Raw genomic sequence first — 60,041 nt, forward strand, 5'->3', positions numbered from 1 at the left:
TCCTATAGCTTAGATTTGTTCTCATATATTAGGACTGTTCTCACATAAAGGGTTGTTCTCACCGGATCCCGACCCTACATATATATATATATATATATATATATATATATATATATATATACATATATATATATATATATATATATATATATATAGGGTGGGATCCGATGAGAACCACCTTATATGTGAGACCACATCCCTTATGTGAGAACAAATCCCAGCCATTAATCTTATTAAATCCAACAACTGAGATTAATTACATAAACCTCCTTAAAACTGACTTCTCTCTCCTTAAAACTAAATTCTCTCTCTTTAAAACTGACTTCATCAATGGCGTCTAATTTAATGGCTCAACCTTGACAATTTCTCTCTCATCTTCTTAGCTTGTTCACAAGTACAAAAATTCCGTCAATTATTGAGGTATGTTCATTCTGTCAATTTCTCTCTCCTCTTCTTAGCTTCTTGAATTTTCGCTGAAATTATTGAATTTCATGTTGTGATGATTATCGAATTTACTTTTGATTCAAAATTTTCATTAAAATTATCGAATTACATGTTAATTTTCGAATTGCATTAATCATTGAATTGCATGTTTAATTGCATCATATCGATTTTTAGCTTCAATTTCATCAAAAAAAAATCTGATTTTTGTTCGATTTCCTGTGCGTTTTCTGTTTAATTTTTGTTCGATTTTTTTTCGACTTCCTGTGCGATTTCATAATCTGATTTTTGTTCAATTTTTGTGCGATTTTATATGCCAATTTCATCGATTTTATATGGGTTATTGGTGCATTTTTATGATACTTATGAGTATCCTAATAGTGCATACAAGGTGTTTGATAAAATGCTTGTTAGAAATCTTGTGACTTGGTACTCTATTATCAATGAGTTTGTTTTGAATGAGTTCGTAGGTAATACTTCGGATACTTTTGATGCGGAAAATGAACTGCTCTTTGTTATTAGGGGTAGTCAGATTAGTGTGGCAGACGGGGGTAGTTGGGTTAATGTCTTAGTTGGTGGTATTCGAACATATGAAGGAGTTGCTGCAGGTCTGCCATGAGAACTTGCTAAGGGTTTAGCTGCTCAAACTATAAGTTTCATTCCTTTTTTCTGTAATTCCTTGACCTTGTTATGTAAATGGTGTCGATGTTTCATTAACAGTGTCTGCATTGTGATTTTACTGAATCTTGTGTATTTTTTTGATTTAATTTGTACCAAAACTACAAGAGTAATGTTTTCGTTTTAGTCAATTTGTACCCCAAGTTTTACGTTTCTGGTTTAGTTACTGTTCTCTTGTGCTCTTTTCATAGTATTGCTTTGTTCCACTTTAGATAGTTATATGTGAACACTGGACTGTCCACTTTCCCTTAGATTGCAAGCTGCACCTTTTAATATCCATTCTCCTTGTAGTGTACAAAGTAATATTGTTACATGTGGATGTTATCTACCATAAATCTTATTACGATGGATAAAAATGTTGTGCATCATCCTTTAGATGCATGTAGAAAGTGCTACAAGCACAAAAGTGACACTGATTAGCACCTCAGGTGTAATTGAAAGTCTACTCATCAAGGGATTGCCATAAAGCCCATTCACACATCTGTGATTTTCCATACTGGGATAAGTTTGTGAATTGGGCATCAAATGGGCATCAAAACAGAGAAATCAGCAGCGAATGTTGACAATTGATGGAACCTCAGGTAGGCTAATGAAATTATCACTGAACAAAATCCCTTAAACATATGATAAACCTATTAGCTCAAATGGTAGAGCATTATGCAAATGCATAGGGGATGTAGGTTCAATTCCTACATAGGTTATCTCTATAAACAAAATTAATTATAAAAAAAAACAAATCAAATTCGTACTAAATTATATGAGCAAAAAAATGGTTTGAAATGATTTATAACTATATAAACTTTGTTACAATTAAACTCTCATACAAACTTGTGTCTCCACATTACATAAATGAACCTACGTGGGATTCGAACCCACATCTTTTGTGCATTTGCACAATACTCTACCCTTGAGCTAGTAGGCTAATGTATTTAAAACATTCAAACGCACTCACAAATGAGCATTAATTTGACAAAATGAGCAAGAATCATTTGCTCATTTGACAAATAAGCATTAAATAGTTTGCTCATTTGACAAAAGAGCATTGAATTTTTTTTGCTCATTTGACAAATGAGCAAAAATTAATCGCTCATTTGACAAATGAGCAAAAAATTAATTGCTCATTTTGACAAATTATTTTCTCATTTTGACAAATTAGTAAAGAATAAATATTAATTTTTGACAAAATGAGCCAAAATTTTCTGCTCATTTGACAAATGAGCATTAAATAGTTTTCTCATTTGATAAATGAGCAAAGAATTGTTTTGCAATTTTATAACCTGTAATTTTTGTAAATATCAATGAAGAAAGATCAACTTTTAGCAAATGAGCAACTAAGTTTTTGCTCATTTAGCAAATGAGCAACTAAGTTTTTGCTCATTTAGCAAATGAGCAAATAGTTAGTTGCTCATTTGTCAAATGAGCAAATACTTTGCTAATTTAACAAATGAGCAAAAACTTAGTTGCTCATTTGTCAAATGAGCAAACAATTCTTTAATCAACAAGCATTTTTTTGCTCATTTGTGAAATGAGCAACCATTTGTTTGCTCATTTGTCAAATAAGTAAATTTTTTTTTTTTTGTGAAGAAAATAAGCAAATAATTAGTTACTCATTTGTAATATAAGCAAACATTTCTTTGATCATTAAATTTGGGAAAATGGACAATCAATTTTTTGCTCATTTAGCAAATGAGCAAATAGTTAGTTGCTCATTTGTCAAATGAGCAAATACTTAGTGCTAATTTAACAAATGACTGCAACTCCAAATTAAACATACATTTCATTAGATATGTTATACAAGATAAAAAACCTAATAAAGAAAAATGGGGTAATGAAGGGAAACTGAAAAGAGGAATCAGAAGTCTTAATTAATAAAAAGCAGTCTCCTTCCTAAATCTGAAAAATGAAGCCATCAAACAGTGTGCAGGAATAGCAGGATTGCTTTGTTTCCCAAATGTGTGGCATAATATACACCTAATTTGACTCCTAAAACTTCTCAGAAGCAAATTCACCAACCAGAAATAGATATCATTCAAGGAATACCGGTTTACAGAGTACCACATAATGCAAATTTAATATCAAGGCATGCAAGATTCAACCAATTTCACCAACAGGCTCATTAAGTAGTTATGTTGCTCCTTACAATTGACCTTGAATCTGAATTATCAACTTCATCCACAATACTCCATGAGTAACACTAAATTAAATTGTTTAATAAAAAAAATTGATCAATCTAAATTAATGACTAGAAAGCGAAACCAAAATTCAATAATGAAATTTAAACAAAGAAACAACACCAACAAAAAAACTCACCTCCCCTGCTAATCCCCTGTTCCACCATTCACACCAATATACCTCCCCTGCTCCTCTCAATTACCCACGCAGCACCACTTCACTCCCCCACAGCGCCACCACCATTTCAACCACCATCCACCAAACACAACCAGCAGCTCGCCACCTCACCGCATCACCAACTCCAACTCCCACGCATTCCCACACCCAATTAACAAAACCAAACAGCTTAAACCATATTAAATAAAACAACAAAGGACTAACTAATGCATATTCATTACTCAATTAAAACTCAAATATTGCTAAGTAAAATTGAAAAACACAGCTTAAACCAAAGTCATTAAGTTAAGACATACAAATTAAATCAGTAATCCTTAGCTTAACCTCAATCAAAAATCGATTATCAATTATGTACAATTGATACTTACCTTCTTCGTTCGTCGTTAACATGTTGAAGAATGAGTTTAACAACCCACATTACATCCTATTCTCTACAACCACTCACAAAATTCACCCAACCAACCACCGGAAACTCGCACCGCTGCTTTGGCACCGTCATTGCATACACCGCCGCCACAATCGCCGCCGCAAGGTACACCGGTGATTCCACGAACATCCGCGAAATCTCATCGTTCTCGTACATCAAATCTATGACATCGCAACAAACCTCGATGCTCACCATCTCACCAACCTTAGCCACCTCTTTAAGCTTCATCATCAATTCTTCAATAACCAAAAACACCGAATTCTTCATGGTTCCGACCTCGAAACTCAGGGATTGCAAAAACAGGATTTCGGCGTCTAAGAAATCGGTTTTTGTGAAATGCTGATCTTTTATGCGTTAATCGCCGGTTGATTTTAGGGTTTTGAGAGAAAGAGGGGGAGAATCGTAGGTTTTGCTTGAAATCTAGAGGGAGATGAAAGAGAATAGCTGCAATTGTGGGAAATTCATGGGTTTCTTCAGCAATGGTGATGAAGAAGGGGAGAGAAAATAACTTGCCAAATGAAGGAGAGAGAAAGCGCTGATTTTTTTTATTTATTTATTTTGAAATTATGTTTGACCGGGATAAATGGTAGCCATTGGATGCAATTGATCCAACGGTTGTAATATGTCCTCACATATACCAGGTTCTCACATAAGGGATGTTGTCTCATATGATCCCATACATATATATATATATATATATATATATATATATATATATATATATATATATATATATATATATATATTATTTGAGCAACACCTGCGAGATTTAATTAAAGGAGGTTAATTTCCGCCAGAGTTAAGAGACTTTGCGGAAACGGAACTAAACAAATAAATTCATTACAACCTCTTGAGTCCCATCGTGCAATATGGTGAGCTAGAGTACTACCCGCACGCTTAACATGAGAAACATAAAATAGCAAAACATTGAGAGAGAGAACAAATATCATCTATCATCATACATAAGGGGTTAAAACCTCCTGCCTTCTTCTTGATTCTTTGGACAGAGTTCGAAGCATCACTCTCCAACTGCACATGTGAATACCCAAGCCTGAGTGCAACTTGGAGACCGTATCTACACGCTTCTAGGAAGCCTTTGCTAGCTCTCCACAAGAAGTGAGCTAGCTTAGGAGGTCCTTTCATGCTCCATTTTCCAAACATCATCAGACAGATGCGCCATTGACGGACCTTGTTTGCCAAGCCAATAAGCCGATCAAACATTGTACTCCCCATTTTTAGAAGGCCACCAGTCCATCACATCCCTTGGGGAGCGGTAAGACAAAGGAATTAGTAAAACTGAAGCCTGATCAGTAACAGAAAAATTCTCCTGAATCACATCCACCCGCCATGATCGACTCACATGATCAATGAAATCTGCTAATTTAGTTCACTTTCAGTTTGGGACAATGCGTGGCTGCTTGGTAACTCTGCTGTATGTGTGCCTACTCTGTTACCTCATAGTAACTGTGCTGTATATGTGCCTACTCCGTTACCTTATAGCTACACATTCCCCACCCGCCATTTCAACCCTTCCAATAGGAGAAATTTGGCTCCCCACATACTTCTGCATGTGTAGCTCGGGTCATGCCCCCGGTTCGCCTCTAACACAACACAATTCTTAAAATATTTTGCTTTTATGATAGAGTATAGAAGCATACCATGGTTGTGATGGAGTCTCCAACATTGTTTCGCCAACAATGCTTGATTAAAAACACGTAAGTCACAGAACGCCATACCACCTTGATTTTTCGGCTTGCTCAAGTCCTCCCATTTTTGCCAATGTAATTTCCTTGCCTCCTCCGTAGAACCCCACCAAAATCGGGCTAGTAATCTATGAATGTCATCAATAATGCCATTCGGAATTTTAAAAATACTCATCATGTAAGTCGGGATAGCCTGAGCCACTACTTTGATCAATACTTCCTTCCCCAGTTGTGACAACAATTTTTCCTTCTACCTCTGCAACTTATACCAGATTCTCTCTTTAATTCCCGCAAAAATTGTCCTCTTAGATCTCCCAATGATTGTCGGTAACCCAAGGTACTTCTCATGTCTAGCAACCTCACGAACCCCAAGAGTATCAATAATTTCATCCCACCGATTTGTGCACACTTTTTTACTAAAAGCAACTTCAGTTTTATCGAGATTGACTTTTTGGCCCGAAGCTCTTTCATATTGGCTAATAATATTAGCTATCATCGAGCATTCTTGAATATTTTCCCTAGCAAAAAGTATACTGTCATCAGCAAAAAAAAAACAAATGTGACACCCGAGGCTCACCCTTACAGATTCTAGCACCATGGATACGATTATCCCTAGCCGCTTTCCCAGGCATAGTTGAGAAAGCATCAGCACACAGCAAGAAGAGATATGGGGAAATAGGATCACCCTGCTGGAGCCTCCTAGTAGGATTCACTAAACCCGTGTTGTTTCAATGAATACTACAAGAAGGGGGGTTGAATTGTAGTATGACAGATTCGTCAAACTTTTGGCGGAAATAAAAACAAGTAAGCTTAAGGAACTTAAAGTGCAAGAGAGATTTTACGTGGAAAAGTCCTTGGCCCTAAATAAGGAGAAAAACCACGACCACAAGGGATTTTAGGAAAAGAATCTTCACTAGAATAGGACAATGGCCTATTACAAACTAAAGACTCTAACTTCGAGTTCCTCAACGAACTTAAAGCCCCAAGCAACAAGTCACCCAAGTTGCTACTCTTCTCTTCTCTTTCTCTTCTCTTTTTCTCTTCTCTTTCTCCTAGCTTCACTCAAGGCTAAAACAGAAGTTCACTCAAACTTCCCAATTCACCAACATACAACTCGAAAGATTTAACTTTAGTATAAGAACATAGAACACTCTATTTAACTAATGTGGAATTGGACTCTTGACTCAATTAAAAGAAAAAACAATAGATGAAATCTATTTGAGCAAGGGTGAGTTTTTCCAACTGAAATCAACTGATTATTTATAGACCAAATCTGCTTTGGAAAAAATTCTTTGTGCTACTTATCCATGTCGCCACTACTCTAAACCCACTAAGTAGAACATGCCCTAAAATTAAGGACATGAACCCCTCAATGTGTAAGACCATGACATGGACTAAGTCATGGAGAGTAGTCCGTAAGTTTTGGAAAACAAAAAATCAGATTTTATTTTATTAACTGATATTTTCGAAAATTAGAGAAAATAAAATCCTTTTCATAAATTAAAAAGATAAGATTTTGAAGCCAACTGTTTTCCTAAAATTAAGCAACGCACAATTCTATCTTTTAGACCAATTCCACATAGCTAAGTCAAAGTGTAACCTAATTCTTATACTCACATAAATCCTAAAACATAAAAATATTTTAGTCTTCATGTTTCTCAGATGAAGCTTCTACTCTGAGGCTTCTATTCCTTACAAGGAACTTCTCTTCTCTGGTGAAGCTTCTACTCCGAAGCTTCTATTCCCTGAAGGGGAACTTCTCTTCTCAAGACTCCATCTCTGAAGCACCAGTTCTTGTAAAGGAACTCTTCTCTTTTAGATTACTTTGCCCTGGGCTATCTTGTTCCTCATGGAATCTTCGCAAGACAACTCATTTCTCCTAGTCAATGCATCTGATCACACACTTAAATAATCAAGCACTTATTAGTCTGTAAATAAGTTAGGTTGTGTCATCATCAAAATCATAAGGTCAACAACCCGAGATTTGCCCTTTAATTTTGAAGCAAAATTCACACTCTGCAAACAACTCATTATTCTTCCAATCCAAGCACTCGAGAACCCCATCCTATCCATCACCTTTTCCAAAAACACCCATTCCACCCGATCATAGGCCTTAATCATGTCCAACTTCATAGCAATGCTACCCTTCTTACCTTCACCTCCACACTCTATAGAATGAAAATTTTCAAAAGCTACAAGAGCGTTATCAAAAATGAGGCGCCCTGGGATAAACGCACTCTGATTAGGAGAGATCACCTTGTCTAGAAACCCCTTCAATTTATTAGCCATTGTTTTCGAAACAATTTTGTATATCACATTACAACAGCTAATATGCCTAGATTCTGAGATCTGCAACGGAGACGTACATTTCAGAATAAGAACAATACAAGTTTTATTCATATCCCTCAAATCCACATCCCCTCTCCACCAACTCTTCACAAAAGCAATAATATCCGGGCCAACGCTTTGCCAAAATTTTTGAAAAAATAAAGCATGCATACCGTAGGGTCTTGGAGCCTTGTTCGGGTGTATCTGAAAAAGTGCAGATTTAATCTCTTCATCTGTCGGCTCACAGTCCAGCACTGCATTCATATCCTCCATGACAACACTTTCTATCCTTTCCAACGCATCCTGGAACCCCGTAGGAGAGCTTGTAGCAAAGAGATTTTCGAAATAAGCTGAGATCAGGCGTTCCAGATCAACCCTTTACTCAAACCATACCCCATCATCACCCCATAACCCACCAATTCTGTTTTGAGCTTTTCTTTCGCTTGCCTTATGATAAAAATATTTAGTATTTTTGTCCCCATCTCTAAGTTCATTTGCTCGGGCTCTGGCATGCCAATAAGATTCCTCCAATTTATGTAACGACTGAAGCTCCACTACCAACTCATTTCACCTCTCAAGCTTTCCACCATCCATGGAACCCATCTTCAACTCACGAATTTTCTTCTCCACGATTTTAATTCTTTTCTTCACAGATCCGAAGGTAAGTGCAGCCCATGATGCTAACGCCTCACTATAAACCGCCAGCCTATGCATAATACTCAAACCCGCACCCTTACTCCATCCATTCTCAATCACCGACCCACAATTTTCGTTGGAGAGCCACAAAGATTCGAACTTGAAAGCATTTCCACTATACGAGTCCGGACCCTTTTTCACAATAGACATTATTATGGGTGCATGATCCGAATTAACCTTGAAAATCGGCATATTAGTCACTTCAAAATCCGAAAATAAAAGGCACCGTTCCTCGCTAGCAAGAAATCTGTCCAATCTCTCCCTTACAAAAGTCTCCATAGTATTGCCCCTCTCCCAAGTGAAAATACTCCCCTTAAAACCAAGGTCATGAAGAGAACACGTATCCATCGTACTTCGAAAAGGATCCATAAGCCTCTCACTCCTTGGGACCCCACCTTCTTTTTTCGACAAGCTAATAATTTCATTAAAGTCACCAAACATGATACAAGGCAAATCACATTCTGCTCTAAGATTGGACATAAGAGACCAAGTCAAATGTCTATCAGCTTGTTCCGGCCATCCATAAATCCCAATTGCTCTCCACTTTGCAGTGTTGTTATTATCAAGAATATCAATAGCAAAATGGTGCATAGATTAAGATACAACGTTCACATTCACATCCTTCCACCATATCCCCAAACCCCCCGAGTTACCAATACTACTAACACAAACACCATTCACATAGCCACATTTATTTTTTATTTTATTAAGTCTTTTGTCATCAATCATAGATTCCATAACAAAGATAATATTTGACCTATCTCTCGAACACATATCTTGGAGAGCTCTACCTGTCCACGATTTTCCAATCCCGTGGCAGTTCCAGCTTAATATTTTCATTGTTTTTTGAGAGCTTGGACATCCCAAAGACCCTCTACTTTTTTTGTGGAAATTATTGAACTACTAACAAAATCACCAAACCTTCAATTTTTTTCTCAACAGAATTGCTAACAACATGTTCCTCATCACCAACCTCATCGGCCCTTCTTTTGCGTAAGTGGAGTCCACCAGCATGGCCTTCTGAGGTATCCATATCAATAGCGACATTGACCGCTTGCACTCTTCGAACACCTTTCTTGCCCTTCATACCTTGCTCATAGCTTATAGCCTTCCCCAATTCACTGCCTGCTGCACCAACATTAGTGACCCCAACTGTAGCAGAACCAACGCCCACTAACTTAGGCGCAACATATGGCATTGCATTTTTCTCCTCATGCACAGAAACAGGACGCAACACCATCTCAGAGCACCCTTCGACAGTCACCGCCTTCAATTTAATTGCCCTTTCCTTGGAGAAGTCATAACATGATCGTTTGGGGAAGAAAATAGGAGCTTTCTAGCAGCACCTGGTGGCCCGAGACGGATTGCCTTAAGGTCATTATAATCGGTCTTCTGTACTCTCCCACGAACGACCATGTTGTCTAACCATTTTTTCTCTTTTTCCCTCTCCATGACAGCAACTCAAGATCATTGGAGTGGGGAAGCAGACAAAAACGGACCATATTGAAACACAATAGGTGAATCTCCTTCCCTGCAATCTTTAGCATCACAATCCTTATCATTGTGGCCAATCCTACCACAATAATAACAGAAATCTCCCAGCCTCTCGTATTTGAAGCCAACCCACTTGGTAGTATTGACATCAACAACTACTTTTAACCCCCGTTGAAGAGGTTTGTTAATATCGACTATAACTTTGACCCTCATAAACTTTTCCCACCCAAGAGAATCAAAGTCATCCACCTCTAAGCATTCGCCTATACAGTCACCAACCTCGCGCGCATATTGCTTATTACGCCTTCCAAAAGGTACATCAATGAGTCGAATCCAGAATGAGCATGAGTTGAATTCGACGTCCGAAGGCTGCTCATCAGCCTTAGTCTCCTTCAACAAAAGAATTTGGTTGTCAAAAGCCCAAGGTCTCCCATCCAAAACCTTGTTTTTATCCTCAATATTGAAGAATTGAAACACGAAAAGGTTGGTATCAATCATCCGCACCACAACATTATCATCAATTCGCCACAAAGTTTTCAAAACTCTTTTCATTGCTTCAAAATTAAAGGATTTTTTAGTCAGTAATTTTCCCACCAATGACAGGGCAATTCTTGAATTTCCCATCATCCTCCACAATCTCACTCGAACCCCCAAACACCAGGTTCTCCTCCTCCGTCAGCTTCAATTTTTCCCACTCCTTCACCAATTGGTCGTCTATGGTTAATCAAGATCAAAGAGACAAAAAAACAGAGCAATTTGTAGTAGAAATTGGATCGAAAAAGGTTTATCAGGCTAGGGATATGGAACCCTAGCAGGGACTCACTTTTTCTCTCTCTCAAACCCTACGCGAGGGACTCTCACCTTGCTATCATTCTCACTTATGTGAGATCGGTTTCTTACGTGAGAACAAAACTAGACCATTGATTACGTTTAATTTGAAGGTTGAAATTAATTGGTGAGTAATGGCATTTTCATAATATTATCACTAGTAGAAAAATGTAAATGAGCACCGGTTCAAAACCGGCTTTGCGCACCGGTTTTGAACCGTTGGTCATTTGAAGGATGCCAAAAGCTGAATTATTCGCACCGGTTCAAAACCGATGGGAATAATTAACATTAGCACCGGAAAAAATCAAATTTTTTTTTTCTTTTTTTCATTTTTTACCTTAAATTGTACCAGATACTTATATTTAATCATAATATACATAAAACACATATATTTTCATCAATAACTTGTAATATTACACTTTAAAAAACCTAAAAAAAAACTACATAATCAATATTTTCTTCTATTTTCATAATAGGAGCAGGCAGTAGGAGCACTATAGAAGCAACAACATCATTAAAGATAGGAGGCAGTAACAGCTATGTAAAGCAGCAGTAGCAGCAAAGATAAGTAGTAGCAGCAGCAGAGGGAGTAGCAGTAAAGGGAGCAGTAGAGGCAGCAGCGTGGAGAGTTGATCCACACTCTTGTGAAGAGGCAGCATCGTGGAGAGCTTAAACATAACACTTGGATAAGTAGTAGAAACACAATAATGAATCAAGTAATCTTAATTAAGCTAATGGATGGGACAATAACTATCAAATAAACTAATACTAAGAGACAAGTAAACAATTGGCTATTGTCCATGATTTACCCTAAGCCAAGTAAAAAAAAAAAAAAAAAAGCGACGCTAATTCACTTGCTCACACTGACTTTCTCAATACAAGTTCACAAAAATCACTATAATAAACACATAGATTACCTTGTATACCAAAGGAATTGCAAGCTGCTATGTCAAAATTCTGTCCTCTGTAAACTAAACAGCCCAACCGGATTGTAGAAATCAGCTCCTGATCATCACACACACACACACAAGGAAAACATTGCAATTAGCAGGTCACCAATGTACACACAACAACACAAATAGTAGACCTATCTCCATTAACCATTATATATGTCAAATTTACAACTTAGACTGACCTAACAGATTTACCAAACCAGAATATTAGTTAAAATTGTAAGTTTATGGATAAGAACAACAAGTTGTAAAATTCTGAGGTGCGAGGTACGCAGCAGCAGCAGCATCCTCGGCAGAGTGGTAGCAGCTGCAGCAGCATCCTCGGCAGAGTGGTAGCAGCTGCAGCCTTGCCAGGCCAGCTGCAACAGCATCCTCAGCAAAGCAGCAGTAGCTGCAGCCTTGCCAGGCTAGTTGCCACAGCAGCCTCGGCAGGGCAGCAGTAGCTACAGTCTTGCCAGGCTAGCTGCCACAGCAGCCTTGGCAGGACAACAATAGCTACAGCCTTGCCAGGCCAGCTGCAACAGCAGCCTCGCCAGGGTAGCAGTAGCTGCAGCCTTGCCAGGCCAGCTACAACAGCAGCCTCAGCAGGGAAGCAATAGCTGCAACCTTGCCAAGCCAGCTGCAACAGCAGCCTCGGCAGGGCAGCAGTAGCTGCACCCTTACCAGGCTAGCTGCAGCAGCAACCTCGGCAGGGCAATAGTAGCTGCAACCTTGCTAGGCTAGAGTCACTAGTCCCTCATTCCTAGTCCCTACTAACCCTCAAAGAAGAAATGATTCAAAATTGAACGTAGAATTCTATTATATAACCTACATAGCCAATCACAGTTAAAAAAAAAAACCCAGAAATTAAAACCATGAAATGTGAGAACAGAATTGTGATTTTAGGAAGACAAACCAATGAAATTAATGACCTAAAAATTCAAAGGATTCGTGTATATACACTCAATGCAAAAAAAAAAGGGTATATACATAGATTCTCACATCACTCATGTTATTAAATAAATCCAAGCAGAGCAATCTATATCTAATCAAGTTTTTTATACCCCTATGGTATTCACCACCCCTATATATATCTAGTATTTATACCCACATAAATAAATAAATCTAATATCATAAACCACTTCATCCTCTAGTATACACAACCCCTATATCTAGTATTTATACCCACATAAATGAATAAATCTAATATCATAAACCACTTCATCCTCTGGTATTCACAACCCCTATATCTAGTATTTATACCCACATAAATGACTTACCACAGTTAACATCAGAAATATATGGCATATGTGTTAAATAAAATAGACAAAACACAGTTACACAACTCCCTCACTACCCCTGCTCTGCTCCTCACACACAACAGACCGTAGTTTTAATTTAAGGCACAAGGCAGCCTCCACACCAAAGCACAATCACACCACACTTCACAACAGCTCCAATTCACAAGCAAATGAGTTGCAAGCCCTATAAACATATGAAGTTACATCCAAAATTATTAACAAAATCACGTTAGATACTACTATACTCACAAAACCATTACAAACAAAATAGGGCACCAACTCCGCACAACAAAACATTCAAACATTTATCATTCAGTCACTTCCATAGCGTACAATTCAATAATGCATACTAACAAATAATCAATTACATAAACCCTAGAAATTGAATCTAAAGAAGAATCAAAGTAAAATTTATAATTTAAGTACTTATAATTTGAATCAAAGTAAAATTCGCACACTTCCATATAAAATCCTAAAATTTAAACAGAAACAAGAATTAAACATCAAGGAGTACCTCATTTCAATTGAGCCTTGATGATTCGTATTAAGGAGTACCTCACCCTTTAATCACAATCCTCTACAAAGTAGCACAAAAATAATCAATAAATCGGCATAAATTGAAATTTAAACATCAAGTTACAGAATATGAAAAGGGAAAGTAGGATTAATTGTGAAATTTCACAAAAATTGGATGAAAAAGGAGATAAATTGCATAAATTGAATGAAAATTGTTTCAAAAAACCCTAGCCATTAATGGCGTTGCTTGCGGCGCAGTGATGGAGAAGGAGCTCGGAGGAGAGAGAAAAGGAAAGCTAAAGAACCCAAAAACCTGCCGTCACTAGAACCTGCCACAACCCACCACACCAACACCTAACTGCATAAACCTCCAGGACGAGCAGCAATTTCAAACAATATTACATAAATTAAACCCAAAAAATCAAGGCATTTAACATGAATAATTGGACCAAAACGGAAAGCTAAAGAACCCAGAAACCCTAACCACGAATTTCTGATTTTTGAATTTATAATTGATTCAAGTTTGTTGTTGTTGTATTTGGTTCAAATTGACGGCAACGGCGATGGTGGTTGTGCTTGGTTCTAATGACGCCGATTTCCGACAGAGGGCAGCGGTGGCCGATCGACGCTTGCAAGGTTCGAATTGGCAGCGACGATGGTGGTTGTGCTTGGTTCCATAAGAGGAAGAAGAACGATGGTGGTTGTTGAGAAGCAGGTGGTTGTGCGATGGTAGTTGTTGAGAAGAGGAAGAAGACTGAGAGATGAGCTAAGAGAGGAAGAAGAACTAGAGATGAGAGAGAAAGAGAGAACAAAAAATGACAGAGAAAGAGAGAGAACAAGAGACTGAAGAGAGGCGGATGAGAAATAAAAAGGGGGTAAAGGGTGTTTTTTTTAGTTTGCACCGATTTGAACCGGTGCCATGAACTTAAGTTCGCACCGGTTTGGTTTGAACCGGTGCGATTTCTCTTACATAAAATCCCGCCTTGTTTTTTTCGCATCAGTTTTTAATAACTGGTGCGCATTTCTCAGTGCGCATTTGTGTTTCTCTACTAGTGTATGGAACATATACCCTCAATCTTATTATTCACGTCATTTGCTTTATCTCTCCAAAAACATTCAGTAACCCTTCATATACCCATCTCTCTCTCTCTCTCCTCCATTGAAGCAAATTCTTAAGACTTGTTTCCTCCATTGAAGCAAAATTTGAGCTTTCTCTCTCCCATTGAAGCTATTATTTTATTTCATGTTATTATGATTATTTTCTTTTCAATGTACGAGAAAAGATATGATGATTTGCTCATCGAATATGGTTTTTTGAGTTGACAAAAAAAAAAGAGTTGCTGGTAGTAAACAATTAAAGCCAAGTTTGCTCCAAAATTTACTCCCTTAAGTTTTAGGCATAGTTGCATATTGTACTCCAAAGTCCAAACTTACCAAGGCAGTAGTAGTTATTTTAATCACTTCATAATATTAAAAGCCTTGTTTGGGAGTAAGTTAATAGTTGATAGATATTTGTATTAGCTGGTTTGACTAGTTGATTGGAAAAGATGATTTAACTAGCTAATTGCATTCGCTGTTTATTGTATGTATTTGGGAGATAGTAAATAGTTGATTGATTGTGTAAAATGACTATTTTAAACATTAGCTTTTTTAATTGATTCACATTACTAAATGAGTAATAATAGCAACTATCATGGATGTTTAAGTTTTTTTTAATAAAAAATTAATTACAAAAAGCTTTCAAAAAGATGTCGCAAAACTCTATCTCCCAAACAGTAAAAAAAAAAAAAAAAAAAAAAAAAGATATTTGGGTGGTGAAGCCTCTATATGTTTCAAAACGTCTAATTTTGTCCAATCCTCTATCTTCCAAATACAACCAAGGGTGGAGAAAGTAACTACAGTTGGAAGAACTATCTATTGCATTACCATACTTACAGTAGTAATTAGTCAACTAGTATAACACTGTAACTTGGTCATTATACTAATTGGGTTAAGCCCAATAAATGAATGAAAATACAGACATACTAGCAGGTTTCATATATATCTAGAGTTCCCTCTAGATTTTCCTTGGGATAGTTTTATTTAGCCTCCATAGTTAGGGTTTTTCAATTTTTTTTGACGGTTTTCTTCATTCTTCACCCTTTTCTTTCCTTCTCTTTCATTTCTCTCTTCTCGCTACAAAAAAAAGTCATAGTAGACCCTTTCCGAAACCATTGAAAGTTTCATGGTTTTCAAACAACAAGTGGAGAGGTTTATGCAAGCTCACCCTCCTCCCCCTTAAGTTTGTGACACAATGGTTAGCATATATATTATGTATAAGCATGTGAAATGATCACATTATTTTGCTGAGCTAATGCTTCTAATATAAGGTCGTATACAGCTTTAAGTGGTCGCTTTTGTATATTGATAGAAGTTCCTACATATTTTGGACTTAATATAAGTTCCTACTTATATGCATATATGTATATATCACTTGTTGCTACATTTGTGACTTGGTGATAATTAATGCAAGGTTGGCAATTGACTTGGTGATTTAGTATGATTGACTTTAGTACATTAAATGGTTTGTAATTAATTGTAGGGTTTTGCTATACATAGCCCTAAGAGCTATGCATAAAAAAAATAACAATTTCATAGTATTAATGCTATTTTTCTTATTCCAATGGAATCTAATATTATTATTGAATTAAAAAACTGATTCATTTAATGTAGTGTTATTGATAGGATAAATTGTCATAATACTACATTTAATAACGCATTGAAACTAATTTTTTTTGAAGGACAGTAAAAAAAACCACTAACATGATATTAAAGAGAAAAATTAAATATAATAAAACTGGTTATAAACTCCTGCAAATCTTTTTTTTCCACATTCTTCAAAAACAACATTTCTAGTTAATATCCTACCACTGTTCAAAAAAAAAAAAAAAAAGTTAATATCCTACCTAACCATCTATTAATAAGTAGTACATAAAAATCTCCTCGAATTGAACACGAGCAATTGCCGAAAAACAATAGATCGAATGGTATGCACTATTGTTTTGTACTTCATATAGCCGATTATATTATTCTGGGAAGATGAATTGAAAGTGGATGATTGAGTTTTTCTCTTGGGAAATTGCATTTTCATTGTAATTATTATTATAGGTGTGAATAGTATTAATTATGTAATTGGATTGATTGATTAATCAGTTTATTCTATGTTTTCTAGAAAATATAAGAGAATAACTATGTAATTAATGCTTATATATAGAATAAAATGAGAAAATACAAGTTAATCTATTTGATCAACAAAAAAAACATATCGAGGGGTATTTTGGACAATTTTTTCCACTTTAAAGGGGGTAAGATTGTACTTTTGCCATGACTGACATGGAAACAATGTCATGTCATAAAACTCACTTAATTTCTACCTACCAAACAGAGTTAACAAAATAAACGTCTGTTTCCTCTCCTTACTCTTCCTTACAATTCTTTCTCAATTTTCACCTGCATCTTCGAAACAAGCAAAGAAAACTACTTCAATGGAGGACAAGGTCACCCCTACCCTTTGGGGTTGACCATGACCTTAATTTAACCCTTTATTCACAGGGTTTTAGTTTAATTTGGCGGCGAAGCCGTTGATAATAATGATATCGGAGATATGTGGGTGGAGTTGGGATGGTCTTCGTGGAGGTTCATGTTTGGTTCGGGTGGCAATGGTGGTTCTATGGCTGCCATTGATGAATGAATGAAAGAAGCTTTCTAACGGAGTTATTTCATTGCTAGCTCAGTTAAATGACCAACCTTGCCACGCAACCATCATACTCATGAGTTGGCAATTAATACTGCTTGACTTATTTACAAAAGAACCACTAGATAAACGACAAGCGTTTATCAAATATATCAAATGGGGCGGGCCCGAATAAAATATAGCATTTGCCATAAAATAAAATAAAATAAATTATGGAGTATAAAAAAAAAAAAAAAGGAATTTAGTCGGAAGACGTAGTCCGTAGAGTGAGTCGTAGACACATATGTACTCCTCTTTCTCCCGCTCTTTCTCTTTCTCAGTTTCTTATTGAAGCACACTCCACGTTCTCCATTGAGTCGCGACTTCTGATATTTCTATCCTCCATTGAACCTGCTTCTCAGGTTAGATGTTTTTTTTTTTGTAATAATCGAATATCATTTTCACTATTTCGGATTATTGTTTAATTGAATTCTCAGTATACTCCATTTAGGGTTCTTCTAAAGTCGATTATTGAACTGTTTGTTATAATACTGAGTTATGAAAGTTCATAACAAGTGATTTTGTTGCTAGATAAGAAAATTATTTGATTTTTCGAGCCTAATTTGATTATTAAATCAAATTTGCCTTTAATGTTAGGATGAAACAAATTATGAAATAGGACCTTTTATCCTTATAATTATGTGATTTATCGAGCCTAATTTGATAATTGAATCAAAATTGTCTTTAATGTTAGGATGCAACTATAATATTGGACATTTTCTCCTATAATTATGTGATTTTTCGAGCCTAATCTGATAATTGAATCAAATTTGGTTGCTAATGTGTTGCAGAACCCTTTAATATTTGGATGAAATTATGAAATTGGATCATTTCTCTCTGGTCCAGGGCGACCGCCTCTCCTGCCCTGGCTGGGACGGACCTGTTAGTGCATTCCGACACCGAACAACATCGGATGTTCCTGGTAAAATTTTACAAGATCCCTTTATGGCCTCTAGCAGTGCAAATGTGCAAGCCACTGAAGTTAAGCATGAGGTGTTTAATGAGTTTGATGATGCTCTTGACAATGTTATGTTGAAAGAACGGCGAAAGATGTTCTATGAGTTTGATGATGCTCTTGACAATGTTACGTTGAAAGAACGACGCAAAATGCTAGGATCAAGGTACTACTTTCGTTCTACTAATATCTTGTGTTGATTAATGAGTTTGTTTCGCTGGGAGTTTTTGATGTTTTCCAATCCTTAGGATCTTACAATGCTCTATTGCTTAGGGAAACCATTATCATTTTATTCGTGGTTTGTCAAATTTCTAGGTATTACTTGACCAATGCTTTGTTAATGAAATAAATGAATAGACATTATATAGTTAAACTCTTCAAATAGAGTCATTCATCTGATGTCTGACCATTATACAAGCATTGAAAAGTGGTCTCTAAGAAAATGAGTGATTTTTTGTTTAACCAGTTACAAAATTGTTATGAAGGGAGTGCACCACAGTAAGTTCTTCTCTCTGGTCACTGTAAATCTTACAAAATTTATTGCCGCGACTTTTTAATGGAAAAAGTAAAAATAGATTCTAAAAGACTGGTCTCCCCACATCCTTCTAAACATCGGTAGCTTGACCATTTTTCTCTTTGATCTACTAGAAAATAACGCAGGCCACTTGAAAAGTAAAATTACGTGGATATCCAAGTGCTGAAGGTATAGCCTAATTGGCATCCTAATCATTGTTTAGCACATTTCTCTTGATAATGTGGTGCCATAGGAATACAACTATCCTATGCTCATTTGTAATTATCTGAAAATTTGAAAATGTCTTAAAATTATTATTCAGATTGTGCATGATTATGTAGAAGGGGAAACAAATGGCGTGCATTGTTTTTTACGAGTTATGCAATAAATTACATCTTGTAAAATGTAAATGACCGAATAGTGATCTTTTGTCACTCAAACCAGGATAATAGGCTTAAAAGACGGGATACTCAACGGAGAGTTTGCATCTCTTTCTTTTTATCTTGTGGCTAGGATCAACAGATCTAATTATTATTTTTTATTTGTATTTTTTTTTTTTTTTCTGGAAGAGCCTTAACATGGTTTAAATATATCTCATCATTTTAAGTCTTATCAACTTACTATTTTGCAAAAAGATGTTAATTGTGATTTATCTTTATAAAAACGCCTTCTATACATCATTCTGTTAGGAAAACAGCACTAATTTCCCATCATTAAAGTTGTTATGCACAGTGATAATCATATTTCACATGTTCTGCATACAAAAAACTCTCCACTTTTGTTATCGCCATTTCAACATACTGATGTTGAGACTGTATTTCTACTCGGTATACAGCTTTAACTTAACCGTTATTGCGCTCACAACCACAATCATGATTTATATGCGCTGTTATTTAATGACTAAGGATCATTTTAGATCTTAGAATGTGAATGCAAGAAAAGAAAGAGGGGAGGGGGGGGGGGAGGGGGAATTCTCATTGGTAGCCCCTAGTTTTTGCAACCTAGTTTGATTATACAGAAATTCAAAATATGATCTTGTATTAGTGGTGGTGGTGTTATATGTCAATAAAGATGCTTTTTCTTAAATTTTTGCTTAAAGAACTTAATCAACTATAGATTGATCCAAAATCGGCTTCGTTTTTGTTCAAATAGCTAATATTAATATTCTATCTATTGTATTACATGATGAATTCAAACAATTGTGAATGATTTCATTAAAAAATGTAAACCCACATTTACCTATTTTGATTTATTTGATGTAAAATTTTAATACCTTAAAAGAAGTTTAATTTGATTGAAATTATACACCCAAAACTTGGTTTTGTAAAATTCGAGCAAGTAATTTTTCCCAAATATATTTGAAACTGTTCAAAACAACAATCTGGGTTTAAGGGCGCAATTTCTGACAAGTTGTGGCGGTGAAAGCGTGCTGCATCTGCTGTGTTGGTGGCAGTCAAGGGGTGCAGCATTGTGGTGGGATGTGTTCAAAATGGAGCAGCTGCGTTAAATCAGAGTATCAGTGGCGGTGGCGTGTATATCACCAACATCAGCGGAGCAATGAGACAACAGCAGAAGCAGCACCTTCTGAGGTGGTATATCCCCAGCAAGATGACGTTGACGTCAGCTGAGACTGCAGTGAAAAAGATAGGTGGCATCAGCCTTCACTTGAGTAGAGGAGAGTGAATAGTTGTGAAGAGAAGCATGGGATATTATGCTGCAACTTTCAGAAGTTAATTATGGGATTTGGTGGTGTTTCGGGGTTGAAATTGAGATGGAAGAAGGATAGAGAAAGAGGGGCTGTTATTGTTAGTTGAAGAGGAAGAGAGTTGATGATGACAGAGGCGTTTAAGGTTAGCTTAACCATATTGATGGAAATTGACCCAATTAGGCATCTTAATGCCATTAAACTAATAAAATAGTGGCTTGGTCTAGTCTGAACCTTTTGTGATAAAGTCTCAAATAACACATCAAGCTAGGTCTCTGGTGTGTTATGAGTCTTTTCAGTTTAGTCTGCTTCAATTTTAAAAATAAGTAGTTTTGAATATGAAAAAATAGCCTAAATATGATTCCTCATCACCTAACCGCCGTGTTGTTAGCCTTCTAGATTCTTAATTGCTAAAGGTAAAACATATTGTTTCTTCATTTCACTGCTCCATTTATTTGTTTGTGTTTCTCATTTGTTATACATTGAATGCTTTAAACTGCTAGAGGTAAATGGCAAATTTTTTCGTTCCTGACATTTCAAATGAAAAGTGCAAGATTTGTGGCATTTTATATTGCTTGGCCACCATGGTGGAAGATAGTCTTACGCAACATCTTTGGTGCTGATCACAGATTGAGATGATTAGGCTTTTTGAAGTAAATATCCTAACAAATACTGCTAATATAATAAACAATCAGTTAGGCTATACACCATATAAATTGCCTGTAAAAACCTATCTCTAAATCACTAGTCCATGGAAGTTTCATATTCCTAAGGTTATAACCAAAGTTTGTAAGTGCTTATTTTCATTGTCTTTGCTTTACATGGTCAATGTGTATGCTAAATTGCTAAATAATCCAATTTCTGTATATTTATGACAGGAAAGTCATGCAGTCTTCCACATCAAATATGGAGGTAATTGTTTTATGTCTCTTGATTCACGGCATTTTTTTCCTTGTTTAAAACTCTTTTGGAGTATGGTGTCTCAAACTTTGTTAAATGGTATTGAAAACTGCTATTGAAGAAAGCCTTTTAGCTTGCTATTGAAAAATGCTAAATGGTGTTGTCTCTGTGCTATTCTGTGAATGATATACAATATTTGTACTCTGCTATTCTTGTATAATATGCAATATTTGTACTCTGCTATGTTTGATTGGTGTGTAATATCTGTAGTTCTGTACTCTATAGCTGTTAAATATTTAATGGCCTTCTCTTGTAGAAGTAACACTAATTTTGGTACACGACAATTTATGGTGATACTCTAATAAAATTGATCTTATGTAGATGAAACAATTGTGACTATTTTCAGATCTTGATGTCCTGTGAAGATCATTGTAATAACTTATACTTTCTCCGTTTCTCAATCGATGCATCATAGAGAAATGACTCAAACCAATAAGGAGAGAGAGTGGAGTAATTTACATGTTTGCCTATGTAATAAGCTTAACTATGGTATGTAAAGTAAAAGTGGAGAGTTTGTTCCACTTATTTAGAGTACAAGCCGAGGACAAGATTGTTATTTCACATATAAAACCTTATTAAAGAGAGAAGTGATGCATCTATTGCAAAGCATCCCAAAAAGGAATATGATGTATCAATTGAGAAACGGAGGAAGTATTTAAATTAGTGAAAGATGGCTTTATAAGTTTCTTGGTATTAGTGTATTAAGCAAGTCATTATAGAGCCAAATGACACAATTTTTTAGGATTAAAAATATAATACGGTTTAAAGCATAAGATTAACAATTTCTCGGCAAAACATATTTTGCACTTCATACTCATTGTATTTACTGTCAGATTTATGAGATATATGTCATTATGTGGACATTATATGGATTATAATCTGTCATTGGATGCAATTTAAATCCTTCATCCCCGAGCACATACTATTTGGAGTAAAAGAACATACAATTCATTGCTACATAATAAATAGGCATGCTTTTATTGATAAACTCCTTTTAATGATTTGTTCTCTTCCATCGTTTGAAAGGATCAATTATGTTGGTCTTATGTTGCCAACCTAGATTCTCTTTCCTTTTTTTTTTTTTTTTTTTTTTTTTTTTTTTTTTTTTATAAAAAATTAAACATGCCTAATCCCCATTCAATCATTCATAAACGATGGATTTATTAATAATAAAATTTTCAATAAAAGAACATATAGGTATAATAAAAAGGCAAGAGTGCATAACACACATTATGCGCTTGGGACATATAATCTAACATTTGATCATCAGACGTCCACTCTATATGCCTTGTAAAAGTATGTAGTCATTCAAGTTTAATTGTTATTGCCCTTAATATGGTTGTGACAATTTCTTTTCAAGCCAAAAGTTACTTTAGAGTTGGCTTAGAGTGAAATTTTCATGTAGCTCTTGATAATTATCCTTAAATGAAATCAATTATGCCTATAAAGCTTCATTTTAAGGTTTGTACAAAGCTTGGTTATTTGAAATTGCGTAATACCGAGTTATGTATACTTTCCTAATCTAAGTTTTACGGCTTCCGTATCTAGATGATAGTTACAATTATTATAACAACAATGACTAAGGAGAGAAGGAGATATAGTTTTGAAAGTGGGTTATGGTATAGTATGTCTAAGCAAAAGTAAGTGTGTTAAGTGAATTGTAAGAAAAAGTAAGAAAGAGAGTTGATTGAGAGTCCCACCACCTTCCTATTTTCAAGACAACTTAGATGAAAGAATATTTGAACTTCAAACCATATGTTATGTGCTAAGAAATAATTAATATCATAACCGATCTTTCAAGAAACAATTGTAGCTTTGTTTATAATGTTACCATGTGACTCCCAATCTAACTAGGAAAAAAATTAGCATCATTCCTAGCGGTAAAAGAACCAAAAATTAATTTGTTGCTAAGTGGGTTGTTGTGGAGTTTGTATTGGGTTGTTGTTGTGTGATGCTGGCTTGACTCTTAAATTCAACTTGCTCCCACATTGGATACTTAACACTCATGCATGAGGCCTATTTGTGTTTGAGGATTGTTGTCATTGCTATTTTTTTTTTATTAGTCAAATTAACCGAATTGTTGATCCATAAGGTGTGACTAAGTTTTATGGTGGTTGTCGTAGACCTATTGCAACTCTTCTTTTTCATCCGGGCTAAAAGTTACACTCCTTTTATTCAATCAATTGTCCTGTTATGCTCTATTTTCTCTTTTGTGGATTGTTCTTTATGACGATTCATGTTAGTTTACCTTGTTTGTTGTTGTTATGATCATACATCTTTTAAAGGCTAAGAATTTACCTATAGTAAGGTGAAATAGGAAAAAAATAAAATAAAATGCTTGCCAACCATGTATTCATCGTCAAAGATTGATAAGGTATCATCTCTTGTTTTGGAAAACAAAGGAAAGGAAACTAGGGGTAAGCCTGTGGAAACCTTGTCATTGTATTGAGCCTTGCTAAGCAAACCTTTCATATTGAAGATTTCATCTTTTGGATCTTTCACTTTACGTTCCCGACTAAGGCGTTGTTTGGTAAAGAGATTTTTGAAGAGCTTTTTGTTGAGGCCTATTAAAGGTTTGACCAAATAAAAAGCTAATTTGAGTGTTTGGTAAAAAATTATTGAAAGAGCTTTTTGGTTTCAAAAAGAGCATTTTGAAAAAGCTCAAAAAGTAGCCTTTTTCAATTAGTTTATTGAACATTTAGCTTTTTAGCTATTACATACATACATTGAAACAACTAATAATTAACAACTATTTACCAAACACTTTTACACAACCATCCATTTATAACCAATTAGTCTAAACCAACTAATACAGTCAAGTATTTAAACCAATTAATACAACATAACTAACTAATTACCAAACAGGGCCTAAGATTGGATTAAAGTAAGAACTTGTATCTACTGAAATATTATGAGGAAAGACTAGAAGAATTTTGAAATTCAATGAAAGGGCATGCTTTTAACATGCTACATTCCTAATAACATTTCTCACATCCTTACCTTTTAATCTTGGGCTCTCCTAAAATGGAAGCTCCATCACAAGTAATATTAATCTTTAGGACAATTTTTATTTTTCTATGTGTAATCAAAAGATGAAAGAGATAAAAAAAGTTAGGGGTGGCTCCTTATCCAGATCCCAGAAGTGAATCTTGTTCCTATTTCCTAGTTTATGATGTTTTTTTTTTTTTCCCCGACCAATGGAAAACTAAACTAGGTGTGAAGCACTGTGGAACGTCCAACGGTTCTTTCAAATATTGAAGATGTTTAAACTCTGTGACAAATGGAATTATGTTTAGAAATATACATAAGTCACGTCCCATAACAGAAAAAAAAAAAGGATTTCGGACACTAAATTGTCAAAAGCTAACAAGACCCAAAAAATAATATCTTATACATAAGGCTTTTTCCATAGGCATGTAACTACAACGGTCAAAAGCTAACAAGACCCAAAAAATAATATCTTATCTTCTACCCCAACAAGGAAAAGGTAACTAAATAACCTATTTAAATAAAAAGACAATGCCTAAAGAATCAATTAATGAACCTTACAATCTGGAACCTGTGTGTAGACTATAGACCCAACCCGAAACACCTAAAATAAACCAAATGAAAATAAAGACAATAATAAAAGCTTATTTGTAAAACTCCCACTTGAAGAGTAAGGGTAAAACCAAGAGAGTTGCTAAATAAAGCTGTTAAAAGTCATTAGGAGTTTCGATTTGCATCATTACAAAGTTGTAAAAATAGTCATAAGGAGTTCCGATTTGCATCATTACAACACTTTTGCTAATGATTAGGTAAGAAATTATCCTAAATAATTAAATGATTGAAATGAATTCACATTTTTTCACTTAGCTGTTAGTTCAAATACCAAATCTTTCTAATTAGGGCGTGCTGGCATCATCTTAATTGTAATGTCTGATTTCATGTACTTTAATTATTTCCAGCAGCTAGTTGCACTTTAATATAAGAAAAAAATTTATACAATATATATTCGACCATCAATATGATGCTTGCGTAGAGAATGTAATAAATGTTCAGAATCTTCATAAATAGAACAATTAGCCACCTGCCCCCATATCTTCTTCCATAATCCAGAGAGCATTACCTCTACAATTAGCATACATATTAGTCTCCCATAGAACATGCTTTAATTTAACCTTGACCCCAGAAGTTAGTTGCAATACTAAAACTTATGTCTTGTGCCCACATCTTATACTAACGTAATCTAATAGGTTCGTTGTATTTGCTTTTTAATTTTAAAAAGTGCATCTGTTGAATTAGGAAAAAATGTGTTTCTTCCCTTTTGGACAAAATCACGAACAACGAACATTTCCTTGAATAACCTTGCTGGGACTTGCATCTATTGTGCAGAGGGCGATGTCATGGCCCAAGATATAGAATAGCGTTATCAAGTATATGAGGGTGCTCTCATGTTCATTTTGTATAACCGGTCAATTATAACTTCCCACTCTCACCATGCTCCCTACATTTTTGGAGGCATGTACTAGTTGTGCCACTATTGATGGGTATGGACGCATAGTTGGCTACTTGGCTTCACGCAAGGTAACTGTCAGTTCTCTTGCATAAAAACCCAATAAGGCACTAACGTTGTGCTCCTACTTTCTAGTAAGCACATCTTATTGGTGTAACCACTTGGGATGCATCGTTCACCACAGGTTAATAAACCAGCGGCACACCACTATGTACCATGCTCCTATTTTATAGGAGCCATGATCCCCTTGTGCATAACTGCACTTCATATTAAGAGGAGTGGGCAACATTGGTGGTTATCATAACCGCCCACAATCCCACTACCTGCCCCTCTTAAGTTCAAGGAGTAATCGCTTGCACCATATCCACTAAGGGCCTTGTGGTTATTGTTGCTTGGCAACTACCACCCTTCCTGAGGCTATGGTAACCGTCTAAACTACCCCATGATCCCTATAACGAGGCATCCAAGGTAACTGCCCATGTAGTCCACAACCGTGGGTACCATGTCAACCACTAGGCAGTTACTTATCAAGGTAACTACCTCCCATGATCTCACTAAAATGGTGATCATGGCTATTGCCGCTCACAAGCCTTGCAAATGCACCCTCACCATGTTTAGCATTATCGGATTGTACTAAGTTATGCCGTGAGGCCTCGGCCTCACTTGAGTCCAAGCCGATGTCCACCCAAGACATTCCCTTATGTGCCAAATCTCCCAGGCCATTGTTACTTCCTAGACTATGCCACCCATGGTTGTTCGTCGACTTTTGAGCACTCGCCCCATATTATGATTTATTCATATCTCTGTATAGTTGTTAAAGATTTGCAGTGCATGTCTTTACTATGTGTAATTTGTAGTCATTTTTGGATTTACTGACATTGTATATTTTCTGGACTCTATATACTTTATTTCAGGAGAAGAATTATCAAGGGTTGCCCAACTTATCCAAAGGTGTGTTGCAAACTGCACAAAGTGATTCTGCTAAGGATGCACCGATTGGTAGAGATATAACTCTTGAAGTAAATGATAGTGAAAAATTGTCGTCAGAATATGCAACTAATGGAACATCCTGTACTGCTAAAATCTGTTCACTACCTTCATCTGGATCTGCTGCAGTATCAATAAAATCCAGATCATTCTCTTTATCTACAGAATGTAAATCTTTTGGTACCCAGGAAACTACTATGATGGATGCTTGTGCCTTGGCAAGTTCAGTTGTACCACCGCTTGCAAAAGTCAAGGATGAGCCTCTTGATATAAACGGGTTATGCTGTGAAGGAGAGAATATAATGAAGAACTATGGCATTGGTCAGACTTTAACTGTGAAAAATGAGCCAGGGTTTTCTAACATTCTTGTGGATGAGTTAGACCACATGCCACTTTTAGATCGAGTCAAGTTGCTCTCATGTGGAATACCGAGCATGAGTATGCCCGGAAACCCTAAGGAAGATGAGGCCTCAGCTATGGATTTTGGTAATGATGTCTTAGAATCTGTCAAACCAGTTAGTATCAGTCGACCTAGGAAGAAGAGAAGAACTGTAACGTAATATTTTGATGAAGCCTTATTTCTGTTGTACATAGTAGCTTATGTATAGTTGGTTTCTTATATACTTAAATTGCTGTTCAGTGATTCAGTTGAAACTGCATTGGAAGAAGATGCTCCTGGTCTCTTAAAGGTAGTAATTGCAATTATCCAATTACCAGATTTCTCTGCATCACAGAGCCACACTTGAACCATGGACAAAGTCTTAGAATAAATTTTAATACTACTTTTAAATTGCTAGGTTTTGCTTGACAAAGGAGTATCACCTGAAGAAATTAAGCTGTATGGGGAAGAAGATACTGATGATATTCTTGATGATTCTCTCAATTTAGATGGCTTCGCTGAGCTTGAAGCTGTAATATCACAGGTTATTTATCATGCATTGATATCTATGTGCTTTCTCTTAAATCTATTGCATACAGATGCTCCCTTTTGTGAGCATAGTGTGCAATACATTCAGCACAGTGCTGCCAAATAATTGATTTAGTGGAACTCTCTCTCTCTCTCTCTCTCTCTCTCTCTTTCTATTTTTGTTTATGCTTATATTGTTGAGTCTTGGAGAAGCTTGGAGTTGAATTGCGCTCTCTCTTTCTATTTATTTATTTATTTATTTATGTTTATGCTTATATATTTAGGTCTTGTAGCAAATTGAAATGAAAGTTACTAGCAGTTTAAGGCTGATTTTGTATAAATGTGATAGTGCAGCTGTTAGTATTACATTGTATTACTTTTACCAGTCCTCCAATTGTTTATGACCTGCCTGTTAATTTTGTTAGCGTGGTTTTTTTTTTTTTTTTATAAGAATAAAAAAATTACTTTTTATAATAAATATGTCTAAGTTTTGTTCCAGTCTGCATAATGGTTGTTATCCTACTATTTGTGGTTGGTATGGCACACATTTGCTTAGAGAGTATGCAGTGATACATGGACGCAACTTCACTAGGGTGTATGCGTTTTTTTTGGGCCCAATCTAATATAGGATACAGCATGGCTAACAGATCCATTGTTGGACATTCTTCTCAGCAGTAAAGTGTTCATTTTTAAAAGCACCAGAACCTTGCCATATATTTAAGTCATTGTAGCCTATAAGGGTCCGAGCCATCTTTCAGAATCAGATACACTTGGCAGGGTGTCATCACACTCTTCAGTGCTTGAAGAGACACTTACCTTGCTGGTTATTGCTAAATTGCTACTTGGCTTTAAGGTTGAGGGAGAGGAGGAGGAAGAGGGTAAAAGGGAAGGGGGGGTGGGGGGGGGGGGGGTTGGATGATATGATGAGGAGTGTAAAGTCCATTACTCCATTAGTTATTGTATTCTTGAGTTCTTTATTTTCTAAATTTTAAAGTTTGGTCCTTAATTTTCTTTAACTTAAAATGTTTCTAATTCTCTATTTTATCTACTCCTTATTGTAGTCAATAGTGATACATGCTGTATATTAGTGGTATATTTCAAAAATACTTTCATTCTGTAAATATTCAGTATTTGGATTTATTTGATTTTGAATTTGTTTCAATATGTTGGAAATGTGAACTATGTCCTTGTTACCAAAGATTAGATGCTCTGCGTGACTGTGCCCACATTGACTTCGATGAGCATATTGTCCAAAATTGAATAACGTGCTATTGCTGTGATTCTTTATATTCCCTTCTATCTTTGTGTTGGTTAGTTTACCAATTTTCTATTACTATTTAACTATCAAGCGGGTTTGACGCATGCCTTTCATGTTAATCTAGCTCCTTTTATTTTAAAGTATTCTCCCTCTTTATTTTGTCCTATTGAGGACTATCTATGCTGTCCGCAAATGAGTTTTTCTGAAAGGCTAATAGTTTATATATATATTTTTTGAATTGTTTTTTTTACTTAATTTTATGTATATGCTGCTGCTTTTCTGTGATATGTTGTATACCATTAAAGTTACCTTCAATATTCATACTCCATGCAACTAGTTTTGAATACATGTGGCTGATGGTGTGACTCTCAATTTCCTTGTGATCATAATAACCTTAGATTTTGATTGTGGCTGCTACATAATATGAAGTAAAAGATAACTGGATAAGGATTTAATTTGTTGACCATGTCTCAGTATCCCTGACCTGAAATTTTTCGATGTGACGCTCGTATCTTTGTCTCTGTATCCCTTAAAGGCAATTTTTAAAGGCGGCCTGAAAAGGCAAATAGGGCAATCTTTAAGGGACAGAGGAGGGAGTATTATTCTGTTGGTCATTTTTTTTGAAAAACCTTTGACTTATAAATCCTATTTAAAAGTTGGGAATATTAAGAAAAAATATCTTGGTTTTAATTGGACATGCCCCCCACGTCAATATCCTAAATTTGTTGACCATGTTTCAGTATCCCTGACTTGAAAATTTTGTACAACTCTTGTATCTTAGCTCGAGTCTGATATTTGTATTTTAGCCTGAGCTTCATATGATGAAGGCGCCAAGATATTGATATTTATTTGTTTCTGTTTGATATCTTTAATGCAGCTGTTTTCACAACGTCAAACTTTTCTGAAGTTTCCTCTTTTACGCACAAAGGGTGAGAAAATTAGCTACTGTTTGTCTTGTCTCCTCTCACTTGTGGAGCAGGTAAGTTACTAGTACTTTAATGGCTTGCAAAATGTTGAAATCTATAATTCAAGTCTTGATTGTTTAAATGGTTTGAACTGATACTTGTAACTTACTACTCACCTGTTATTGTTCTTGGTTATTGAGCTGCATTACAGACAAAATATATGCGAAATAGGAAGTGGCCTGTTGAATGGGGCTGGTGTCGAGACCTTCAGTCTTTTTTATTTGTCTTCCAAAGACATAACAGGTGTAAATTGCTGGTAGTTAATCGTTTTAGAATCTTGTGTTTTATGTTTATTTAAAGAAGTTGTTGAATGCAGAATTGTGCTGGAGCGTCCTGAATATGGCTATGCGACATACTTCTTTGAGCTGCTGAATTCTGTTCCTGTGGCCTGGCAGGTCAAGCGTCTGGTGACTGCGATGAGGCTTACAGGCTGTGGCCGGATCACCCTAATAGAGGATAGACCATTAGTGGTAATCTACTTTGACTATTTACTTGACACTCAGTAGAATATGGTCATCCTGGTACAAATGTAGACATGAAAGGTGCATCTCCTTGTGAATAACGTTAAACAGGGAACAGATATTACTTTATTAGCTTGACTTTTAACTAGACAAATCTTACAGGAGAATTTTATTTTAATCATGAACATTTTGGGTTATTATTGAATAGTAAGCTTGAATAGATCATCATTACTGAAATGATGGAATCAAGAGTGCATCCTTTCCTTTGCCTTTACTTTGACCATAAACAATGTGGGAAGGACCAAATTTTAGTGTCAAGTATGGAGTATTATGTCTTGGATATTTTCTTGGGTGATGCTTTGTCCATGGTTTACCCTGCTTGGATATAATTTAAGGAATGATCTTGACTTCTTGAGAGGAATAGCTTTATTAGTTAAGTTGTTCAAAATGTCTCTAGGAAATTGGATGGCGGAAGAAGGGCTATCTTCCATCTTCCCAAAGGAAGGTGTACTACAATATTACACATATTTGGACTTATGATTATGCAGTACTTTCTATATATTTAAGTTTCTTGTGGTACTTGAAAGGTTAGATTATAAGAGACTTTTTGTGGTCAAGGGTAGAGAGGTTACCTTGTGTTGAGCATGTGTGTGCTAGTTGAAGGAAAGAGTAAGATTAAGTTTTGGTGTGGTGTCTGACATAAAATATGATCTTAACGTAAATAGCACATATGCTATTCCGAGGAATAGTTCAGAGGAATATCCCCTTGGGACTGTTTTATAATTTAGTGTCAATTGGTTAAGCCTTAGAGGGGGCCATTTTTAAAATATATTGCATATGCATAGCATCTAACACAGATACTTGATGTAAGATGAAGAGTTGGATTAACATAGAATAAAAGATATAAATGGCGATATTTTTTTTTTGGGTGGAGTATTCTTGGCTAAAGGAATGATTGGGGGAATGTTCCCTTGGGACTTTTTCTGCCCTTTTATTGCACTCTATCTCATGTTAGGTACTGAATTCCTTTCTCTTGGTGGGAATGGGGCATATTTGACCTGGGAATTTACATAGGTGGAATTTTCATGTATGAGAGCTGGGGCAGGATGAATATTTTCTACAGCCACCTACACAATATTCCTGGCCTTTATTTTGGTTTTTATGTGAAAGAGTGGATTAAAGACTTAAAGCATTTTGTGAATACTTAGGAGAATCTCCATGTTTCAAAGCCAAACTAGTTTTATATCCTCACATGTGACATGTGTTAGATATGTTCTTTCTATTTTCATTCTTTGGGATTAGCTAGCTGCCGAATTTTGTTGTCATCCTAGTTTGAGTTGGGAAAAAAAAGGTTATGGAACACTTTGTTTGAATAGAGAAAATGGGGAGAAAGGGAGGGAAGGAAAGGGATGGGAACGAGCTCCCTTGTTTGGTAAGAGCTTAAGGGAAGGAAGGTTTTAATTAACACCATTCCTCCAATATTAGAGAGATTTTTAGAGGGAATTTTCTTCCCCTTCCTTTCTCTTCTATGCTGCTATCCAAACAAAGTGTAAAAGTATTGCTGTTTTTAGACTAAAAAACAAGTTAATTTGGTTTTTATTATTCTCACTTATTTAGTCAGGGGAAAATTTGTGATTGATTACTGCCTTTTTTGTGCAATTGATCAATTCAGGTAAGGAAAATGTAGTGCTACTTGCACATAAATGTCTAAAAGAAATGTTGTTTACTAACTATATATGGTAAGGCAGCTCTTATCAAACCTTGCTATATAAAAGGTACTCCCTCTGTTATTAAATGATCTTCCTGTTTTCCTTTTTAGGCGTCCTAAATTGTTATTCCTACTTCGTATTTTCTCATTTTTGGACACTATTAAATGACCATATTATCCTCATCTTTCTTTTGTTTTATTCACTCACGTACCTATAGTACCCTCACATTTCCTCTAAATTGCCTCCACCCATATGCATGTACTTTATTCTTTTTTCATGTACTTATTATTTGCGACCCACTCACATTTCTTGTACTTTTTACTCTTCTTTAATGTATGTACTATCTCCTACTATTTCTTAATTCCCGTAAAACTTGCAAACCAGAAGATCATTTAGAAACGGAGAGAGTAGGTGATAGTTTTTTCTTTCAGTGATGCTAATTCTTTTATTGCGTATGTTGTCCATGTATTATCCATTTCCCATACCCGTACCAAACTTTCTTCAGCCTCTTCCCGAGTTGGACTTTATTTTTTTTGTTTCGAATTGTTGTTTCTACTTTACTTCTTTTTGCCTTTTGATTCTCGTAAGTTTATGCTTAGGTTGCCTATGATTATTTTTATTTTTGTCTTTTTGCCTATGATTATTTTTGTTTTTGATGTCCTATTTTTTTATTTATTTATTTTTTATTATTATTATTATTAGTGTTTGGGTTTGCTCTTACACAAACATATCTTTGTGACAATTTGAACCTACATGTTGCTAGAGCTCATCAGGCCCAGCTTTGCTCAATTGATATCACCATGTTTTTTGGGGTGACTTGGCACAATTGGTCTTTTTAGACATTTTAATCTCAGGTTCATTACGGCATAGTCCAATGTTCTTAGTCTGATGTCATAGGCCTTTCTGAGTGCAACCCAACCCATGATCAGTCATAGTTGCTTGTTGCATTTTGTTTGCAGGTCTTCTTGACTCTGCTTTCTCCAGGTTTGTCTGATATTTAGTTTAGGTGAAAGCATGATCTCTAGTTAAGGTGACAAGCGACAAGTGTACTGGCTCGAACATACTAGTTTTCTTCAATTGTCTTATAAATTTTGGGGTTCTGTAACTACCTATCTTCTTTAGTGTTTAGGACGTCTTTAATAAGTTTTGATGCTTTTAAAGGATTGTCACTTTTTTTCTGAGTGCCTATGTGTTCATACTTTTCCTGTGCATGATTTGGTCATAGGTTGGAGAAGACTTGAGCGAAGGGGAAGCACAAGTATTGGCTGAATATGGGTGGACTCCAAACACTGGTTTGGGAACAATGCTGAATTATTGTGACAGAGTAGTTCATGATCGGAAGCAAGAGTTGGATAGCTCAGAGTGGAGGATGAAGATAGGAAGGCAGCTTATGAATGGATATAATGGTGGGAATATCGTGGCCAAGAAAAGGCTTATGGAATATCAAGATTTACGGGACAAGCAAATGAAGCTGGAAGAGTGAACTGTTTGGATGTACAGTATTCTTGTACAGGTAGTATTTAAGCTCGAGGAGAAAAGCCTCTATAGAAATAGGGGATACTGAATACATAAGAGGGGTCTTAATGTCCTGTAGTTCTACTTAGTAGAATCATGTTGTAGCTGTGAAAGGTAAGAATCATGTTGTAGCTGTGAATAACAGCAAGTTTAGATTATAATTTTATCCAAATTATTTTTCGCGGAAGTCTTTTTGATTTTTGGAAAACTAGTTGGAGCACGCGTGCACTCCCGACGGTAAGATAAGTAAAATTCGTGGTTGTGTCTGGTTTATGTGATATTCGTGGTTTTGTAATAGCAAGGATAGAAGAATTTGTAAGTACTAATGACTTAATGAGGAGTAGTGATAAAGTTTCTATAGGGAAATATCTATGGAAAAACAATTGTTATAAGTGAAGTTATCTAGAATTTATTAGAATTTATTTAAAAAAAATTATACTATTGTTTTGGATATTATTTTAGAACGCAATATGGTTTCTTATTGAGTACCCAAATAATTTTTTGAAAAGTTTCGTTCAAAATGATTGTGATAATGAGTAGTAACAAGGAAATGCAATACTAAAGGTTAAATTTATGTAAAATGGATTAATTCGTAGTTGTGATTGTGTTTCGTAGTTTGAAGTGTTATTAACATGATGATTAGGGGATCTTATTTGTGTGGTAGTCACTAACTTGTTTTTAAGTTCTTTCTATCTCTTCTTCCTTCATATATACCTTCTCTCTTATATTTCTTCCTCGTCTTATCTCATTTCCCTATTCTATTCATCCTTGCTTTCTTTCACCTGCTTGTTCCTTTGTTCTCCTTCGTATCCACTCTTCTTGTGTAGTTTGAGCGGTTTAGTAAGCCTCCCTCTCTCTCTTTCTCTTTCTCTTTATCGCTCTATCTCTCTCTCCCTACCCCTTTATCTCTTAATTGCTCTATTTCTTTCTCTTCCGACCCTTATCTCTCTCTTTTTCTCCTAGCCTCTCTATCTCCTTCTCCTCCTGGCTCATCTCTCTCTCTTTCTCACCTTTCTCTCTAGATCCATCTCTCTCTCTCGTCCCACTCCCTCCCTCCCTCCCTCTTTCCTTCTCTCTCTCTCCTCCTACTCCCCCCTCCCCTCTTTTCCTCTCTCTCTCCTCCTCCCACTCCTTCCCTTTTTTCCTCTCTCTCTCCTCCTCCTCCTACTCCCTCCTTCTCTTCCTCTCTTCTCCTCCCTCCATCCTTCTTCCATTCTCTCTCTTAAAAGCTATCTATTACAATGGTTATATAAACATTTTTAAAAAAAAAATATTTACTTGTGAATCTAGCACGATTCTACTATAAAGTTGAACGCTTTATTCCAAAAGTGCTAAAAATTAGTTAATGTTTCCATAATTGTCACAAAACCACATTTGTTAACGAATAACATTTATTGAAAGAATTGAAGTTTGTCCAAATCTAATTGTCGATTTCTATTCCCTCTTTCATGGTCACTCTGTTTTTCTATCCTTTTAGCTTTCATTTTCTTTCATTTATATATTATAATTTTGAGTATTATAGAAAGTTTCTAAAAAGTATTTTCATCTCCTTAATTACACTCTAAAAAGTTTTTCTCTCTCCTTCCTTTCTTTATTTCCTCAAACTCTCTCTGTCTCTTTCTCAGTCTCTCTCTCTCCCTCTTCTCCTTCCTCCTTTTTAATGCCCCCGACGGTAAGATATGTAAGCTTCGTGGTTGTGATTGTGTTTCGTAGGTTGGGGTGCTATTAACATACTGATTAGGGGAGTTTCATTTAATGTATTGTAAAAACAGTTTGTTGTATTGTCAAAAGGTAAGTAGTTGGACTGTTGGAATCAGCAAGTTATTTTGTCTATAGGTAATATGTTGTTGACTATGCATGATAGCAATCTTGGAAAGGATCTTTGAATAGGCATTGGAGTTCTAAGATAAGGAAGGTTATGTCTTATACATTTAAGGCAATATTGGCTTCAATAGCACCAACTACATGTTGGGTGCAAATAGTAGCACAACCTTGATTGGGTGCACACTACATTATAAACTATTAAGTTTGGTGCAGAAAATGTCATAAATGACGTCAAAGACCAGAGTTTCTGATAGAAAATTGTAATCTTATTATTTTAATATTTTTAACCAATTTTCCCCCTTTTTTTTTATTTTCTCTAACTTATTTAGTTACTTTATAATACCTAGCACGTGCTCCCGAATTATTTATCTCTAACTTATTTTGTAATGACATTTGTTTCGGGGTTTTTTGGATGTCTTGCGGGAGAGTTACAACACCAAGATTGGATCCACGCGCCTGTACCTACAAAACAACGGAAACTCCGGTTGGGTGGAGTTCCGCCTCCGACGATCAAATTAGAACGCGTATGGAGTCTGTAAAAAGTACGGAAAGTAAAGTATCTTCTCAGATTCCGAGAGAATATTTGCAATTAATGATTGCTCAGTTTTTTGTGAATATTTCTGAATATGTCCCATGATGGGAACATCTCCCTATTTATAGGGTCTCGAAATACGTGCCGCTATCCTAGGTTACGGAAACCTAGGAATGGTGGGCTTCCTTGGGAATTGGGTCAGAAAGACCGCCATTTTTCCCAATCATTAGAGATGCCACGTGTCAGCAGGGGATTGGTTCTCTGGGAACCTCTCCTGAAGTGGCACGTGTCACCTTCCCATTAGACCGTCCTGGGTAAAAATACCCAAAACAACATTCATGATGAATTATACCGAATGGATTATATATGTTTGGTACGAAAAAGTTTTCTAGTGTCATTAATTAATATCCAATGACACAAATTATACAAATTTATCCAAACAACAAATCAATTTTAACAAATCATCATAATACCAACTACTACCCTAATTTCATGAAATTATGGGGAAAAAAAGGACAAATAACCAAATGCATATATTCAGTATTGAGATAGAAACTGAGTTTCTAATTTAAGGTATTAGTCTTATCTCCCCCATAGCCTCAATAATAATACTTTCTCGCTCCCCCTTCCCCCTAACATCTATCTTTCTTTCTCTCTCCCCTAAGCCCTCTATCTCTCTCAGCTTCTCTTCATCTCCCTCTTTCTTCTAGCCTCTCTCTCTCACACACACACACACTCTCTTTCCCATCACCCTATCTGTATTTAGCGCTCTAACTTTGTTCGATCTTTCGACCTCCTCTATCTCTCTTGGCCCTCGTTCTATCTCTATCTCACTTTATTTTCTCTCTCTCTTCTCCCAGATCCCCTTTCCCATCTCTTGGCTTATCTCTCCCAGCCCTTCTCTATCTATCCCCCGACATGCTTTTTACTCTTAGCTCATGGCCTGCCTTTTCTCTTTCTCTTTTATCCTACCTTTTCTCTCTTTCATAGCACCTTTCTCTCTTAGCCCCTTTTCCCCCTCTCGCGACCTTGCCTTCTCTAGCACCTTTATCTCTCAACCCCCCTTCTTTCTCTCCCTCTTTCTCTCGGCATTGCCTTCTCTATCTATCCATTCTTTCTTTTTCTCCTGGCCTCTTTTTCTCTCTCGACCCTTCTCTCTCTCTCTCTCTCTCTCTCTCTCTCTCTTCTAGCCCTTTTTCATTCCTGGCTCCCTCTATCTTTTTCTCTCGACCCCTCTCATCCTTTCCTACCCCCCTCTTTTTTTTTCTCTCCCTCTCCTCTATTTCTTCCTTTCTATGTCTCTTCTCTCCTCTCTCCCACTCCTTCTCCCCCTTCCTCTATCCTACCCTCTATCTTTATAAAGTTATTATCTATAACTATGGTTGTTCAAACATAAAAAAAACATTACTCATGAATCTAACACGATTTTATCATAATTTTGAAAAGTTTATTCTAAAGGTGATTTTAATTAGTTAGATGCCTCAATTGTCATAAAATCACGCTGTTTAATTAATTACATTTATTGATTATTAAAATAAGCTTGTCTAAATCTAGTTGTCGAAATCTACCCCCCTAACTTGCTATCTCTTTTATTTTTCCTTCCTTTAGCTTTCTCGTTATTTTACTTGTCTTTTATAATTTTGACCATTTTAAAAAGTTTCTAAAAAGCATTTCTATCTCCTTACTCAATTACACTCTAAAAAATATTCTTTTTCTTTCCTTTAATTCCCAAAACTCACTCTCTCTCTTTCCTTTTTGCTCCTTTTAAATGGCTTCATAACTTATAGGTCTCTCTCACTCTCTCTCTTCTTTCTCTACCCTTTTCAATGGTTTTTTTGGGGGTGTTTTCACCTTTACCCTCTCATCTACAGTTCTACTTTCTCAATGAGTTTTTGGATGTCCCTTACTCCTACCCTTAATTTTTGTTTAAGTTTTCATCTCCTTTCTCTACTTGTTATTGAGAAAAAGTAACAATTTTGCAACTACATGTCTTCTTTAACTTTCTTTACTTTCACAATATGCTTTCATCAAACCCCCAATTAGTTACAAATCTCTTCACATGTGAAAATGTTTTTGTATTTCGTGTTTTGATTAGATCAATTTATTCTCAAAAAATAGTTATTAAGTACCTATATCCTATAACTCTTACAGGGGAATGCAGAACCTTTTCAAGCAACATAACAACTCATTTCTACACAAACATTCCTAATCAAAGTTGTGCTAACACAAGAATTGGAGAGAAAACAATGTGTTCAACTACTTTTTTTCACTTTCGAGCTTTCTCTGATCTTCCATTTTGGCAACTTCTAAGGTTTCCCCTCCATTGAAGCAGCTTGCAAGGTAATTTCTTTTCCAGCCATCGACTTTCTATATCAAAATCTAGGGTTTATCATTGATTTATTGAGTCACTATATTAAATTTATATATCTTAAATTTGTAATAGATTATGTTTAATGAAAATTTTTACTCCATAAAAGTGAACAAATACCGAGATAACTTGTAAGAACTCTTATACATCAATAAGAGGCAGAGAGTAGTACAATGACCCTTGATTATCATACTCTAATACATAATGTTCTCGACATACACACGTAGAGATTCATCCAACAATCCAACAAAACAATGAACGAATAAAGAAATTGAAGTTACATGGTTATATACTGTACAGGTGTACATGGGTTTTGAATACCAACAAATAAAAAAAGGAAAAAAAAAACGCCAAAAGATGTTGCTAGCCTACATGTTTATTTTATACACAACTTTTAGCTTTTATTCTCATAAATGGTTGAACATATCTTATTTAAGTGCATGAACTTAACTCCTCACCTCCAAACAATAAAAAAACTAACACCAAAACAATAATAAATAATAATAATAATAATAATAAGATATTTAAGTTGATCAGATTACTATGATGGAATCCAAACGTGGGTACGTAGGACTTTTCTACCAAGGGCCTGCTACTAGAAGCTATTACTCATCTAACTGAACAAGAATTCAGGGTGGGCTACTGGTGTAACTCTGTAAGAGGTTGTACTTTCTGCCATTGACACCTTGTGGTTGCTTAATTAAATTGCTAGAAGAATAAATATGCGAATAGAACCTGAAATTTTACAAAGAGGAAAAATACCCTTTTAATAGCCACAATATAAATTAGGAAACTCCAATTATTCACCTTAAAAATGGTTTAACACATATCAACCTGTCATCTGCACTCATCAAAATGATTCCCAAATCTTTACCAAAAAATTATTCGACATGTAATTAAAATGATTTTCGAACATGTAATCCGAGAGATAATTAAGACCCGAGGGATACATATAAATAGAGTACTCAATAATAAGGAGAACAAAATACTGGGTGATTCACAAAGTTGTATTAACATGATCAACAATCTAATAATCAGACAGAGTACTCAATTAACTACTTTTGAAATATCACCATACTTCATACTAATAAACTAAAACCTAATACCAAAAAAAAGGGGAATAAATAAATAAATAAATAAATAAATAAAAATAAAAAAAATAAAAAAAAGAAATTGAAGAGCTTTGAGGATCCAAAAATTATGAAAGAAATATAATATTGAATATCAGAGAGACTCACCTAAGAATTTCCCAACAATAAAATTGAGTACAAGTATTATTATTAAGCAGATACATAACAAGGATAACATAGCCTATAAACTGCTTGACCATATGCTTGAATCGAACCCATTTCAAAACAATAGAAAATATAACATTTATCCCAAAAATCTATTTGTTTATGAGCATAACAGAATGGGGTATAACCTGTCAAAAACAACATAACACTTTTCTTGGAGCTTTAATTTGGTCTAGCATAGGAAGCCACTCTTCCTTATTCAATGTATAAAGAAGTCGCAAGACAACTCAGACATTACAAGCTCCTTCCCATGCTGCCTAAAAGTCTATAAGGTTGGGTATAATCTGTCAAAAACAACATCATAACTAATATGAGAAAAATCTAAATCTAAATAACAATTACTATTACATAGTAGATAATTTAATACATGTCACATTATTTTCATTACTCATAAATCTACTTTGCCTACTTATACAACAACATCCACAATGAACAAAGCTTAAAAAAGAACGCCATAATAGTCCAAAGACATTTCCACTTAGGTACTTAGGATGCCAAACTAAAGTTACCATTGAAGGTTCAAAAGACTTTTTTAGCTCATCATAATACAATGAACTAACAAGCCAAACAATAGCATCAAGATGGAGGGATGGAGGGGAGGGAGGAGAAGTGGAGACTGCAAATTAATACTACCATTCCCATCAAGCATGCAACTCTCCCTCTAGCATTTCTCTTCCACTCTGCAAATTTTACTAACAGACCATCATCTTTCTACATATATTTCCATTTTTTTTCTTTCAGATAATCTACTATTAGTCCTGTGTAATACCCCGTATTTTTAAGCCGTTTACTAATTATTAACTATGGATTTTTCCGGAATGTTTTATTATTATACAAAAATATTTATATGATTTTACGAAGATAATTATATGCTTTATAAAGGTTTTAATTATACGAGTCAAGTTAAATTTGCCGTAACCAAAAATCGGATTTTTAACCTTTAGTACTATGCCCAAAATCTCGAGTCAAACGCTTATTTCCGAGTCAAATTTACCCAACTACCACCCATCTTCTTCCTCCATAATCAAAGTAAGTCTTACTTCCTATTCAACACTACTACCCAGCCACCACCCATCTCCTCCTTCCATAATCAAACTACATTAATGATATGGTTGGAATAGTGCCATTTGGAGGCTATAAATAGCCATGGAAGTAAGGCATTCTTACTCCATCCAAAGCTTTCTTCTCTCTCTTTCTCCTTTCTTTCCTCTTCATCTCCTTCTTTCTTTTATTTTCCCATTGGCCGTGAGCCACCACCACACCGCCACCCAACCTCCATGACGCTGCCACTTGCTTCCGGCGGCTATCGACCACCAAAAGTGGTCCCTCCTCCCTTGTTGCTGCCATAAGTCCCTAACAAAAAAAAAAAGGAACTTCTTCTTAAGCTTTACCATATTAACTTATTACTACTACTACTACATATCGCTATTACTACTACGTGCTTATTATTATTATTATTATTATTATTATTATTATTATTATTATTATTATTATTATTATTATTATTATTATTATTATTAAATTATTATTATTATTATCTTTAATGGATTATTAAAGGTTAGTTTATAAAAGCAATTATTAAATTTATAAAAGGGTTAAAATAATAAATTGTTCATGCACAACTAGTTAAAGTCGGTATTCTAAGTCCTTGTGCCTATGGGTTGAAAAGTATTTGATTAGGATTATTTGGTTTGTTGTAGGAGGAATTTGGAGTTCGTAATTAGGAGTTCCGTACTTGTGTGCAAAGATCAAGGTACGTACACGTGGCTAGATCTTTTATAAAGTGACTTTTATATGCAACGCGATTTACATGCTAAATGATTTCGAACCATGTTTGAATGATTATGAAATATACTTCGGTGAAGAATGTTTTAATGGTTTGATCTTAAATGTTTAAATATTTTATATGGTTGATTATAAACTTGTATTGGTATTCAAGATGTTTAAAAAGGAAGTTTTATTGTTTAAGATAACTTACCCCGAGCATGGGATATTGTAAAGTTTATTTATTGGATCCTTGGATTTATGACTCCCACTATGCGGAGATAAAATTAAAGACTATGGTCTATGTATGACCTAGTCTTTCCCTTTTATAACACTATGTAAGGAGTTAGTAGCTTGGGGGTGTACACATACACTTAGGTGGAAAAATGATTTGCGAAATGAGAATTGAATCCATATTCTATTCGGAACTATCTTTGGAAAGTTATTAATTTCGGAAATTGATATGCTTTAATATGAGAATTTCTATTCATGAGCGGTTTGAAAGAATTATGATTTATTAAAGTCGGATCTTTCGAAAGCATGTTTAATTAACTAAATTGATTTTACATGTCTAGCATTTGTATGTACTTAGCATTTGGCTAATACGTATTTCTCTTTTGTTTTGGCTTGGCCCTACTTATCATTAATGATGAGTAGCTAGGTGATGGCGATCAGACGACGAGAATTAAATGATGCATTGGGGACGATGGGCGGTGATCACCTAGTTCAATTCAGTAAACCTAGTGTTAGTGTTTTAGTTACATTGGAAATGTCTTGAACTATATTAATGGTAAGTACTTTCTTCCGCTGCAAATCTCTGTTAAGCCTTACATAATCACGTGGCGGTAATATCCCCAAGTTACCCCCTAAAGTTGCATTATGATTATTATTATGAGAGAGTAATTTGGGGGTGTTACATCCTGAAAGTATATCACAACAAGGATTTTAACATAACAAGGAAAAAATAAAACAGAAATAGAGACTTAGAAATGCATAATCAAAATCAAACAAAATAACAGCATATTATTGTAGTAACACTGATTCCTGTTAAAACAATTGTATACACAAATAATACATTGCACCAATCTAAAGAGATAGATATGATCCACAATCACTAACTAACCACTTAGATTTTCTGAAAAGTAGCTTTATAAAAATAGTAACTCTAAGTCTAAATCTAACCAATCTAACGTGCACTAAAATCGTTCAAACTTATCCAATTAAGTGATTAACATAAACCAAACATAAGTGCAATTTTATAATCTTCGAGATAGCAATATGATCAACATTAACTAACTTACATTCCACAAATTAAAATCACTCAAAACAGTTGCCCGACCCCTCAAATCAACAAATATATCATTATCCACTCAAAAAACAACAATTAAGACCATAAATAATGACAAAAAAGGAAACATTATTTATACCTGAATAATTAAATGTCTTCGAGAGTAGAATACAATCCATCAACATGGAAAGTAGCAGTGGCAACTTTAGATTTGTTAACATAACTGTCATCCCTAGTATCGGATACTCAAATGATCATATCCATACCCTTAATAAAATACTCAGGCATTTACTAAAGCACTTCAGTTAACTCAATGTCTGGTCTGATGTAAAGATCATCATATGACATTGTTGATAGAGGTATCTCTCAAAATATGCAACTTAAATGTTTGATAAGAAAAAAATATATTATAAGTGTGCTAAAAATTTTTAGTTACCCCCCCCCCCCCAATTAAATCTAGAGGTAAGAGCTAGGTATAATCCATGAGTATTTGATTTTTTTTTTCCCATTATATTAATTGTTCTTATTAAAATTTCTACAAATGAGTAAAACTAATATAAGTAGCAAAAAGACCTTACCTAGCTCTAGGTTTACCTTGAAACAAGATAAACGTGCTAAATTTCTTCTATGAATAAGTGAAACAATCTCAACTTTGGGAAAGTCCTACATACCTCGTTAACTCACGAGATGCTACTTAAAAAAAACAATTTCCTCCAAAACACAAGTCCCAACCGCTTAGCTTGAAAAATGTAAACCGAATACCAATGGTTAAACCAAATCCTAATACATTGAAATAAATCAACTACGTGAACTTGTAAAGACAACCTAGCAATCTAGTATCACTAATCAATATAAGGAGCTCCCCAAAAGATATCTAGCCTGTTAATATAGCTTTCCTTTACATAAGTTGAGCTTAAAAGTCAAATGAAGAAAATAAGCATGACAGCAAAATTCTGCTGCAAAACTGGTTTAAATCCCCAAATATTTCGAAATTAAATTACCTTGCATTGGCTTCAAAAGAATATATAAATATAATTACGCAAGGGTTTGCATAGTTCAATGGGCATCCACAAATAACACAACGAATAAATATCAACTAATTATAATATTCCATACACTTCAATCAATCAACTTTAGTAACATAATAAATCATAAAATCAATCAAAAATATCAAGAAGCAAGAGTCAATTGGAAGAAAGAAAGTAGACAAAGATGCAGAGAATGGATAGATACCTCACCATGATACAAATGAAGGCGAGGTAGTTATTGAAATCGGGAAACTGTAAGTAGTGTTGCAGTTGCTGACAAATTGAGTTTTGTCAGAATTTTGAATAGGTGACACTTGCTGCTCCAATAATCCGCATATCTCCTTATCCCTTGCTCTTGTGGCTGCCATAAAGCACCATTCGTTGCCAATGTCGCCATCACCTCACTGGATAATGAACAAAAAGGCAATTCCAGATCAATAATCGACTTTATCAAAAATTCCAATAGAAAAATCCTACTCCCTAAAGATGATATTACAACATTAGTTTGTCATTAATATGGATACAAGCCAGTCCCTGAGTCGGGGCAATAAAGCCAGCTGCCCAAAGAGAAAAAGGCATGTTTTTATAGTTCCATCTTAACATGTAAGGGTTATAACCGAAATCCTGCAACATATTAGCAAAGTTTGATTCAATTATCAAATTAGGGCCTTTTAGGGAATTACTATGTATATGATTTTCTTTAAATCTCTATGAAAAATCAAAACATGCTTCATCCATCATATTCCTAGAGCTTTGGCATGCAAAGGGAATCACTTAGAATTTCCAACTAAACTCTTAAAGTATAGCTCATACATGTAAAAGAGGAGTATACTAAAATAAACAGATCAAGACAATAATTTAACCAAAAAGGGAAAAATCTTGTGAACCAAAATGTTGTTTTCTTCATTTGCATTACATCCCATATGGCCAATGATTACAATAACCAAAAAATATAATTAAGTTTGATTCAAAACAAAGCATCTAGGTGATCGTTTAAAACAATAAACATTAAGAGAAAAATTGCTAAAACCAAAATTCACTTTAAATAAGATCATAATTAAATAACCTTTTTGGGCTTCAATGATGCCCATCCTTTCGGCACCCGGACCTTAATTATGAAGGATCCTTGCATGATTATAAGTGGCGGAAAATAATTACTCACTTAGCGCTTTAAGTTGGTCATATAATTAGGTAAGAAGTCCTAGAAATGATGTAGATTATAGCTGTAAATATTGCTTTGAAATGATTATACAAGACAACCTTATCATACTTGAACCAAAAACCCTAAAGAACCTCAACACTCTGACAGCTTATTACAAAGCAAACCTCGTGTAAATTATTTTATCATTAGACACTATGCCTCTTTTCTTGTACTTTATAAATACTTGTTTGAAAATGAAAATATAGAGTATTTTCACAAAATCTGCATGATTCCTAGGATCAAGCAGTTCACACCATAAAACAGGTGAGGGAGTGTCATAAATCAAACTATTATAGCTTTTTCAGTTGAAACAAAATGCTTGCAAAAACCAAATATCTTGATTCTCTCTTTCTCATTCGCCTTTCATTAATGCAAAATAGTTACCAAAGCCATTTCAAATGATGTTTTAATGATGAAAAACAGATGCAAATACTTGTTTGAAAATGAAAATGTAGAGTATTTTCACAAAATCTACATGATTCCTAGGATCAAGTGGTTCACACCATAAAACAGGTGATGGAGTGTCATAAATCAAACCATTATAGCTTTTTCAGCTGAAACAAAATGCTTGCAAAAACCAAATATCTTGATTCTCTCTTTCTCTTCGCCTTTCATTAACGCAAAATAGTTACCAAAGCCATTTCAAATGATGTTTTAATGATGAAAAACGGATGCATATGAAACTAATTCACCAAAGTCGTTTTCAAATGATGAAATGAAGATACACATTAAATCAACAAGAGGATAGTCAGAGTCAATGGGGAGAGAGAACGATACTAAATGAGAGAAGAGAGCAATCAAAATCCTAACAAAATATACTTCTTATTAAGTCATCAACTAAGTAAAAGAAGGTTATTTCATAGTCAACTCTCAACTACATTACAGCAGTAATTGCAGATCACCAACCTTTTTTGAGTGTTTTTCGTCTTGATTAACTTCAAAAGGAGAGGGTAGTATGCTAGACATCAACTTTCTTTAACACTCACAAAGTCAATGCCTCAGGAATTCATAAGCATTTCATCTTTAACAACAAACCAAACATCTCTTTAATTTCAGAAATTAAACCCTTTAATTACACCAACCTAAATTACAATTCTAAGAATTAAAGCAAACCCAATTCTAAAATCCAACTAAACCCATTAAAAATAAAAGCAAAACCCACAAAAATTAAGCTCAAGAACAACATTTTTTTTAAAACTAATTCAATCAGTCAAATATTTTACATCGTACTGTCAATAACATTAAATTTTTTTAACATTCAAACAAAAGGAAAAATCTAATCAAAGAGCTGAATATTGAATCAATTAGAACACGAGAGTGAAAGGAGAGAGAATTATACCTGGAGATATGAGATAATGCCATCGAAAAAACAACAAATTACCTCTCAAGCTGCTTCAATGGAGAGGAAAGTTCAGAAGTTGCTTTAGTGGATTCAACAAAAGAACACATAATAATAAAAAAAATTCCAAACCGAATTCAACAATAACGGTGCAAATAAACCCTAATTTAAGCATTACCCAAAATTCTTTAACAACAAAGTATAGTACTTCATTAATGTGAAATATTTACTCAAAACTCTCACCAATTCACTTGCCAATTTACTAAAATCAGTTCGAATTTCACAAAAAAATTGCCTAACTTCAACTGATCTTGTCTCTCAATCAATCAAAGTAAAATTCCATCAATTCCACAAACCACAAACAAACATCAACAACAATAGAAAAAAATTCTAGAAATTAAATAAAAAAAAAACAGGTCGTACATCCAATAATACCTGAGTTTATTCAACTCAAACTCGAGTTCACCAAACCTTGCTCCATCTTCATGCCACAGGTTTCACGCCACGCCGGTGGTGGCGGCGCCAGATCTAGACGCTTGAATCGTGGCGATGGCATCCAACCCAGGCGCCATGGCCATGGTTCCGGCGTCTGCTTCAGGCGCCACCACCACCGCTGTGGCGTCCTCCCCATGCGCCGCCACCACCCCACGACGGTTTTTAATTTTTTTTTTATTTTAAAAAAAACGTACCTTTCCACCGTGAGACCTCCTTCCCTCCGCCGCCGCCGCCGCTAATTCCTTGCCTTGCCGCCTCGACATTGCCGTACTTTGATTTTTTTTTTTTAAAAAAATGTTGAATGAAAGTGGGTGAGATTTTTTTTTTTGGTGATGAGAGAGTGTTTCTTTTTTTTTTCCAAGGGCAATATTGTCAATTCAATGGAAATTTTGTGGGCTTTAGTTGGTAATTTGTAGGCGATGTTTAGCAATCCACAAAAGCAACTCAACCTTTTTTCTTAGAGATGAGATGATATGAGAAAGACAGCGAAGGAAGTCGGTGGGAGAGCAGCAGGCATCAACCAATTAGGAATAAGGGGCAGAATTGGCAATTCTTTAATGTTGGGGGCAAGGCTGTAATAACACCACATGTTACTGTTCATGAGGTACAGTATTTAGTTTTCATTTTTATAAAGGTTATAAATTTTTCAAAAATAAGCCAACCTTTGCATTATCACAAAATAAGTCAATGTTTTGATTAACTAAGAATAAGGGTCTATTCCGATTTATTGAAAATAACTGAACTGAACTGAACTTATTGGGGTTGAACTAAACTGAATTGATAGGAGCTGAACTGAACTGAAATATTTGACTATGGATTAATGATTTTTAACTATGGATTAGTAATGATATTAATCCACTAATAATTATGAAAAATAAAAAGAAGTTCAAAATTAATCCACTAATAGTTCTTTTTTTGTTTGTTTGTTTAAATTTTTTTTTTCATGTTAATTAATGCTTGTGAAATTAATCTACTGTAATAGTTTGATTGTTAAAAAATGAAACAAAAACAAACCAAAAACAAAAAAAAAACGAAGAAACATCCAAAAATAAAAAAAATGAAAAAAAGGAAACAAAGACCCAAAACTATGCACTTCTATTCCAAACTAAAAAAAAAAAAAAACACATCGCACTTCCATATTTTTTCTCCTCACTTCGCTATTACACATCGCACTTCACGCCCTTCATCTTCGTCCTCCGGCCACCCTAAACCCAAAAAGCTCCTTCATCTCCGGCTACGATTAGCTGACATTTGACATTTGACTTGTGATGGTTCCATCTCAGTCGTTCTACAACGGGCATCTGAGATCTATTGGTTTACTGAATTCCCAAATTTCTATCTCAAAAGACGAAGGTAATATAATTCATTAATTACTCTGTGTTTTTTTTTTGTTGAATAACTACTCTATTTTGATGTTGTCTTGAAGTTGTATGAACTTAATATCTGTTTGCTTGTGGATTTCATTGAAGTTTGAATTAGGGTTAGTTTGTGAATCGGGGGTTTACAATATGTTTGTTGCAAATTATCATTGCTTGTTGTACTCTACACAATTATATTCTTTTACATGATCTAGAGATTCCATTCACGCACCAAGTTGAAGTCATGGAACCAAGAGAAGATCATAATATGTACGATGATAACTGAAAAGCAGCTATGGATAGTGTACGGCAACAAATAACTAATCAGATATGGGAGTCAATTTAGAGGAATCCCGAGGTAATGGAGCAGCTTGGTGGACAAGAAAAAGACGAAGAAAACTAACCGATTATGAAAATTAGTAACCGTTCTGTAGAACTCTCATTTTGGCAAAGAGTTCAACTGTAAAAATGTGTAGCAAAAATTATAACCATTTGAACAATGAATATTTTTATTATTATTGGTTACACTATTGGGTGTGACCTGAAGGGTTCAGTCAAGATTAAGCTGTAATATTAATTATTCATTAATATTACTGATCGGAAGCGGCCTCCAGCTAGGCATTCTGATCACTTGACCTCACTGAATAATTAGCTTTCTAATTGATTTCGAACCCTCTATCGGAATAATACACTTGTTCGAAGGACACTATTCCTTTCACCCTCACCACCACCATCCACCAGCCCCGAAATCCACTACTAGCCCCGAAATCCACCACTAGATTAGGTTACACCCATCCACCACATCCTCGACAAATCCCACCTTAGTACAAACCAGCCCAATCGAATCCCCCACCCCCAACCCTCTACGAGACCAGAACTCTCCCCACAAAACACTTCCACCATCAACTCTTACACCCACCATTCTAAAACACCCACCACGAAAACCGGCCATGACAGCCAGCGTTGCGAGAAGCATGAAGGGGACGAGGAGGACTTGGGGCGTTGCACGGAGGGGAGGATGAGGGCTTAAGGTGCTATGGGAAGCGGAATGGGGAGGTAGTTGGGTAGCTTGTGGAAAGGGGGAGTGTAATACCCCTCGTGATTTCTTTAAAGGGAATTAATATACTACTCATACCAACAAGATGCATCTTCCTTTTAGGGAGCTCATATGCTAAGATACTTCTCAATTAAGCGTTGGCTGAGAGTAGTCTTAGGATGGGTGACCTCCTGGCAAGTTTTCCCGGGGTGCGCATGAGTGAGGACAAAATGTGCCAGAAGGACTTATCTCGGTATGTGAGGACAATTGTTGGCCCTTGATGTGCATTTTGTGACAATAGGCCCCACCCTAATTTGTTTGGGGTCAGGGTGTTACAAATGGTATCAAAGCAACCTTGCGACCGCGTGCTGATCGTGGAAAATTAATCCTATGTCAATTGCCTAACAGGGGAGAATTCTGGGGCTATATGGTCGTATCCAGACTGAATGTAACACTTTGGCTACCCGGTTTCCATTAGGCGTAATACTAGGGTCCCTAGGGTTCCAGGCGCAATGAGGGCGTTTCCATTCTCAAGTGGGGGTGTATGTAATACCTCTAATGATTGCTTTAAAGGGAATCAATATACTACTCATATTGTTTCGGGGGGTTTTGGAGTCCCTCGGGAGAGTTACAATCCTGAGTATACGCGCCTGACGTCTGTACCTGCAAAACCACGAAACTCCGATTGGGTGGAGTTTCGCCTCCGACGATCAAGTTAGTATGATTCCGGATGGGTAAACGGGCGGAAAATAAATGGGTTTTTCTCACTGATTCAGAGAGATTCCGCCATTAATATTGCTCGAGTTTGGTGTTTGTATTTATGAATGGGTAATAAATGAGGAATTTCTCCTATTTATAGCAGATGAGAATCTGCTCCCCCATAGGGGGTACCATGCCACGTGGCATCCTCTGATTGGATCCCCTTGGGCCTCTACGAGGTTGACACGTGTCAGCCCCTTATTGGGCCACGTGGCAAGGGGGGTAATTTTTACCCCAAACATTTGCCCCTCACGGGTGTGACGTGGCTTGCCACGTGGCACCTGGGACACTTGTCACAATGCGAGAAGGCGGCGGTTCGCCTCCTTCCCTCCATTTTTGAATTTTGAAATTGCTAGAGGGGGAAGGTGACGGTTCGCCTTCTGGGTTTTCCTATAAGTAGGAACCTCCCCCCTCTCATTCCTCACTTTGCCAAACTTTTGAGAGAAAAGAAATTTTCTGACTCCGGCTGCTCTTTCTTGCAAACAGCCTTCACTTCCAATACATCCGGGTACCGGTTGAGTGATTTCTTTTGCCCATCTCATTAAGGTATCATTTTGACCTTGACAGTTTCTTCATCTTGATTTCTGATAAAGCTACAGTCGGTCTTATTGCGTCTGGAGCATCTTTAAGCAATTTCATGGTGAATTGCATTCAATAGACCCTCAGCCGGTTTATACCGTCTAGGGCATCTTCAAGCAATTTCATTGTGAGTTGCATTCAATAGACCCTCAGCCGGTTTATACCATCTGGGGTATCTTTTACAAATTTTTTCTTTTGAATTGCTTTGCTCACACCTCAGCCAGTCTCAAACCGTCTGCGGTATATGTAAGCAATATCTTTCTTTTAAACTGCTTTGCTGACACCTCAGTCGGTCTCATACCGTCTGGGGTATCTTTGAGCTGTTCTCAAAGTCAGCATCTTTCAGGCCTTCGGTTGGTTTTATGGCGTCTGAGGGGCTTCTAAGCAGCTTAGATAATTGTTTTTAGCGGACCTACAGCCGGTTCTATACCGTCTGTGGTATCTCCGTACAATTCCCTTCATGAGCTGCTTGCGATAATCCTCAGCCGGTATTACAACCGCCTAGGAAAACTTTGAGCAATTTTTCCAAAAACTCCAGCCTATTTGCTTTCTTTGCAATTTCCAATACAACCATAGCCGGTTTTTTTCACCTGTGGTATTTTTGAGCAACATTGGTAAATAACTATTGCTTTCTTTTGCCAATTTGCAGTTGTTCAAAGTGATACCGTTTGGGGTATCTTCACGCAACAATCACTAGCTTCTTTTGCTAGCTACTTCTCCAACTACAAGGTACCGCCTCTGTTCCTTGTTTCTTGAAGTTTTTTTAAGTTTTTCTGGCTGTATATGTTAGAATAATGGATTCACCCAACACACATACGGCACACCACGATTTAGAGGTCAACCGGTCCCCTGGTACGGCTGAGTCTAGGACTGGGGGTGCCGCCTCTGGGTACTTGACTCTCCTTGTTCATCTCCAAGACCGACCGTCTCTGTCTCTGTGCAGGACGCAATGGCTCGGACTAGGAAAACAGTCGTTGATCTAGAATATAGAGGGGAAACCTCTGAAGAATTGCCGCCCAACTCTAATCTGGCTGAGATGACAAGGGGATCCCCGAAAGGTACCCCCAGCATTCCCAGTGATGGAATCCTGGGATTAGATAAGGAAGGCGGCGAAGATGCCGCTTCCCCATCTAGGGTTGAAAAGGAAAATCCTTCTAAGGACGAAAGCAGCGGGGAGACCGCCTCCTCATCCCACTCAGAGCAGCGTAGCAACGACAGCTATCTAACTCCGGTCGTAGATAGTGAGGAGGAGAGACCCACATGGAATAATAAAGGTGATCCCTTCCTTATCGCCGTCTCTGTTAGAGACAGGGCCAGCATGGCCAGAAACCTAGGGGACTTCGTCCGCATGAGGCCTCTAGGGACAAATTGGAAAATTATCATGCCGCCTGAGATGGGCACAATAGTCTGGGAAGATAATCAGCCGAATACAAACGGGTACTTCGACTGCTATGAGGCGGCGTTTCTAGCCGGTCTCCGCTTCCCTCTACACAACACCATCAAAGCCATCCTTCCAGGGTATGGTCTGGGAATTTGGCAATCAACCCCTAATTCCTGGGTTAACATCTTAGGTTACATTGCCGCCTGCGAGATGCAGAACATTAACCCCGGCTGGGAGGCCTTCGTCCATATGCACTATTTAAGTCGGAGCCCAGGCGGGTGGAGAGCCTGGTATACGCTGACCACGTACCCCCAGTACCTGATGACCCTAGACAAACCGTCCAAATGGTCAGACTGGAAGAACCGGTTCTATCTGGTTTTTGCTCCCACCAAAGAGGAAAACTGGGAGTATAGGACCTACAACCGGAAGCCCGAACTTCTGGGCCACAAATGTAAAAAGCCTCGTGTCCCGGATGAGGACTACGAGAGAATAATAGAGGCGGGGTTTTTTGTACAAACCACAATTGCCCTCTCAACCAGAGAACTAATAAGTGTGCCCAAGAATTGGGTGCCAAAACACGAGTTCCTTCGAGATGAGGCGTTTTTATCCGCCTGTAAGCTAAGCACCCAGTTTAAGAAACGTAGGTCGCAAGTGCCTGGTCCAATTATGCCGCTTGTACATATTTTATGTTTTTCTTGCCCTTAATCATTCTTATAATCAGATGGTTTCTTTTTTGCAGTGAGAGCTTTGGCAATGTTGCCCGCAGACAAGACACCGGCTAAGTCTGTCGCCGACATCTGCAGAGAGAATGCGAAGAAAAAAGTTGCCCAAGCGGCAAAAGATAAGGTACATACGCCTGCTTCCTAACCTCATATTTTGTAAATTTCTTGCGGGCTGACTTTTGTACTTGTTTTTTGGTTCAGGATGGGGGCAAGGCGCCTCGCTCCCTTACAAAGCTCATCAGACCCCGGCCGGGGGAGGAGCCGGCCACCCAAAATAAGGCGAGGAAGACCTCCTCCCAGACGGTTCCCAGCCGGCTGACGGTTGGGGGGAAATATGTCAAAAACACAGGTCTGGGGTTCGATCTAACCCCCAGGCAGCAGGATGCTCCGGAGGCATCTAGGGGGGTAGCGCCGCCTAGGGCGTCCGGCGCCTCTGTGCCGGCTGAAGTTATGACCCTTACCCAATCTCTCAAGGTACAATAGATCCCTTCACCCCTTCTTTGCTTGGCAAGCCCACGCGGGTCAAGTCGCACTCCCAGCTCCAGCTAGAAGACTCTTCTGGCAGCCGGCAGTCCGTAGGAGGGAAGTATGTTGCTTTCTCACCATCTCTTTCTGGTGCGGATCTCTCCCCTCGCTGGCCGGATGTACAGCAGTACGCTCGGGCCATGCTGAAGGCCATCCCCAAGGAGGAGAAGGAGGCGGTCCCATGGATCAACACCTTCAATGCTGACCGGGTCATGGTTATCCTAGCTGAGGTATGAATTCTTTCAACTGAATATTTCAAAGTTATTATGCCGTTTGATCCTTCTAACACCGTTTGGGTCTTTGTAGTCAATGCTTCGCGTGGAGGGGCTCAAGAAGGCTTACGTCCGCAAGCAAGAGGAGGTAAGACGGGCTAAACGGGATGCGTCTGATGCTCATAACGTTGCTCAATATTCCATGATTGTGCATGATTTAGAAACTAAAAGCATAATCATGAAACAGGCAGACTCCATCAAGACGCTCCAAAAGTCCCTCAACGAGGCTCAAACCAAGCTCCACGACCTTCAGATAGAGAAGGACAATGCAGAAGAGGAGGTGAAGAAGACATCGGATTCTCTCAAACTCCTAGAACTAACCCAGAAGGAGAATAATTCGTTGCTGGCTGAAAACATCCGCCTGAAGAAGGAGGCGGCTTTAGCCAGTCAAAACTTCCAAGCCACCTTGGAAGCAGAACAGAGCCGGTTCATTGAAGAGAATGAGCAAGATTGTGCCAACCGTATGCATATGGCTTAGTCCCTGGTACATCTGGACACGGACTATGCCGTCTGGGAACTCGCCTACAAATACGCCGATCTTGCCATTGAGGCCCAAGAGACGAAGCAGCCGGCTCCAGAGCAGTATGAGGAGTGGGTCAAAAAGGAGATCAAAGCCATGCAGGCGGAGATTGCCTCAGACGGAGGGGATGAGCCAAATGTTGAGAATCAAGAAGAGATCGTCCCCCCTCCTGCTTCGGTGGCCGCCTCTAAGGACCCGGCTCAGTCTTAAGCTTTCTGTTATTCAATTCTTTCGGCCTGCGTGCCGTGTATTTTCTGTATCACTTTTCACCAGACGGGGGTCTAGTTAACATTTGAATTTTAAATTTTATATATACATGCCGACTGGGTCGGTTTCCTTTTGTCACTTCTATCTAAATTCTTTGCAATTTTTCAATTTTTGCCATTTTTCTTTGCATGAAATCTTATGATATGCCGGATGCATTAGCTCTGTCTGCCCCTGGATGGTTGTTTGCTTATAGTTACCAACTTTAAGCAGGCAGCCGTTCATAAGCACCCGGATGAACGAATAGGAGGTCCTTGACCATTTTACAACAGGATTGGTCCAAGTTGAAATTGTCGGCTGTAGCGGCCTAATTAGGCTCAGGGTACATAGTTTCCCGGATGTAGATTACCACTAGTGTGCCTGACAATGCCGTTGGCGGCATGCAAGAGGCCTTGGGCCGGACGCATGCTCTCTAAACCTTTGCTAGGTATGAGACAAGGTTCACCTTGTCTTTTGAAATCGTAGCCAGCTGTTATGTTTCCTTGCAATAGCCGATTGCGAACTAAAGTATAGATGGCCGCCTGTATTTCCTTGGAGCAATAGCCAGGTGGATGTTGAGGTCAAAAAGGTTCGACCTTACGCATGGGAGCTTGAGCCGGCTGAGGTTCTTTTTGACATCAGCCGGCTGCTGATCAAGGTTGATTACACCGTCTGTGTTGCCTTGGGGCAATAGCCGGTTGCAATCAATGATATAATTCACCGGCTGTATTGCGTTGGGGAAATAGCCGGGTGAATTTTGAAGTCAACAGGGTTGTACTTCATCATGGAAGCGGGAGCCGGCTGTAGTGCTTTTGGGCAAAAGCCTGCTGCTTAACAAGATTTAATTCACCTTATGTATTGTCTTGGGGCAATAACCGGGTGTATCTTGATTGCTATAGGTCATTCGAACGGCCATTGGTTATCTTTAACCTAACCGGTTAAAACCGTTTGAGTTTATGACGCGTAGAACAATGTACCACCTGAAAGGGAGTTGTTCTCTTCGACGAATTCGCCCGGATGGGCGTCGCCGGATGCCTGCTCATGGTTAGAGCAGGCGGCTTAAAATGTGCTGGCCTTGGGCCATTTGGATAGCCAAGTTAGGTACTTAGCCTCTCATTTTGAGCAAATGGGTGCCCGGCTGTGTATTGCACATGGGATTAGATGGTGCCCGGTTGTGCATTACACATGGGACTTACAAGGTGCCCGGCTGTGTATTGCACAGGTGGGACTTTATACAAAAACAATTGAAATAAAGTATTCTATTCATTAATATACTCTATTTACAAAAATATTTACAACACCTTAGAAGTAGTACTTTTTCAAGTTATCTACATTCCAAGTTCTGGATAGCTGCTTGCCGTCTGATGTTTCCAGGCGGTAGGTGCCGCCTCTAACTTCTTCAAAAATCCGTAGGGGGCCTTCCCAATTGGGGGTTAGCTTTCCTTGTTCATTCGCCCTACCGGTTGCTTCCATTTTGCGTAGCACAAAGTCCCCTACTTTGAGGGGCTGCTTGTGTACTCTTTTGTTGTAAGCCCTCGTCATTCTCAAACGGTATATCTCATGACGCAAGGCGGCATTTCCCCTGCGCTCCGGGAGTGAATCCAGTGCAAGACGCATGGCCTCCCAATTAACCTCTTCATCATAGAGCATGATTTGGAGTGTTGGTTCATAAAGTTCAATAGGCAGGACGGCTTCAGTGTCGTATGTCATGAGAAACAGGGTTTCACCGGTTGCCCCCTTTTCGGTTGTTCTGATGGCCCAAAGGACGTGAGGTAACTCATCCGCCCAAAGACCGCCAGCTCTTTCAATCTTCTTTTTTATGCCGTCTGAGATGAGCTTGTTGAAGGCTTCAACTTGACCGTTTGCTTGGGGCCGGCCAACAGATGCAAAGCAATGGGAGATCCCCTGATCTCCCAACCAACCCTTGAGGGTAGGTGTTTCAAACTGAGGGCCATTGTCAAAGACCATAGACATAGGAACCCCAAACCGGGTGATGATGTTTCTCCAAATGAAGGAGATGACATCCTTTGTCTTGATGCCTTTGACCGCCTTTGCCTCAACCCATTTGGTGAAATTAGTCTACAACCACCAGAATATATCTTCTGCCGCCTGTGGCAGGCGTATAGGGACTTAAGATGTCCATGCCCCATTTTGCAAATGGAACCGGGCTGTAGATAGCCGTCAAATCTATTGCCGGACGGTGTATGAGTCGGCCAAACCTCTGGCACTTGTCACATTTCTTCACCAATCCCATGGCGTCTGCCTCAAGGATGGGCCAAAAGTAGCCTTGTCGCCTGGCCCTCTTTGCTAGAGTCCTGCCGCCTATATGTGATGCACAAAAGCCTTTTACATTTCGAAGCTCAGAGCTCGCTTTTTCCCCTTTCAGGGGTGACACACTTCAGCAACGGCTGGCGGTAACCCTTTCTAAAGAGTTCCCCCTTTTACATTTCGAAGCTCAGAGCTCGCTTTTTCAGTGTTGCCGCTTCTGAAGGGGCATCCGGTAGTGTGTCGTCTACCAAATATTCCCGGATGGGGTTCATCCAGGTAGAGCTTCGGTCAAGAACTCCAATGGGATCATGTTCAATACTTCTTTTTTCCATAACCTCCCAGAAGACTGACCTAGGCGCATCACAAGTGGCGGATGAGGCCAGCTTGGACAAAGCATCCGCCTGATTGTAATCTGACCGGGGCACCTGACTTAGATGGAACTCGTCAAGTGTCCCCGCCTCGTCCTTGACCGCCTGAAGGTATTTGATCATTGTCGGATGGGTGGCCTCGTAGTCACCATTGAGTTGGCTAACGATCAATTGAGAATCAGAACAGGCGTCAACCTTTCTTGCCCCTACCGCCTTACACATGCGTATACCGGCTAACAGGGCCTCATACTCAGCTTCATTATTTGAAGCTTGAAACTTGAACCGTAGTGCAAATTATGCCTGCACCACAGCCGTTCAAGGTAGAACTTCCGTCTACGAATAACTTCCAAACCTGATCAGTATTCTCCAGCTGTGCCGGCCTAGTCATTTCAACAATAAAGTCAGTAAACGCCTGACCTTTCACTGCCCGCCTAGGTTCGAAAGTTATCTCCAGGCTTTGTATTTCGACAGCCCACTTGATCATTCTGCCGGATGACTCTATAGTAGTCATTGGATGCTTGAGCGACTGATCAGTATAGACAATCATTGGATGAGCCAAGAAGTAGGGCTTCAACCGCTTGACTGCTTTGTAAAGAGCCAGCCCAAATTTTTCGATCATTGGGTACTAGAGCTCAGCTCAGCTTTATAAAGAACCGCTTGACCGTCTCTCTCAGCAAGGAGAACAGCACTAAGGGAGTGATCTGAGACGGCTAGGTACATGTAGAGAACCTCCTTAGGCAGGGGACTCACTAGCCTTGGCAAAGAGTGCAAGTGTTGCTTTAACCTCTAAAATGCAACCTCAGATTCTTCTCCCCATTCAAATCTAGACCTCTTCCTGATTGCTTGGAAGAAGTAAAGGCACTTGTCACCTGACCGGCTGAGGAATCTTCCTAATGCCGCCAGGCAACCGGTTAGCATCTGGGCCTCCTTGACGGTGCAGGGTGACTTCATGTCAATCGCCGCCTGTACCTTCTCCGGATTGGCCTATATGCCTCTTTGATCAATGAGAAATCCGAGAAACTTCCCAGACTCAACACCAAAAACACACTTCTTGGGATTAAGCATGACCTTGTGCCGCCTGAGGGTGGTGAAGGTTTCTCGGAGGTCGGCTAGGTGATCCGCATGCTTCTTGGATTTGACTATCATGTCATCAATATACGCCTCTACGTTCCTTCCGATTTGATTGATGAAAACCGTGTTAATCATTCGTTGGAAGGTAGCAGGCGCATTCTTCAACCCAAACGGCATCACCGTGTAGCAGTACAACCCCTGATTAGTGACGAAGGCTGTCTTCTCCTAATCCTTCTTCCATAGGGGGATCTGATGGAAGCCTGAGTAGGCATCCATGAAACTCATCAAGACATGGTCGGCTGTAAAGTCAACTAGGTTGTCGATCTTAGGAAAGGGATAGCTGTCCTTCGAACATGCCTTGTTCAGATCCGTGTAATCTACACACATCCGCCAGGTCCCATTCGACTTCTTGACAAGGACAACATTTTCTACCCAATCCGGGTAGTGACATTGTCGAATGAACCCGACATCCGGGAGCTTTTTGACCTCGGCGGCTGCCGCCTGAGACCTCTCCTCGCCATGATCCCTCTTCTTTTGCCTAACCGGCTTCTTTTTGGGATCAACGGCCAGTTTGTGGACGGCTAGATCCGGACTAATGCCTAGCATCTCCTCCACTTCAAAGGCGAATATACCTTTGAACTCTCTTAGAAGTTGGAGCAAGTCTGCTCCCAACTTTTCAAAAGCAACTGTCCCAACTTTGACGGTTCTATCAGGGCGGCTGTCGTCCAGGACGACATCAACGCTCTCACCAGCCGGCTGGGGTCGGGAGTCATCCGGCCTTTCCCCGGTCAGTGATTGCTATTTTTCTTTTCTGGCGGGGGCCAATTGGTCCGCCTTTCTCTTTTTGTCGGCTGCTTTAGAAGCAGGTGCGACTTCTTCGTCGTCAAGGTCGACGGGCTCCTCAATATTGCCGGCTGCTATACTAGTCGGCTTGACGTCTAAGAGGTAGCACTCCTTAGACGTCTTCTGGTCCTCGCGCAGAGCACTGACTGACCTGTCATCCCTCTCAAACTTAATCATCATGAGGGATGGGGTGATGACTGACTTGGACTCGTTGAGGGTAAGACGACCCAATATGAGATTGTAGGCGGTCAATTCCTCGACCACCAAAAATTTGACGACCATGTGCCGCCCTTCCCCCTTCTCTCCTAGCCGGATGGGTAGGTCAATCCTTCCCACCGGATGCACCACTCCTCCCCCAAAGTCGACTAGGGGGTGGGGAGCCTTGTGCATACTACTATGCTTGTACTTGAGCTTTGTCAAGCACTGGTAGCTGATCAGGTCAGACGAGCTCCCGATATCAATTAAGATCCGGCCAACTCGTTGGTTGGCAACCTTACATTCGATGACAATGGGGTCATCGTGGGGCCGCCTGACCATACCCCGATCCTTTTCAGAGATGAAGACCTTAGGGAAGGTATCTTTCGATGCCTGACCCTCATCCTCTGGGTTGGACAACTTCCGGATGTTATCCTTGGTACCCCGATGGTAGGATCCCCGCCTACGAAGCTGCCTGCTATGGTGAAGATGTGCTCTTCATCGGTTTCAGAGCTTTCAGCCGGCTTCTTTGACGGTTGTCCCTTGTAGGTCTTGGGGTTACCCTTGGAGTTCACCAGGTAGGACTTCAGAGCCCCCTCATCACCCAGACGGTCCAATAGCCGCCTGAGGCTGCAACCATTGGTGTCATGGAAAACATCCCCATGGAACTGACAGTACTTGCTCTTGTCCCTGTTCTTGACAGAGCTTTTCATTGCAGCCGGTTTTTCAAGGGTCAATCGGTCTTTTATCTCCATGAGGATGGAGGAGCAGTCCTTGTTGAACTCGTACTTGGGGACGTATGGTTCCAACTTTCTCTGTTTCTTCTGGGACGGCTGACCAGTGCGGTCTACTGCCCAGACTTCTTATCTTT

At 37.6% G+C, this 60,041-nt stretch overlaps 3 protein-coding genes across 3 annotated transcripts; 1 reads left to right on the plus strand and 2 right to left on the minus strand.

The window, feature by feature from the left end:
- Positions 1–7,521: 7,521 nt before the first annotated feature.
- LOC110734917 lies at positions 7,522–9,213 on the minus strand. The gene is made up of 2 exons (XM_021915043.1): positions 8,498–9,213; positions 7,522–8,302 (listed from the first exon to the last, which is right to left on the minus strand). The coding sequence occupies exons 1-2, from the start codon at positions 9,211–9,213 to the stop codon at positions 7,522–7,524; spliced, it is 1,497 nt and encodes a 498-aa protein (XP_021770735.1).
- Positions 9,214–10,089: 876 nt separating this feature from the next.
- On the minus strand, positions 10,090–10,668 carry LOC110734918. The gene has a single exon (XM_021915044.1). It carries the CDS (start codon positions 10,666–10,668, stop codon positions 10,090–10,092), a length of 579 nt encoding a protein of 192 aa, XP_021770736.1.
- A 6,699-nt stretch (positions 10,669–17,367) lies between these two features.
- On the plus strand, positions 17,368–34,366 carry LOC110735140. Its single transcript, XM_021915298.1, has 10 exons — positions 17,368–17,827; positions 18,257–18,586; positions 21,518–21,551; positions 27,009–27,637; positions 27,722–27,770; positions 27,879–28,004; positions 30,124–30,225; positions 30,363–30,454; positions 30,528–30,681; positions 33,607–34,366. The coding sequence occupies exons 2-10, from the start codon at positions 18,282–18,284 to the stop codon at positions 33,862–33,864; spliced, it is 1,749 nt and encodes a 582-aa protein (XP_021770990.1). The 5' UTR covers positions 17,368–17,827; positions 18,257–18,281; the 3' UTR covers positions 33,865–34,366.
- The last annotated feature ends 25,675 nt before the right edge of the window (positions 34,367–60,041 follow it).

This window comes from Chenopodium quinoa, unplaced genomic scaffold (assembly GCF_001683475.1).
Source record: "Chenopodium quinoa cultivar QQ74 unplaced genomic scaffold, ASM168347v1, whole genome shotgun sequence".
In the NCBI taxonomy this organism is placed as follows: Eukaryota; Viridiplantae; Streptophyta; class Magnoliopsida; order Caryophyllales; family Amaranthaceae; genus Chenopodium; species Chenopodium quinoa.

What these genes read in the sequence shown, in the direction of transcription:
- LOC110734918 (XM_021915044.1), bottom strand. Translation starts at nt 10,668, where the DNA reads ATGAAAAGAGTTTTGAAAACTTTGTGGCGAATTGATGATAATGTTGTG.
- LOC110735140 (XM_021915298.1), top strand. Translation starts at nt 18,282, where the DNA reads ATGAAATTGGATCATTTCTCTCTGGTCCAGGGCGACCGCCTCTCCTGC. An exon ending in TTGAAGCTGTAATATCACAG is followed by an intron (nt 28,005 to 30,123) that starts GTTATTTATCAT and finishes TCTTTAATGCAG; the next exon opens with CTGTTTTCACAACGTCAAAC. An exon ending in GTCTTCCAAAGACATAACAG is followed by an intron (nt 30,455 to 30,527) that starts GTGTAAATTGCT and finishes TGTTGAATGCAG; the next exon opens with AATTGTGCTGGAGCGTCCTG.
- LOC110734917 (XM_021915043.1), bottom strand. Translation starts at nt 9,213, where the DNA reads ATGCACCATTTTGCTATTGATATTCTTGATAATAACAACACTGCAAAG. An exon ending in GATGGTGGAAAGCTTGAGAG is followed by an intron (nt 8,303 to 8,497) that starts GTGAAATGAGTT and finishes GTTTGAGTAAAG; the next exon opens with GGTTGATCTGGAACGCCTGA.